Source organism: Amia ocellicauda, chromosome 11 (assembly GCF_036373705.1).
Source record: "Amia ocellicauda isolate fAmiCal2 chromosome 11, fAmiCal2.hap1, whole genome shotgun sequence".
NCBI lineage: Eukaryota > Metazoa > Chordata > Actinopteri > Amiiformes > Amiidae > Amia > Amia ocellicauda.
The window spans coordinates 25,965,407-26,037,004 of record NC_089860.1 but is presented as its reverse complement, the minus strand read 5'-3'; the positions used below and the strand labels follow the sequence as shown (position 1 = coordinate 26,037,004).

Here is a 71,598-nt window from a genome sequence, read left to right as displayed (position 1 = left end):
TGCTCTCTTGTTTAGGAGTAGTCCAGTGTGTCTTGAAGGCAGTGTGTTTTTGTGAATACGATGGGAAGGAGACCAATGGACCTATAGCTTATAGAGTCAGCCTATATCCTTTTTCTCTCCTGTCCTGTGAAGAAGGGTGACTGTTGCATTGTTCCATTGATCTGGGATTCGTCTTGTTCTGAGACACTTTTACAAGGAATCTTCTCTATATTTCTCCTCCAGCATCTTTCAGCATCTCCATTGTGACTCCATCATCTCTGAGTGTTGTTCCATCATAATTTTCAGGGCAATGCTGTGAATCTTTCCTTTTTTTTTTTTTTGGTACTCCACTATTTTCGTGTTCCTGTCCAACCAGACGTGTCCGACTTCCATTTATATGAGCTGTCATTCCTCCATTTCCCCAGCCAACAGACAGCAATGCTATTTGTGTTACACCCTGTTTGTTAGTTGTTGCCTACCTTTGTTATTGATTGTAATTCCATGTGTGATTGTCTACTGTTCTCCTGTTTGTTTCGTCACATTGTACAATTGTTAGTGACTTTGTTCAGGGGAAAACAGGTAAACAGGTAAGATACCCACAAGTTTACACTTTTGCACATAGGTGAAATCTTTGTATAGTACACTAGGTATTTAGGTAGGGGTGGTGGTATACCCTCTGTATTACTTGTGAGGATTAGATAGTTTAGTTAGTGTGGTTAGTTAGGGTCTGCCAAGTAATATGAGTTAGGTAGACTAGCTTAGAAAATGATTTTTTTGGTTGTAGTGTTAGCCAACATCGACCACGTCATTTCCCCCTATATGTATTGTTTTGTCTTATCATTGTTATGTCTGACCTCAACGTTGTATATAGTTGTATCGTGTTGTTTTTGTACTCATCTCACTCTCCCACTACTGCTGGTGTCTTCAGCCTTCTCTTTGTAAAGCCACAGAGACAATTCCAGAAGCATTCCTATACATTTAAAGTACATTTCTTTATATATATATATATTTCTTATATTTCTTCAAAATGTATGTATTGTACTTTGTATGGCTTTTTATCTCAGTTGAGACCAGCCTAGCCCAATCTAGTCCAATCCAGTCCAGTCCAGTCCAGTCAGTTTAGTCCAGTCCAGTCCAATCAAGTCCAGTCCAGACCAGTCCAGCCCAATCAAATCCAAACCAGCCCAATCCAGTCCAGTCCAATCCAGTCCAGTCTAACCCAACCCAATCAAGTCCAGGCCAGACTTGACTGTGGTTGTTTTTGTTATAATTATCATTATTATCACTATTTAAATGAATCTGCATTTAAGCACATGCAGAGTCTCGTTCTCTTGCAAGATCTTTATCATTATATCATTCCAATAATCACTGCCTCCACCTACAGTTTGCGCTACACAAACCAAACTTCGCACAATGGCTCACCATGATACCTAGTAGTTGCTTGTGCTTTTGGTATGGATATGATCAATAATTATCGATTTACAATCGATTGAAAACGACAAAAATCCCATTGTCAACAATGGTGGAACACTCAAAATTCCATTCCTCGCACTCAACGACTTTCAATATCAGCAGCAAGGAATCACAACCGTTCGATCAGATGCCTTTCCTATAAAATAACAGTCAAACATTCCATCTGCCTGTCATTAATGCCAATTCTCGCCGCATTGTTGTGCTGTACTGTGATTTCCCATTGCAGTCCTAAAACAGCATATTAATTGATAATTATAATACTATATCATAGCTATATTAATACTACTAATAATAATAATAACTTATTTGTATCTTGCCTGCTTGCAAGGGTCGTGGCAAATAAATAAATAATAATAATGTGAAATAAGATTAGCATATACAGGACTTTAGTATCAATTAATTATTATTATTATTATTATTATTATTATTATTATTATTATTATTCCGACGATCACTCCTGTCACAGCTTTTGCTTTCTGAAACCTCTTCAGAAACATCAAAAACATCGGCTACATACCTTTGTCCATTCCATATTATCACACTTATTTTTTTCACGTTATTATTTTTTCCTGCTACTACTATTACCTTCACTACTACTAATATAATTGTAGTGGTATATAGCATATAGAGAGTTTACTCTATGAACAAAAGAGGCTGGGACACTTCAGTCCACTATGATAAGTAAGTGTAGTGTAAGCAAATAATTACTAGTATTGATCAGCAATTGTATTGAACTTATCCAAATTTTTCATTTTGGCTCATACAGGGCCTGTGAGTATCTGCCTTTCTTTGTGTTTGAGACGTCTTTAGCAGACAGAGACACTCAGTTCCCAAAACATCTGATTTCCCTTGCCTTGACACTTTCAGGGGGTGAGGTAAACATGGTTACAGTGATAACAAACCTTCCTGTTGTTTCTATAAGTCAGCCACAAGGTCACAGAAGCGGTGAGGTGGAATTGCAGCAAAGGGTATGACAGAGGGGCATAATATTTACTCATTATCTATAATCTTGATTAATTTGTAACCAATATAATCTGTTAGACTTGCATATTAATCAGCATTTACTGAATGTTAATTGATTATTTCGATTAATCCCATTTATAGAATTTTTCTTTGAGGTGTTGACCTTTAAATGACTGCACCTATTTTTCTAGTCCAGCCCAGTCCAGGGACCCTCTGTATCTCTGTCACCTGTTTCTCAGTAGATTATTGCCATTATCTAATAAACATCTTATTGATTCACTGCCATACAGTGGATTGCTTACAGATTGGATTTCTTACAGCACTAATTATTATTATTATTATTATTATTATTATTATTATTATTATTATTATTATTATTATTATTATTATTATTGATAATTACAAAAATAATATATACTTGCATTAAATAAAGTATAGTCTATATTAGTACTCTGATGGAATATGTGATGTCCTTGGGATGGGAGAACTGAAAAGTTGCATCCATGCACACACAATACCTAGACATGGAAAAATAATAAGACATTATGTATTTAGGTTTGTGTGTAGTAATACGATCGGGTATGTAGTTGCAATGTATCTTGGTAAAAATATTATAAAAAGTATATAGCTGTAGTATGACAAAAAAACATTAAACGTAATATGGTTTAAAATGGTAACATCACAGTAATACTGTAGAGTGATGTACCGTGGTAAAAACACAGTGAAGTACAGTGGTGTACCGTGCTAATTCAGAGTAAAGTGCATATTAAAGAAGGTGTATGATGTAAAAACAGCTTAATTACTCTTGGGGCTATTTCCATTGTATGATCAATAATAATAATAATAATAATAATAATAATAATAATAATAATAATTAAATATACTTATAGTAACTTATATATTAACATGAGCATATCTCCAAGTATACAAGAGCTACTAACTTACTTACTTTTACATACTTTTCCTGATGCATACTACTGCTTATCTAAATTCTACTAATGCCATTTCAAATATCACTGATAACTTGCACACTACCATACAATAATACATATCCAGTAATTTATCATGCAAAGAGTACTGTCAGATGCAGACCAAGAGTCGTCAGACACTTTAAATTCTAGTTATCATAATTATAATTGTTGTGATCATTATCATCATTGTTGTGTAATATCTCCACACTGAGAGACACTTAATTATTTGGTTGTTTGTTTATGTACAGTGGTGTCACATCCCACCAACACACACAATGTTGGTCATGTAACGCACACAGCATCACAGATCGAGGCACACATGGCAGACATGACCAGAGAGGTGAGCAGCTCCACCCACAGAGCAGACGCACAGAGGAGTCCACTGCACACTGCAGTTCTCCCCGCTGACGGAGCACAGCACAGCACGGGGGAGCCATTTTACAAGGCATGACAACAGTGCAGTAATGGTGACCCTCCTCTACCACTGCTACTCCACGCTCCCCAACCACTGCTGTCCCTCTCCTTCCCTTCCCTTCCCCCTCAATGTCAATGTCTCAGTTTGTCACTGTGTCTCATTCTGTGTCAGAGTGTCCTGCCTGCCACTCTGACTACAGCCCTCTCTTCTTCCCCATCTCCTCCGCTCCTTTCTGTGTCTCAAGTGTCATAGCATGTCAATATGTGTCAGCGTGTCTCAGTGTCCTACCTGCCACTCTCACCACGGCCCTCTCCGCTGGGTCCAGCACACTGTCCTGGCTCTTGCGCTTGTGCCGCTCATGACGAGATAGGTTCCATGGCAGCGTGTCGCCAGCCGGGCCAGGGGGTCCTGGGGGGCAGGGGGACAGAGAGCCCGATCGCTCGCTGCGGTAGGATGGCTCGCTCAAGCAGGACCGCTCGCTCAGGCTCTCCTCATCTGAAGACGACATCACGGGCACGGGGGGGGGCTTGTTGAGAGGGTTGGGGGAAGGGGGGGCTGTGGTGAGGGGAGATGAGAGAGAGAGAGGGGATGGGGAAAGAGAGAGAGAGAGATTATTATGGTGTTAACAGTCATGTATTGTGCCAGTTACGACAGTGAAAAACTGTGAGAGGATACTGACTGTCTAAATGACAGTCCAACACAATGACATACAGGCACACCGACTGTCTAACTGACAATCTGACACACTTACTGTCTGACACACTTTCACACAGACTAAATTTGCCATGGTTAGGGCTTTGGATTCATAACTGGAAGGTTGTGGGTTCAAATCCTGGGTGGAGCAGTGCTGTTGTACCCTTGAGCAAGGTACTTCACTCAGATTGCTCCAGTAAAATGCCCAGCTGTATAAATGGGTACAAATGTAAGTCGCCCTGGATAAGAGCGTCTGCTAAATGACAAGTAATGTAATGTAAATGTTTTGGCTGCAAAGCAATTTGCATATTTTGAATTTGAGAGAGAGAGACAAGAGAGGTAGTGAGAGACACTGTCCACCTTAGAGACCCTGTCCAGCTCAGAGCAGCAGACAGCTCATTACATTGGCAGTAACAACCAAGAGGCCCTCACTGGGTTACCCTGCTCTACATAATCAATAGCACACATCTGATCCAGCTGATTTAATCTTCAAAATCCATTCACCCCCCCCCAGTGACTCAGCATCCTCAGCCTGACTGGACACTTTGGTGTGTGACTCCATATCCCTCAAAGCACACACACCCCCAGCCCTGCCCAAAGGAGTGCTGACTTGTTCTGTTCCTATGTTGCAGCATCAGCGCAGAACTTTAAAAATACTAGGGTTTATTACTGTGACTACCAAGACCATGAGGAGGGCACAGCTTTAGTACTGCAGAGACATGGTACAGTGCTGTACAGTACAGTAGAGTACAGCAGGGTATCCAGCCCTGGTCCTGGAAACAGTCCTGCACTTTATTTTTCGAGTCCTGACAGAGGTGCACTTCTTTAGCAGACTGGGGGCAGGCTGCAGACATGGCAGGTAATAGACAAGACAGATTTTATATATACACATATATTTATTTGTTTGTTTGGGAGATGCTGACAGCACCCCATGACTGGAAGGACTGACTCAGACTGACGGGCCTGGAGAATGACTGACTTTACAGATCGAAACAGACTGAGTGAGTGATTGATTGATTGATTGATTGATTGATTGATTGACACACGGGCAGGCACCCTGTCCCCGTCTGACTGAACAGCTGATCAACTGACTGACTGATTGTAGGACCCACTGACAGAGAGGGGCACAGACTGACAGACTGACATGCTGACTGACTTACAGACTGCGTGACAGATAGAGATAGAGTTAGATAGATATACAGTACAACTTTTCTTGATATAGTTGTGAACATCAGAGGCTCAGAGCCACGACTCTACCATTGCAACTCTCCTGTCTTTCTCTCAATGCTCTCAGTTGCTTTCTCTCCTCTTTCCTCTGTGCCCTTTTCTCGTAATTACCGTCGTAAAGAGGAATCAAGCCGGTCGATAGCAATTACAGTCACTCTTTACACACCTTGAGGACAGCGCTACAGCCCAGGCGCTACAGCCTCTCTCACTGACACTGTGCACACACGGACACCGGCCCACGGCCAGCTGTGTCTCAGTCACTCGTGCATTTAACAGCCATGACAAAATAGGCGATTGAAGGAGAAGGAATGAAGGAAGGAATGAACAGGGGCTTATAGTCTTATTAATCTCTTGTGTGAAGAGAAAGACCCAGTCTGTAGGCTACCCTGTGTCTCTGCCTGTTCCACAGTGAGATTAAAATGCTCTCTCGATCACAAAACAATCTCATATTCACACAGTGGTCTGTCTACAACACACACACATATATATATAGGGTTTTATATTATAATATGGATTTAATATTGAAGGTCAGAGATGTATTTCATTAATAGAATTGTAAAATTGTATATTATTTTCCCTTCTCATTCCCCATTCATAAAGCTGGAGGGATGTTGCACAGGCATGGCCAACAAACAGCTGGGAAGAGCCGTAATAATGATAATAATATTATTATTATTATTATTATTATTATTATTATTATTATTATTATTATTATTATTAATAATAATAATAATAATAATAATAATAATAATAATAATAATAATAATAATAATAACAACAAGGGATATTTAAGTAAATTACATATCATCGCCTTTCAGTTATATTAAGAAACACAAAATAGGCTAATTTAAATGTTTTGATGGATATCTATAAGAGATGTGAATGGAGCTGGAGCTGTGAGCTACAGACCAATTTGGATTTAAAAAAATAAAGAATGAGAAATACCCTATATTTTGAAATATGCCTACACCATTGCCATTCTAATCGCCTAATTTCTCTTCTTAAGCAATGTCACATTATTATGAATAGCAATGCTGATGATAATGATAATGATAATAATGTGGTTTGCATGTACCCTTTTATTAGAAAACGAAAGAAACGTAAAAAAAAAATGGACAAGCATGCTCGCACATCTCTGTATAAAAAACACAAATAAATGAGCCTTCTATCATTTTAACACAACACGTACCACAGGCAACACAATACACGCTCCCCGCCTGTCCGAGACGCCCCTTACCGGACGGGTCCCGTGAGCCGGGATAGCTCCTCCCGGGCTGCGCTTCGTCTCTGTCACTGCAGCCGGGCACCGAGGCGCTCTGGACGGCCTGGGCTGTAGCTGTAGCCGTATAGCTGTAGCGGTCGGTGTTCTGCTACTGACCCACAGGCTGGGCAATTGTAAATGGAGCCGCAGGGAGGAGGGGGGGATCCCGCTGCTGTGATCCGCTAATGGCTGTCGGTACCCTACCCTCCCTCCTCTCTCTCTCTCCCTCCTTCCCTGCTTACCCCACCTCTCTTTCTCTCTCTCCCGTTGCTTAGCCCTTCTCTCTCTCTTTCTCTGTGTATGTATCTCTCCTTCTCCTGCCTCGTTTGTGTGTGTGTGCGTGTGTGAAAGCCTTATTTATCCAGCCAGCCTCGGCGCTGTGAGTGTGTCAGCCCCAAACATCGCATCACCCTCTTCCCTTTAGAAATCCCCCTTTCTCTCTTTCTTTCGCTCTCCCTGGCTCTCTACACTGCACAACCCAGCCCACCTGAAAGAAGGAGCGGGTATATATCAGTCTGTCAGCGCGCACAGTGCCAGCAATAACAATAAAGCCCTACTAATTGTAATTACTAGCAGTAGTAGTAGTATAGTAATTGTATAGTAGCCGTAGTAGTTGTGTTTTTTGTGATGATTATGCAGACAGACAGGGCGCCTCTGTGCTGATTGACTTTTGCTGGCGATTCTATTAAATCCTCTTAATTCCCTCATCTCTCCTTCCATGCACCCATCCTTTCGTTCCTTCCTCCCCCTGTTTTTCACTTGCAGGACTACAATGTCATTCATTATTTTTACTCACAACAGCATCACTATCCGTGGTTTATTATTATTATGATTAGTAGTAGTAGTAGTAGTAGTAGTAGTAGTAGTAGTATGACAATATTGTTATAGAACCGTCAAACCTGTGCTTTCTCGGTACAGTAGTAGCAGGTGTGTGTGTGGGGGGGAGATGTACAGAATTGAGTCTTACACTCGCAGCAAAAGTAAAACAAACCAACACTCACAAAAAAAACATTAAAGGAAACGGCAGAAGAAGGAGAAGAAAGAAGCCCGACGGCGCTGGGCCCTACACACGGAGCACATTCCTCAGGGCCACAAACCCGCCGCTCACTCTGCAAATTGAAAGCTTGTGATGGTTAATGTGGTCTTTCTTCACTCTCTCTCTTCTTACTCTTTCCCTCCCTCCTCTTGCTGTGCCCTTTCTCAATAATAATAATAATAATAATAATAATAATAATATGGATAATAAATATATAAATATAAGATAATACAATTGAAAATGTTTTTAAGCATTGTAAAAATGTCAGTAATTATGAATTTCATAATCACACAATATAATTTTTACGTGTGTCCCAAAACTAATCATGCCATAATATTTCTTATTTTATTATTACTACTGATCTTGCCAAATTAATGTTTTGTTGATTTTTTCAAGTTTATTCAAAGCTCCGTTCATGAAAGTTCCTGAGTCGTATCAGAAACCAAATGCAGCTGATATTCAGACGCGTCTGTCCCACAGGACACTTTGTCTGGCTTTGATTTATTTGGCTAGCACTTACACTCAAAGCAGTTCTGTTTCTTAAATACGGCTTAATTGGTCTTGGGCTACCTCCACTGTGTGGTTGGCTCAGCGGCAATAGGAAAACTGTCACCAGTAATGCAAAAACGTATTCTCTGACTATCCCATGGTCTACGACCTACCCCAGTCATCTTCTTTCAAATGTACAATACATATGGGTTCCTAGCACGGGGCTGGAGTGTGATGTCAGCTTATGGACGGTCTTCATGGTGACAGGGGTTGGATGCCAACACTTTAGTGCTGATTCAGCGAATTCCGCCAGTTCCGAGGCCTGGGGATGGAGCGGCTCTGCGGCGCCCCCTGGCGGTCCACGAAAGGAGTTTAAAATGACATCAACACGCACCCACCAACGCGTCTAGACCGGGGGAGCTCGATCATGTCCGTGGATGGCACGGCAGTAATGGAGCAGCATGGAGTGGACGATAATTATCCTGCTTAACCGCATTATGTCAATTGAAATCCATCGAAACACAAGTGGCCTAATGCAATAATACTGAGAACGCTAAAACAGTTTGCAGGTACACTCTCCATCACAGTCGGTGTTCCCAGGGACACCATGTGTGTGTTACGGTTTTCAGCACGTCATTAACTTAGTAACCCGTTGTGATACCGGGCCAGTGAATCGAGCACAGATGGGACAGACTAAAACCAATGACCAAACAGAATGCCCATTGACTATAATGGGGAGTGGAATGACACTTGACTACGATGGGGAAAATAAAAGGAGGTCTACACATCTCCAAATCCCATTTGGAGATGGGATTAGGCTATTCCTAAAATCCCGAATACACTTTCTTTAAAATAAACTAGTGCACAAAAAAAAAAAGTGGGATGACGGCTGCTTTCTATGGAATAACAAGCCCGGAATTATGAAAACAGTCTAAAAACAGCATAAATAGAATAGAAGATTGACTGCCGTCATTCCACTTTTATTTTGTATATACTCCCCATCTAAGTACAGTAGCCTGGTATGCCATATGTACAGACGGGTGACAAATTAAACGAAAAACCAACATAAAGTGTCTCAGTAAGGTGTTGGGCCACCACGAGCTGCCAGAACAGGTTCAATGCTCTTGGCACAGATTCTACGAGTCTCTGGACTCTACTGGAGGGATGAACACCATTCTTCCAAAAGATATTCCCTCATTTGGTGTTTTGATGATGATAATGGTGGTGGAGAGCGCTGTCTAACACTGGCACTGTCAGTCCAAAATCTCCCATAGGTGTTTAATTGGGTTGAGATCTGGTGACTGCGAAGGCCATAGCATATGATTCATATCATTTTCATACTCATCAGCCATAACATTATGACCACTGACAGGTGAAGGGAATAACACTGATAATCTCGTTATCATGGCACCTGTCAGTGGGTGGGATATATTAGGCAGCAAGTGAACATTTTGTCCTCAAAGTTGATGTGTTAGAAGCAGGAAAAATGGGCAAGCGTAAGGATCTGAGCGACTTTGACAAGGGCCAAATTGTGATGGCTAGACGACTGGGTCAGAGCATCTCCAAAACTGCAGCTCTTGTGGGGTGTTCCCGGTCTGCAGTGGTCAGTACCTATCAAAAGTGGTCCAGGGAAGGAAAAGCGGTGAACCAGCAACAGGGTCATGGGCGGCCAAGGCTCATTGATGCACGTGGGGAGCGAAGGCTGGCCCGTGTGGTCCGATCCAACAGACGAGCTACTGTAGCTCAAATTGCTGAAAAAGTTAATGCTGGTTGTGATAGAAAGGTGTCAGAACACACAGTGTATTGCAGTTTGTTGCGTATGGGGCTGCGTAGCCGCAGACCAGTCAGGGTGCCCATGCTGACCCCTGTCCACTGCCGAAAGCGCCTACAATGGGCAGTGAGCATCAGAACTGGACCACGGAGCAATGGAAGAAGGTGGCCTGGTCTGATGAGTCACGAGTTCAAGGTGTTGACTTGGCCTCCAAATTCCCCAGATCTCAATCCAATCGAGCATCTGTGGGATGTGCTGGACTAACAAGTCCGATCCATGGAGGCCCCACCTCGCAACTGACAGGACTTAAAGGATCTGCTGCTAACATCTTGGTCCCAGATACCACAGCACACCTTCAGAGGTCTAGTGGAGTCCATGCCTCGACGGGTCAGGGCTGTTTTGGTGGCAAAAGGGGGACCTACACAATATTAGGCAGGTGGTCATAATGTTATGGCTGATCGGTGTATATACACGGCTCTGGAAAAAATAAGAGACCACTGCAAAATAATCAGTTTCTCTGGTTTTACTATTTATAGGTATTATAAAATTCCAAATAAAAATATGAATGGAATGGCTGCCATACATGTAGAGATGCTGATTTAAGAAAAATTTGCAGTGGTCTCTTATTTTTTTCCTGAGCTGTATATACAGTACTGTGCAAAAGTTTTAGGCAGGTGTGAAAAAATGCTGTAAAGTAAGAATGCTTTCAGAAATAGACATGTTAATAGATTATATTTATCAATTAACAAATCAATATTTGGTGTGACCAACCTTTGCCTTCAAAACAGCATCAATTCTTCTAGGTACACTTGCAGACAGTTTTTGAAGGAACTCAGCAGGTAGGTTGGTCCAAACATCTTGGAGAACTAACCACAGTTCTTCTGTGGATTTAGGAAGCCTCAGCTGCTTCTCTCTCTTCATGTAATCCCTGACAGACTCGATGATTTTGAGATCAGGGCTCTGTGGGGGCCATACCATCACTTCCAGGACTCCTTGTTCTTCTTTATGCTGAAGATAGTTCTTAATGACTTTTGCTGTATGTTTGGGGTCGTTGTCATGCTGCAGAATAAATTTGGGGCCAATCAGATGCCTCCCTGATGGTATTGCATGATGGATAAGTATCTGCCTGTACTTCTCAGCATTGAGGAGACCATTCATTCTGACCAAACCCCCAACTCCATTTGCAGAAATGCAGCCCCAAACTTGCAAGGAAACTCCACCATGCTTCACTGTTGCCTGCAGACACTCATTTGTGTACCGCTCTCTCCAGCCCATCAGCAAACAAACCGCCTTCTGCTACAGCCAAATATTTCCAAATTTGACTCATCAGTCCAGAGCACCTGCTGCCATTTTTCTGCACCCCAGTTCCTGTGTTTTCATGCATAGTTGAGTCACTTGGCCTTGTTGCCACATCGGAGGTATGGCTTTTTGGACACAAGTCTTCCAAGAAGGACACTTCTGACCAGACTTCTCCGGACAGTAGATGGGTGTACCAGGGTCCCACTGTTTTCTGCCAATTCTGAGCTGATGGCACTGCTGGACATCTTCCAATTATGAAGGGAAGTAAGCATGATGTGTCTTTCTTCTGCTGCAGTAAGTTTCCTTGGCCGACCACTGCGTCTACGGTCCTCAACGTTGCCCGTTTCTTTGTGCTTCTTCAAAAGAGCTTGGACAGCACACCTGGAAACCCATCTTCCTTGACATGTCTGCCTGGGAGACCTTGCTGATGCAGTAGAACTGCCTTGTGTTGCTGTGCTCAGTCTTGCCATGGTGTATGACTTTTGACAGTAAACTGTCTTCAGCAACCTGACCTTGTTAGCTGAGTTTGTCTGTTCCTCACCCAGTTTTATTCCTCCTACACAGCTGTTTCTGTTTCAGTTAATGGTTGTGTTTCAACCTACATATTGAATTGATGATCATTAGCACCTGTTTGCTATAATTGTTTAATCATACACCTGGCTATATGCCTACAATATCCCTGAGTTTTTGCAAGTATACCTAGAAGAACTGATGCTGTTTTGAAGGCAAAGGGTGGTCACACCAAATATGGATTTGATGTAATTTTTCTTCTGTTCACTCACTTTGCATTTAGTTAATTGATAAATATAATCTATTAACATGTCTATTTTTGTAAGCATTTTTACTTCACAGCATTTTTTCACACCTTTTGCACAGTATAAACAGACACACACTCTCACACTCTCAATTCCACCCACACCCACACCCACACCCACCTGCAGGAGTGGACAGCATTGCACACACAGACACTCAGGAAATAAACTCACAGCCCGCATTTATTACACAACTGAGTGCAGAAGACGAATCAACAGCAGTAAACAGAGGGGAAATCAGCAGTAAATGGGGAAAACTCTCCAGCCAAATGTAAAAGCAGACAAACAAGCCTGCAGCCCAGGAGCGTCTCTGACTGCCCACACAGTGACCAGTTTGGTTCGGCACGGACACATTAATTTAGTGAGGGTTTGCGGAGGAGTCTGGAACACAAAATATAAATATACATGTCAGGAGACCCTGCACTGGCTGCCTCTGCAGAATCAGGGCTGTGCTCAAATGGTACAGCCTGACACCAGGCACCAGTGGCAGTGGGGGTGGGACAATGTTGAGGCTGCGATGGCGGTGCAGTGTAGGAGTCTTCAGTGTCGAGACTGTGATGTCTCCCCCCAACTGGCAGGTGGTGCCCTGTGTCTCTGCCTGCTTGTGCCATCTCAGGGCCGTTGGTCCTCCTTGCCTGTGTGATGGTCCGGGGGAGTGTACTTCCCCTCCTTCATCAGTTTCTCCTTCTGTGCGCGGATCTCATATAGACGCTTGTGCTGCAGAGACAAGGAGGCGGAGACATGGTTAGAGAGAGAAGGTGCCAGGAAGGCTGTGTTCAGGGAGAGAGATGGAGTAATAAAGAGAAGCAGAGGCAGAAACAGAAACTGAGAAAGAGATACAGGGTGTGAGAGAGAGACAGAATTGTACTTCCACATGGAAAATTCACAGTGCAGGAAAATGAGCCCGAATGTAGAGGATTCCGTTTTTTCATTGTGAATCTTTAAGTGTGATCAGTAGACTGTGGCTGATCAATTATATTAATTTATAAATAACACACCTTTGATAACACTCTGGTCTACCTTCCCCGTGCCTCACTCTGTCTCTCTCACCACACCCCTGTGCCTCTCACTAAGATCTCTCTTTGATTCTTGGCCTCCCTCTCCGTCTCTCACCGTCTTCTGGCGGTGCATGCACTCGTAGAAGTCCTCATACTCCAGCCGGCACTCCTGGCGGGCGCGGGTCAGGCCCAGGCCGTGCCCACACTCGATCCACTCCTTCTCGAAGGCATGGCAGCGCGCCGCACGCCGGTACGGCTGCTCCCCGCTCTGTGCCAGGATCCAGCGATCCAGGGTCAAGCCCAGCTTCCCCTGGAGGTCAACGAACGGCATGGTTCTGCAGGCAGGGAAAGAGGGAAGGAGAGAGACAAGAAGAGGGATGAATTACAGTTGCACTGTTTTATACTGCAGCCACAGATGTGCACATTCAACACTCACAGACTGAGTAACTGAACACACAGGAGTCCCGTGAGCAGCAGCAACACCACATACACACACAGCACTACCCTGAGTCTCAGACACGGAGACATACAGAGAGAGAGACAGAGAAAGACACGCACACACAGAGAATCAAAGGGAACATACATCTTGTAATATACTACACAGCTTAATACACACACAGTAACACAAGACTTAAAATAATAATAATAATAATCGCAATCATTATTGTTATTATTATTTATAAGAATAATAGTAATTGAATATTAAATACATTATTATTATTATTAGTAGTATTATTATTATTATTATTATTCGAGCGTTAGTGTGTACATTATGGCATTACAGCAGATCACCTGCCGGCTACAATCTGTGTGATTTTCGTGTCCACTCGGTTTCAAAAACAACCTTTTAAAGCTCCGGTAAACGGCTGCCCCGTCCCTACTGTCACATTAAGACACCGTGGCGACGACAAACGGAACCGAAACCCGCTACCGAACAAGAAGACTGCGCCTATTTACCTCAGACTTGGAGGAGTCGCTTTGCCCTTGTTGAAAAACACCTCCACTTTACGATAATTTACCCCAAACTGTTTTCAAGCTGCGTGCAGAGTTAAAGGCGACAGCTTTACGACACTGTCGTGCCACTATTATTTATGGTATGGTGTAGCAGTACCTCCTAGTGGCGGGAATGTGTATTTGAAATTGAAATTTGAAATTAATTTGAACACAATCATTCAAATACCTACCCAACAAAGAGCGCAATCATTTAAAACTTCCCAAGAGAAAGAGAACACATACATATCCAGAGTACAGATGGATACGGTTAAATAGATGTATAGAGAGTTATATAGATATAGATATAGGCTATAGAGACAGTGAGAAAGAGAACATATTCTGCGTGTAAACCAGGGGTAGTCAAGAGGCGGCCGGCGGGCCAAACTTACAAAATATCAAAGCAGTTATTCACAAATCTATTTAATGTTGATGATTAGTTGTGCATCGTGCAATGCAATTATTGATATCTATTTTTAAAATAACTTTCTGATATGTTTTGACTTTTTTAAATTGCCCAAATTGGGCAAAAGTTGGTATATTCTGAGGGAAGAGTCAATTTCTGAGATTTAATCAGAATTTGAGAGTCAGAACTTCTGAGATCAAAGTTAAATGGCTGTATGTTTCACAGGCCCTCATTTACATGCGAATCCTACAAATTTGTGGAAAACGGTAAGCTATACATCATACCACATAGATGGCAAGACTAACATGGCTTTACTAGTTGTGAGTAATTACTTTGTTTTGTCTTGAAACAAATGTTGTGCCCTTTCACCTGATACATCGGCAAATAAAGAGGAAAACAGACAAAACTTCTTTGAATAAAAAGAGGTACTGTACTAAATAATGTTAGACATTATCTTAATTTGTGTAATACACACACATATACAATTATGTTTGTATGTATATAGGCTATATGCATTCATATATACACTCACCTAAAGGATTATTAGGAACACCTGTTCAATTTCTCATTAATGCAATTATCTAACCAACCAATCACATGGCAGTTGCTTCAATGCATTTAGGGGTGTGGTCCTGGTCAAGACAATCTCCTGAACTCCAAACTGAATGTCTGAATGGGAAAGAGAGGTGATTTAAGCAATTTTGAGCGTGGCATGGTTGTTGGTGCCAGACGGGCCGGTCTGAGTATTTCACAATCTGCTCAGTTACTGGGATTTTCACGCACAACCATTTCTAGGGTTTACAAAGAATGGTGTGAAAAGGGAAAAACATCCAGTATGCGGCAGTCCTGTGGGCGAAAATGCCTTGTTGATGCTAGAGGTCAGAGGAGAATGGGCCGACTGATTCAAGCTGATAGAAGAGAACATGGATCCATCATGCCTTGTTACCACTGTGCAGGCTGGTGGTGGTGGTGTAATGGTGTGGGGGATGTTTTCTTGGCACACTTTAGGCCCCTTAGTGCCAATTGGGCATTGTTTAATTGCCACGGCCTACCTGAGCATTGTTTCTGACCATGTCCATCCCTTTATGACCACCATGTACCCATCCTCTGATGGCTACTTCCAGCAGGATAATGCACCATGTCACAAAGGTCGAATCATTTCAAATTGGTTTCTTGAACATGACAATGAGTTCACTGTACTAAACTGGCCCCCACAGTCACCAGATCTCAACCCAATAGAGCATCTTTGGGATGTGGTGGAACGGGAGCTTCGTGCCCTGGATGTGCATCCCACAAATCTCCATCAACTGCAAGACGCTATCCTATCAATATGGGCCAACATTTCTAAAGAATGCTTTCAGCACCTTGTTGAATCAATGCCACGTAGAATTAAGGCAGTTCTGAAGGTGAAAGGGGGTCAAACACAGTATTAGTATGGTGTTCCTAATAATCCTTTAGGTGAGTGTACAGTGAGGGAAAAAACAATTTGATCCCCTGCTGATTTTGTATGTTTGCCCACTGACAAAGAAATGATCAGTCTATAATTTTAATGGTAGGTATATTTTAACAGTGAGAGACAGAATAACAACAAAAAAATCCAGAAAAACGCATTTCAAAAAAGTTATAAATTGATATGCATGTTAATGAGTGAAATAAGTATTTGACCCCTTCGACTTAGTATTTGGTGGCAAAACCCTTGTTGGCAATCACAGAGGTCAGACGTTTCTTGTAGTTGGCCACCAGGTTTGCACACATCTCAGGAGGGATGTTGTACCACTCCTCTTTGCAGATCCTCTCCAAGTCATTATGGTTTCGAGGCTGACGTTTGGCAACTCGAACCTTCAGCTCCCTCCACAGATTTTCTATGGGATTAAGGTCTGGAGACTGGCTAGGCCACTCCAAGACCTTAATATGCTTCTTCTTGAGCCACTCCTTTGTTGCCTTGGCTGTGTGTTTTGGGTCATTGTCATGCTGGAATACCCATCCACGACCCATTTTCAATGCCCTGGCTGAGGGAAGGAGGTTCTCACCCAAGATTTGACGGTACATGGCCCCGTCCATCGTCCCTTTGATGCGGTGCAGTTGTCCTGTTCCCTTAGCAGAAAAACACCCCCAAAGCATAATGTTTCCACCTCCATGTTTGACGGTGGGGATGGTGTTCTTGGGGTCATTCCTCCTCCTCCAAACACGGCGAGTTGAGTTGATGCCAAAGAGCTTGATTTTGGTCTCATCTGACCACAACACTTTCACCCAGTTCTCCTCTGAATCATTCAGATGTTCATTGGCAAACTTCAGACGGGCCTGTACATGTGCTTTCTTGAGCAGGGGGACCTTGCAGGCGCTGCAGGGTTTCAGTCCTTCACGGCGTAGTGTGTTACCAATTGTTTTCTTGGTGACTATGGTCCCAGCTGCCTTGAGATCATTAACAAGATCCTCCCGTGTAGTTCTGGGCTGATTCCTCACCGTTCTCATGATCATTGAAACTCCACGAGGTGAGATCTTGCATGGAGCCCCAGACCGAGGGAGACTGACAGTTATTTTGTGTTTCTTCCATTTGCGAATAATCTCACCAACTGTTGTCACCTTCTCACCAAGCTGCTTGGCGATGGTCTTGTAGCCCATTCCAGCCTTGTGTAGGTCTACAATCTTGTCCCTGACATCCTTGGACAGCTCTTTGGTCTTGGCCATGGTGGAGAGTTTCCCCTTCTATTGCCTCACTTTTTATTTTTATTGTATTCTGTCCCTGTCGTGGATTGCTGTTACATTGGTCAATTTCCACCTTCCTCTGTGACTAATTGTGGTTTTGGACACTAAAATGGGGGAAGTAGATGTTTAATATTGTGTTTTATCTAAATACTGACAAAGTTGCCTGATTAAATTACTGTAAAGTAGATTAGTCATTCCACCAAACCAGTACGATCTGGACATGAAGGACATATTTAACCTAAAATATGTTTTTAAATTAAAGATTGTTATAAAATTAATGTTCTTAGTTATACTCTGGAAAAAATTGAGACCACTGCAAAATAATCAGGTTCTCTGGTTTTACTATTACTATTACTATTTACTATTACTATTAGTAGTGGTTAGGGCTCTGGGACTGGTTGCACAAAAGGTCTTAAATGCTTTTAAGACCAATTTGTAGGTCTTAAGACTTCAATTTAAGCCCAAAATAAATAGGCCTGTTGCACACAAAAAAAAAGAAACTTAAAATCAGTTTGGTCTTAAATTTGAAGTCATTTTTTAAGCCTACCCTACACCAGGCTTAAATGGGAAAAGGGTATATCTTGCTATAGAAACTGACATGAAACCAACATGGCAGCAGACATCCCAGGTAATTTATATATTTTTTTATATGAAAGGGCATACATACAAAGTAATGGAAGTTTAACTAATAATAGTTGCAACTAATTTGACAATGAAATGTTTAATTTAATAAAAACTGCATTAATACTTTATGTGAACTATTACAATATAAATTCAAATCTATTCTCTAGTATCTATTATAAAGAATGACAACTGTATTTACAACTAACAACTCTTAATAAATTACAATACTTTTCTCCTTCCCCCTATAACTCTTGCCATTTATAACTTTAACATTTTCATTTCTAGATCAAGTTTTTCCCTTTACAACAAAAGATTTCCCTTCTGTAGTTCCAACAATTCAACATAAAGTTCCTCTCTTTTAACCTAGTTTTTATTTTTTAGTTTGAATGGGGCTGACATCTTCAGAATCTTATTAGTATTATTAAATATGTAAATGTCCTGGGGCCGGTTGCATAAAACTATATTAGACTGGTCTTAATTTGACAGTTAGACAAGTCTATGCAAGTTACTCAGTTACATTAAAAATTAAGACTGACTAAGACTTAATCTGAAGTTAGCCTCCTCACCCCCAGGCTAACTTTCCATTGAAAGTGCTGGCCGAGTCACTGCGACATTGACACTGCCAGGCGGCGCCCACTTCGATCCCCACAAACCTCGAGACCCCTCCCAATACACTCCAATAACCAACTGTATATTTTACCTGCACTTTTGTAATTTCAAAACTTTAATTTGTATTAATTTGCCTGACCGATTAGTAATTGTGTGCTGTATTTAGCACTTTTGTTTTGCTATTTGCTATGCTAATTCGCCCTGGATAATTGATACATTTCTCTACATTATATTTAAATAACTAGCATAGATTATCAGTTAACTGTGATCATCGCTGCTTTACAGAAACGTCCGCCATGTTGTTTTTTTTACTTCGGGTGTCTTAAAATTCCCAGAATGCCAGGCGCGAGTGACTAAGTAAGACCAGTCTTAGACCAGGGAAAGACTGTTTTATGCGACGGTCTTAACGGAGTGTCTATCGTTAGTAGGACTTATTATCATACTTAATTTATGCAACTGGCCCCAGGGTTGTTATGTAGTCAGTAAAGCAGCTGTAAAATAAACAATATATATATCAATAATTGTAACTATACAAAAAAGCATACTTTAAAATGAGTATTTTAAACACCACTCCCAAACAATATGCATGTTATATTAAACATATAAATGCATCACATAATAAGTGTTTCAACTATTATATCAATGATGCACAGCGAGGTTTGCAGAAGCTGTCACGGTAACTAGAGGGTTAGTAACAGAGTTGAGTTATTGAGCTTGATGGCCCTAATCTAACAAAACAAGTCTATGAAATACAGATAAATGAATGTACTAATGTGCCTGTCGATGTATCATGTTGTTCAGAAGACTTGTATGATGTCTCTTCCAGTTGATGATGTCACATGAGGATCTTGTAACAGCTAGCGCCATGTCTTTGATTTGTATGTGTTGCACCGCAGCTACCTCTCTCCCCTCCCCTGCTTTCCCTGCTATTCTGTCTCGGGCGCTCATTGGTCGGGCCTGGACCAATGGTAGCACACTCCGGAGAGAGGCCATGATTGGTCCGCATTAATTCCCCCCCCCCCCCCCCCACAACCTGCACTGAGGCTATAAAAAGCCGTCGCCAGGACTGTTATGTGTGTGTAAAATTATCCTTTCGCCGCCGCTAGAAATCCAAAACCACTACAATTGGTGTCAGAGCGGGATGGAAAGAAGAACAAGAACCCTGTGGCTTCAGTTAGAAGAAGACATTGTCAAGCTCACACAAGAGATGGAAGAGCTGAGACGGGAGCTGGAGACATCGCCCTACAGCCACAGTCCTGGCTGCAGCCACAGTCGGGACCCAAACCAGGGCGAAAGCATGGAGCCGGCTGGGACAGCCCCGCCGCCATTGGGGGATGGCGAACACACCTCAGCCGCTCCAGAGAGGGGACCCCGGGGTGGAGAGTGTAACACTCCCCACAGAAAGACACAGCTGGCGAGGTACGATGGGTCGGTGGCCTGGGAGACGTACCTGGCCCAGTTTGAAGTAGTTGCCTGGGCCAACAGTTGGGGATCCGATTTCCCCACGGCAGTGCAGGAGGAACTGGTGCTGCAAGCTTTCACCAGGGGACTGACATCCAACGCACTGCGGCACCAGGTCCTGATCGCCAGACCACGCACCCTAGACACAGTGCTACCAGAGCAGGTCACCCACTAGCAGTGCACCCACCTGCCGTGCAGCTGACCCAGAAGAGGAGAGAGAGATGCCCGAAGGGAGGGAGGTCCGTCAGGGTGCCCCCAAAACCCAGAACCCCCGGATTGTGTGCCATCGCTGCGGCGAACAGGGACACATCGCCCGGTGGTGCCCAGCTCCGGCTCCTCGTGCTGCCAAACAACAAGTTTGCTAACTATCCCAGAGTCCAGATCATTAATATAGATTAGAAAAAGCAAAGGCCCTAGTACTGATCCCTTCACTAACGGAACTTTACTAACAACCTCACTCCAGTTAGAAGCAACTCCTCTAATCGACACCCTCTGTTTCCTATACATCAACCAGTTCATTATTTATTTTTTTATTTCTTGGCAGACGCCTTTATCCAGGGCGACTTACAACATAAGTGCAAAAATACAGAGAAGTACAAGGCATAAATCATTACAAGTTCAACTTAGCTAAAACATAACAATTCAAAATACATTTTACAGATTCCAATTTACAATTTACACAAGTACAGTAAGAGACTTCCTACATCCTGGACAGTGAAAGCTAAGTGCCATCAAGATGTAGGGTTACAGGCTAGGGCTACGGGAAAAGGAGGAAAAAAATAAAGAACGCGAGGAGCATAATAAGCTGAAGTACTATCTAGCAGGGGTAGAGGACTAATATTACAAGTGCTGTCGGAAGAGATGCGTCTTGAGTAAGCGCCGGAATGAGGTCAAGGACTCTGCTGTTTTGACTTCAGTTGGCAGGTCGTTCCACCACTTAGGGGCCAGGGATGAGAAGGAGTGGGCTCTGGAGGAGGGAGAGTGGAGAAGAGGCAGAGTTAGTCTTCTGGCACTGGAGGAGCGCAGTGGTCTGGAGGGGATGTATGGAGAGACGAGTGACTGAAGGTAGCTTGGTGCAGTGTGGTCAAGACAGCGGTAGTTGAGGGTCAAAGTCTTGAACTGAATGCGTGCCGCTATCGGGAGCCAGTGGAGGGAGTGGAGCAGTGGAGTAGCATGTGCGAATCGTGGCAGAGAGAATCCAGACGAGCCGCAGAGTTCTGGATGAGCTGGAGTGGACGGGTAGTGGATGCAGGCAGGCCGGCCAGGAGGGAGTTGCAGTAGTCCAGGCGGGAGAGGACCAGTGACTGGACGAGTAGCTGAGTCGAGTAGTCAGTGAGGAAGGGACGGATCCGGCGTATGTTGCTCAGGAAGAATCTGCAGGTATGTGTCAGCGTGGTGATGTGCTGGGAGAAGGAGAGTGCAGGATCGAGGGTGACTCCTCCTTGCTCCTGAGCCTCAAGTAGTATATTCTTAAAATATACCCATCCATTTTCAACTGACTCTGTATCCAGTGTGCTCCAGTCTACCTTCAAGGTTTGCTTTTCTAAAATTGTAGACCATTGTTTTAGACTTGGACCTTGTTTTTTGAAAGAATGCCTCAAAGCTAACCATATTGTGATCACAATTTGCCATTGGTTCTCTAACTACTGTCCCCCTGACTCTATCTTGGTCATTTGAAAAGATCAAGTCAATACATGCACTCTCTCTGGTTGGTTCCCTGACAAATTGAGTTAGAAAGCAGTCATTTACCATCTCAACCATTTCTATTTCTGCTTCTGTAGTCCCCACTGGGCTTTCCCAGTCTAAGTTTGGGAAATTGAAATCTCCCATTATAACAGCCACATCCTTGCTACATGCAGTCCTGATTACACTGTACAATGCAGCATCTTTCTGAATATCTGAGTTTGGTGGCCTGTAACACACTCCTACCGCTAATCCTCCAGATCTCTTGTTCAAAAGTTTCACCCACAAAGATTCTGTTCCGTTACTGGGATCTAATACAAGTTCTTCTGCCTCAATGTCATTTTTCACATATAATGCTACACCACCCCCTCTTCGATTTTGCCTGTCTCTCCTAAACTGTGTGTATCCTTCCAACTTGTATTCATCCCCATCATTTTCTGTAAGCCATGTTTCTGTCACTCCTACAACATCGTAGTCACATGCTAGCACTGTGGCTTCCAAGTCTAACATCTTGTTCCTTATACTCCTGGCATTGAGGTACAAACATTTCAGGACTTTCCTACTAGCAGTTTCCCTTGGTTTTCTTTCCTTAGAGGAACATCTCCCATTGTCAGAGCTCCCTGCCCCCCTGGTTCCTGGTTTAAATGATTCTCAATTTCACTGCACATACGCTCTCCCAATGCATTAGCCCCCCTTCTGTTTAGATGTAGACCGTCCAGTTTGTACAGGTCCCATCTATCCCAGAAGAAAGACCAATGCTCCATAAACCTAAACCCCTCTTCCCTACTCAAAGCTTTCAACCACGTGTTAAACTTTCTAATCTCTGCCTGTCTCCCTGGCCTGGCACGTGGTACCGGAAGTATTTCAGAGAAAACTACCGTGGAGGTTCTGCTCTTTAGTTTTGTTCCTAACTTTTTAAAATTGTCTTGCAGAACCTCTGTCCTACCTTTTCCTATGTCATTGGTTCCAATGTGGACCATGACCAGTGGATTCCCCCCGGCTTTGGCCAGTAGCCCGTCTACTAGTTTAGGAGATCTGCAACCTGAGCACCAGGCAGGCAAGATACCACGCGGGTCTCCTTGTCACTAGAACACACTGTGTGATCTACACCTCTAAGAATTGAGTCTCCTACTATAACTACCTCCTTCTTCTGGGGGGGAGTGGGTACCATGGTTCTCTGGTGCTCAACTGCCCCCCCATCACCCTCTGAGCTGTCACTGTCCAACTCGGTGTTCAGCAGTTGGAACCTGTTGGGCAATTCAAACTCTTGGGGTGTCTCTAGGGGTTGTGCACACCCTTTTCTGTGGTTTCGACCTACTGTAACCCAGCAGTTCTCTACACTGTCCTGCTCTAAGGTCTCAACTCTCCTAGGTTTTGGCATGTACACCATCTCTCTCATGGGCTGATTGACCAATTCTTCTATAGCCCTAATACAGCGCAGATCAACAAGCTGAGCCTCAAGATCACGAACCTTGATCTCTAGGATTTCAACCTGCCGACAATGTTCACAAATGATGCCTTCTTGGATGAGTTCATCCAGGAAGGCAATCATTCTGCAAGCCTGACACTGTAGTGGCCACATTCTTGTAAATGTTACTTGTTTTGTTTTTTTGTTGTTTCTTGTTTTTTTACACGTCTCTTGGTTCCTGCTGCTAGTCAACTGCCTAACTTTTGTCAGCGAGAAATAGCACAGCTCTTTCTCAACAGCTGCTTTAAGTAGCTTTTGTCTACCTACCCCCAATTCACACCTAACTGGCCCCACCTGGCTCCTCCTGCAACAGAATTCCTGCAAGTCCTTGACAAAATCTAACTTCTACAACCTGTTTACTTTCACCAACTCCGCAGCTGAACTGAATTGACTTCAATTTAGGCAAACTACAGACACTGCTAACGTCAATTAAGGCAAACTTAAAACAAAATGAGCAATGCTAAGACTGGTCTGAAACTAGTCAAACAACAAGATGGCTACCTCTCACCTGTACTCTCCTGTCTCTCTCTGTGGCAACTTGTAAATACTTCTGTTTCTCTCTTTACCACACCATTGCCACCCAGCTCGCTATCCTCACCGCCACCGGCCCCTGGTCCTGCGGGCATACCAGTCTGTGGTCCAGGAGTCCACGGGGTGCACTCCGGCAGCCCTAATGTTCGGGAGAGAATTGCGCACCCCGGTGGAACTGGTCTACAGCCAGCCCCTGGAGCCAGAGATCCTTGGGGAGGCATGAGCAGAGTACCTCTACCAGCTCCACCAGCGTCTGGATTCTGTGCACTTTGCCCGGGAGCAGCAGTCAGCGGCAGGGTCCAGGCAGCATACAACATCTGCTGCCGGAGGTGCTCCTTTCAAGAGGGGGAGCAGGTGTGGGTCTATAGCCCCCGGCGGAGGAAGGGACTGAGCCCCAAGTTGGCTAGCACCTGGAAAGGACCATGCAATGTGCTCGGGCAACTCTCTACCGGGTAAGGTTGCAGACGCGTAATCGGGTGGTTGTGCTCCACTGGGATCATCTGGCCCCGTACCAGAAGCGCCCAGAGGCCAGCTCGGAAGCCAGCCCGAGGGTCAGCTCTTAGCCCTGCCCACCACTGTACCAGTAACACCGCCAGCCTCCTCAAGACGTAGGCGGAGGAATCGTCAGCCTCCAGCACAGTACAGAGACTAGAGACTGGACTTTGTCGCTTGGGACATGTGGCTCATGGGAGGGGGCAGTGTAACGGCTAGCACCATGTCGGGACTGGACCAATGGTAGATCTCTCCGGAGAGAGGCCATGATTGGTCCGCATTAAGTTCCCCCCCCCCCCCCAACCAACCTGCACTGAGGCTATAAAAAGCCATCGCCAGGACTGTTATGTGTGTGTTCCTGAGTTCCTGCAATAAAGTCCTGTTATACCAGTTGCTCGTCGTTATCCTTTCGTCGCCACTAGAAAACATACAATGCTACAATATATATTTTTTTAATATATATATGGGGGAAATTAATTGGCGTAACAGGGTTGAGGGTAGACTGAGGTCCGTAACTAAATATTGATATCTTAATCAATAATCATGCATTTATTTTGAAAAAATACATAATTGGCAAAATGAAAGGCAAAATGTATGCATTTTTTATTTTTTTTTAGTTTTATTCCAAGTACAATTTGAAGGCCACAGAGGATGACAAATGACAAACTGACACTAGGTTTTCTGATATTAAACTTTAAATTAATATAATATCTTACACCTCATTATAGGGGACAGTTCACTTTATATAAAAATGCTTTTAAAATTAGATTTACGTGGCCCAATACTTAAAATATACTTGAAAGGTCAGAGGGACTCAAACTGTACTGGTTTCATGGAATTACACAGTTATGTAAGGCCCAGAATTTCCCTGGTCAAACCAGCAACCGACAAGCCTGTGAAAATGGCTGTTCATTCTGTCCTGGTTATCGCACACACATACATTGAAGTTAAATGATTTCACCTCAGATAATATTTTAAATGTTTATATAATTTTTTTAATTGCATTTTCATTGCAATATAATTTTTTGTCATGAATGATTGATTTTGTCAGTTATTGTATAGATATATTTTTACTTCAGCTTTTGCCTTGTCAATAAATGGTGTGATCTGATTGCCAAATAAGCTCTGTTTAAAGTAAATGTCTTGTGATCACTGTTGCTGGAAGTCAAATGTATTTCTTACTCTTCTCTTTGACATTTATGGCTTAGATTTATTTTAGTCTTAGTGTTTTATTTTTTTTTTCCAATGTACTAGTAATGCCTTCCTAATACTTAGTATTAAATAGTTGAATTCTCAGTGCTATTTGCCAATAACTTCCTAAATCAAGGTACCAAATGGTTTTGGTATCAAATTAAATTTGTATAACTCTCTGTGACCAATAAAATAAATGTGCGTGTGTCTATATTTAAGTTAATGCACTAATGGTTACAAAGGCAGTGGAGAACGTATTGAGGTGCTCCCATGATTTAGGCATATTAAAAGAATAATGCAAATTTTGTCTTTCATTACATTTGGGGTAATGTTGATGTATTATGAACATCATTGTGTAGGAGAAGATTTTATTCCTCTTTTACACCCTGAGACAAATTCATTACCGTGGTGAATTTATAGGTTAACTTTTTGTTTTCTGTAAAAAAAAGTTGATGTTCCATTCATAAGCTGTTTAACGTAAAACTGATGGAACAGTTGTTGGAGACGTGCATTTACTGTATTTTTGTAATTTTCTGCTTAAAGCGATACCAAGACATCTCTGGATATGTTCTTTCATTAACATTGTTTTATACTATCAAAGTATATATATTTTTCCACATTTATAGCGGAAATGGTCCTCGTGCAGTAGCTTTTATGGGTGAGCTATGATAGGCCAAGAAGCATGTGACATTATCAGCCAATGGCATATTCACAGATAAAGCTGATTTACTCACAGAAAAAGACAACATCCATAGCCATTTAAATGTAGTTGGGTCCATAAATATTTGGACAGTGACACAATTGTCATTTTGTCTCTGTAGTCCACCACAATGGATTTGAAAGGAAACAATCAACCTGTTTTAGGTGTAGACTTTCATCTTTAATTTGAGGGTAGTTACATCCAAATTGGGTGAACAGTGTAGGAATTACACACATTTTTATAGGTGGTCCCCCCAATTTTAGGGGCTCAAAAGTATTTGGACAAACTAGCATAATCATTAATTAAATTGTGAACCAGTTCCCTTGGCAGCCATACATGCCCAGCCCGTGGGGGATGTGGGTAGTTTAAGAGTAACCGAGCGCTCTCTCCAAACACGCTGTATTAGGATCGTCCAAAGACCCCAGATTTCAACTGACCAAGTATAAAATGTTAAAATATTAAGAATACTGTTTTATTAGGTTAAGTATTTTACAATCAATAATAAAAACCATTCAAAACAAAATTTTAATACTTATGATTAAAAAAAAATTAAAACAATTCCTAAAATCACTTAATTTTTAAAATCTTACAGTGATTAACAAAATACATGAACTCAAATAAACATGTGCAATAAATCAAATAAACTTGTGATCAGGGAAATACTGCCAAATAAATCCATTAAACAAATAAACAATATGGTCAAATACATTGAAATTAACTGAAAATGCACCGGACAAAGCAAAAAACAAATAAAACTAAAATAAAAAACAAACCAAAACAATCCGATGCATTTAAAATTATAACCAAACGGCCAATGTATTTGACAAAAGAAAAAACAGAACAAAACAAAACAAATACCCAAACAAAACAAGTGCATTTAAAATCAACTAATTCTTTAAAAACAATTAAAATTCTTTTTTTTTTAAGTCATTTTTTTTTTTAAAACAATCTTTTCATAAAAATGGTTAAAAGATCTCGGACTCGGGCTCCAGCAGGGGGAGATGGCCGTCCCCGGAGGTGGGTCCCATCACGGGATCCTGAGCTCCCCCAGATCTTGTATCTGCCAATTCTTAAATGCTTCCTCCTTGCCCCTCTGATGGACCTCCAGATTGACATAGTCCCTAATTAGTAGCATGCCCCTCCGCGCGATGACAATTGGGTCCAGCTCCTGCTTGTTGAATAAGCAGATGTTCCGTCCCTCCCACAGGGCCTGTTTCACTGCGCAGACAACACGCCACCAGCACCTCAGGGTAGAAGATGTCAATCCCCTGGCCGGTCCATACAGGATCTGCTGGGCGGTCGCCCGCACAGGAATGGCAAACCTGTGGAGGAATGGAGAAAACAGGAGCCAGACCCTGCAGGCGGAGGGGCAATCCCTAAAGATGTGATCCTCCGTCTCCTTCCCCAGGCAACCCTTGTAGGGGCAGATGTCATAAGGGGCCAGGCCCCTTCTGTGCATGAACACTCGGGTGGGGAGACACCGACTCACAGCCATCCAGGAGACATCTTTCTGCGTATTTGTGAGGCAAACGTGCGTAGCGTTAGCCCAGATAAACCGGCAGGTTTCGGGAGGGAAATCTTCTAATCGGGCTGGTCTCCTGGGTAGATCTCATCTAGCTACAGATGGTCTTATAATCCCAGGAGGCCAGCACGACTTTATGGAGGCCTACTTCGAGCGCAAAGGCTCGGAGCGCCCTGTAGAACGGCGGGGGATCCCACGAGTGCGGCCTGGTGTTATCCATGGCGCAGAGGCCGAATGGTCTCGGGCTGCTGGCAAAATAAAAGCGGTTCATAAAACTCACCTTCTTGCCAGCAGCCTGGATGTTCTTGACCACGTAGGCCAGCCCCTGCGCCTTTAATCAGCCGCACAACGTCCGGGACCCCCCTGCCTCCATCCAGGGTACCCTTCACCATCTGCACTCTTTTCAGCCTCTCCATTTTGCTCCCCCAGACAAACCGAAATATAATTCTTGTCACTAATTTGGCGATGACTTTGTCTGGGGGGAAGATCATACCTACGTAGAGGAGTATCGGGAAGAGGATGGCCTTTACAACCAGCACCTTACCAGCCATCGTCAAGGTCCTTGTGCTCCAGCCATAGATCTTTCTTTGGACTTTAGATAAAGCTTCCTCCCAGCTCCGGGTGCCCGTGTTGGTCCCGTCGATCGTGATCCCCAGACCCTTGATGGACGGCTTCACAGGGAACACGCTCGGTGGGTCCCGGCTGACAGGCCATGCCCTGGAGAGCTAGACCTCGCTCTTGGCCCTATTTACAGCGGCCCCCGTCGCCCTGCAGAAGCCATCCAGCAGTTCCTCGACCCTGGCCACGGACGGCGCGTCCGTGCAGACCACGGCCACGTCGTCCATATAGGCCAGGGCTTTCAGCTGCTCTCCGCCGGAACCCGGGAGATGGAAACCTGTCACCCGGACGTCCCGGCGGATCGCCTGCATGAACGGCTCCATAAAATATTAAGAAGTCACAAAATATATAAAGAATGAAAAAGAAATCCAAGTCCCTAGGGATAAAACAAATCTCCAGTTAAATCTCCAGTCTCAGCATCTCGGGGAGTGAGACATACCTAGCAGCACACAGAGTACAGGCAGAGGAACAAGGAGCAGCAAGCATAGAGGCAACAGCGAAAGATAAGCGCAGAGGGACACGCAGACACACAAGAGTTACACTGGACCATGTGTAAATCAAGCAGGTCTTAGGGTCCTAGGGTCACACACTGTTGCCATTTTTCAACACAAAACAACCCAGAGGAAAATTGTATTGCTCAATGGTTGATCTTCTAAAGCTCAGGAGACAAAATTGTGATTCTCATTTCAGCCTCATTTTAGTTTCAGTGTTGTCTGACCTGTTTCTCATATGTTGCTCCTAAAATTCACTAGGAGACATAGGTGAGACATAGCATTTAGCAGCAGCAGTCATAGTTAAGACTTGAGGGAGATATCTTGCTCAGTCTCATTAATGGCTCATTTTTTCTCCTTAGGATAAGAAAATGAGCAGTACTCGAGCTACTATGGAGCAATATGTGAGTCATGCATTTTATATGTATAAATAAATCAATGACACTTTCACAAATGCTGAAACAAATTAACCCTTTATTAAAATGGTCAAGTTTACCCTACACAAGATACAGCAATGCTCTGCGTATTAGTGATTGGTTTTAAACGGAACAAGTACAATAATGACAGGGCTATAAGCTTGACAACATTTTAAGAAATTTAGAAATAAGTGACTTCAGATTGCATTTAAGGTACAATAACTGGTGCTCGCTGTCCTGAACAAGCTAGTCCCTGTATATCTCGTCTTGTGACAATAGATGAGTGGTGGAACATAAATAGACTGGTAAATTGAGCTCTGAAAAACTGAGGTATAGAAATTATACAAATATACGTTTGAGTTTTTGCAGTATGCTATACCCTATTGGTTTTGGGTGTGTAATATGAGCTTTGAGAGGAGAAACAGGAAATCCACACACAGACAAACCCATGGGTGATTCATTCGGGAAAACCCATAAGTGATACATTCAGAGAAACCCATTTCTTTTATCATACAAAAACAGAAGAAGAAGCATAGAGAATAATTTCAATAGGATGTATCTTTAACAACCACTTTGTTGGTTTTGCTAGGCTAGATAAAGCTAATTTGCTCAATCATTTCTAATGCTAACATCAATATAAAACATTATATAACTATCACAAAACACTTTCTTCAACTTTCCTATACAGAGTCGTCAGTCTCGCCCTTTTCCGCCATTTTGTTTGTTATGCATTATTTATTTTAAAAACTCGGCTCTTGTGAAAACCTGTATTTTTCGGTCTCCCTCATTCCCTCTGTTTTCTCCATTTCGATCACACCTCTATTTTTCTGCAGTGGTTTGTTTTGGGTTGAAAAACGGCAACAGTGTGTGACCCTAGGACCCTAAGACCTGCTTGATTTACACATGGTCCAGTGTAACTCTTGTGTGTCTGCGTGTCCCTCTGCGCTTATCTTTCGCTGTTGCCTCTATGCTTGCTGCTCCTTGTTCCTCTGCCTGTACTCTGTGTGCTGCTAGTATGTCTCACTCCCCGAGATGCTGAGGCTGGAGATTTAACTAGAAAGAATATAAATGTACTGGTTTAATAGACATACTTTAATAATTACTTATACATATTTAATAGGTCTAAAGTTTTTATTTTTCTTAACATCATGGGGTTCATTCTTTGTCTGGAAGAAAGTTACTACTATAAGGCTTTTGTTTGACCTTGGTGATTTATCCATCTAACAAAGGCTGCTGTGCTCATGTCTTTTACATTCTGTATTTCTTAAGTTAAATAAGTATGCTTTAGTTTCATTTACTTATTGTCAGGGGGGAAAATAAAATAAAATTGTGTTTTCATTGTAAGAATGTTACTAGTTAGTTGTTTTAAGAGCTATTTGAATGTATATTTGTATAATTTGCACATACACATTCATGCAGGTTTGTGTTTAAAACATGTTGAGAATTTACTGTATCTAAGGTAATTCATTCATGCCAAAATATTTTTATTTAAAATAAAATTATGTTTTGTTACTAATATTAAAAACGCTGCTTATTGTTTTATTGAAATTTCCCTGTTTCTACTTACATTATATGCTTGTATATTCTATGATTCTTAAGTTAACTTGGTAACGTTACATTTCATTTATATCACATGGTGTGAATATATACATAGACACGCCTTTAAAACTTAATTGTATTTATTCAATCTTTACATTGACCTTTTCCTTTAAATAATACGTTTGATTATATTCTGCAATGGAGGAAAATATTTGTCTTTGGTAGGAGTAGTATTTACCAAGATTGTTGGATTACTGAAAGTTTCACATTTACATTTTCTGTATTACATTTCTTTTAATTTTGTACATATTTAGACTGACATTTATTTCCAAGAAAAAGTCATTAACTATTAAAAGGTGAGCAAAGTGGAGGAAGGGCTGAAACTCAGAATTTAGGAGGGCAGTGATCTCAAGCCTGCACAACGCAAAACACTCTACCGCATGGACACGGACGGTCACGCATACAAACAAATCAAACACATACACACTACCATCATATTTATTCAAGTGTTACCTTAACCTTTTCATTAAGTAAGACGTTTGATATTGTCTAACTGGAAATTTTATTTTGTAGTAGTAGATTATATTGTTTATTTGGCTTTCCATTTCTTTTAACTTCATCTATGTTCAGGGTATCTGGGCACATGCATTTTACACAGCCTCTTGGTGAGAAGACAACTTCTAAAACAGTCGATCTCTAGACATTACTAAGTAGCTCTGTGGGAAGAAAATACTTATTTTATAGGTTCTCTTTTCATTATGTTTTATCCCTAAGGACTCTGATTTATTTTTCATTCTATATATATTTTGTGATTTCTTAATATTTTAACATTTTATACTTGGTCGTTGAGATCTGGGGTCATTGGATGATCAAATCCCCCCACAGCCCCCTTCTGAAAAAGTACCCTATATTACTACTCACCCTGTCGCAACTTCCAATTCACTATTTCTCACCGCTGCTTGCATTTTACCTTCAAACAGGGTTGGCCGCAGTGCCTGTAGGACAATCCTTTGTAATTGCAGAGCTGGTGACCACACCCTGTCCTGATCCCCAACACCCATGCCACTATCACCTCAGGGAACATTAGGCAATCCCAGCTGCATAAGAGCTGGGTCTCTCCCTTCAGACACTCACTCACTCACTCTCTCTCTCTCTCTCTCTCTCTCTCTCTCTCTCTCTCTCTCTCTCTCTCTCTGTCATAGTGTGCTCAGAAGAATCAGTGTGAGACTGTTGCTGGTTGCAGTGACAGAAGAGTGAGTGACCAGCGCAGAGCAAAGTGGAGAGAGACCATCAGAGGGAGAGAGACCGAACACATGGATGCCAGGTATGCCTTACACACTCACAGACAGACTCGCACACAGTGCCTATGCAGCAATGTGATCTGGATGAGCTCTGCGGTGCAGGCAGGCAGTAAAAATGTTTTTTAAAATACATAAATGAGGACACGCATACATGAACACAATAGTAGTCTTGGCTTCAGTGGTAGTAATAGTAATACGCACTACTGGTCAAAAGTTTTAGAACACCCCCCTTTTTCCAGTTTTTATTGAAATTTAAGCAGTTCAAGTCCAGTGAATAACCTGACATGGTACAAAGGTAAGCGGTAAACTGCCAGAGGTAAAAAATAAATAAAACAATTATCAAATACTGAAAAATAATGTACATTTCAGAGTTATATACTGTTACACCCTCTTAAGCAGTATTTGGCAGTTTTACTCGCAGCTCCTGTGCATAGATGTTACACTGTATTCCTACAATGCACACGTTGTTTAAAAGCTCATTCTCTTGGCTATCAGCATGTTTCATTCTCAAACGCATCTGATTTACAGTTTCCGTGTCGCACGCCGTCATTCAGAGCCCGGGGGGGAAACGAGCAATCTGCTCTTGGGGCGGGGGTCGGTCTCATTCAGACGTTCACAGATCACTCAATTTCAATTTTGAAAATAGGCTTGTATTGTTCAGAACAACCTAACAATTCATTCTATCAAACACAAAGAATTTCAGATCAAATTATGTAAAATCATTGTGTATTAGTACACTATAAACTGAGTTTTCCATCTTCACATTTTGAGCTCTCTACGGGTGTGTGTTTCTACCAAAACATCTCTGAGATTTAACCGCTGCCCATGTATTTTAGAAAAACCTTTGCTTCCTGTAACAATCTCAACCTGAGAAATAAGATTTACCTTCAATAGCACTTGAAAGGAAAAAAGTTTGTGTATCTAAATTATGGAGACAAAGCTCGGCTAAGGTAGGCAATCTTAAATACTTTTTGTTCACTTACTATTTATTTCAGAGCAGACACCCTTAACCAGGAGAACTTACAGTAATCCCAAAATAAGGGTGCACACAATAAACAATAAGAATAGTAATTATACAATAAAGTTTTAACTTAATATGAATATTTTTCCATGTGAATGCACCCTGTTTTGGTCAAATCTGTACTGAAGGGGAAAAAAAATACAGAAACACTTTAAAATACTTACTATATCTATAGAATCAGAACTTAATATCTGAAACTTAAAGGCATGTCCAGATTTAACACTCGCATCGGATGTTTTTGCTTTATTCATCACTTTTTGCAATTATAGAAATATATATAATTAGCTGATATACTTGTAAATGGTAAACTTGTAAAATGTTTTAATGCTCCTATATCATTATATTCTACCACTCTATATGCTATTTAATTTAAGGGAATGTTAAGTTTATACATATTAACTGTAAAACAGATCACTTGTTTTAGTTTAGATTTATATACAATACAGTATGTAAAAGTTACCAAAGCAATACAATATACCAGATGAATATCTTGTCATAACTTGTACCTTAGTTTCCTTCTGTGATTCGTCCTCTGATTCTGGATCCTCAGACGTTTTCTTGGCGATTCCTTTCATATTGATGTCAGTTTCAATGCCATTATTCTTCTCAGGTGCCATTAGGACCCTTTCTTTATCTGCAATTAATATTATACAATATTAGCTACTAAGAAAGTTCACAAAATTAGGCAGCTCAAGATTACTTAATGTAATTATTTCTTATTAAAACAAATTACTAGTTGATGCATACAGTACTAGCATACAGAATGCTACTTTACATTTTTATAAATCATATTGCTATGGAAATTATATTTGCTTATCTGAGACTTTAGTCATCTGGCATCCCTCTGGCGCTTTTTCTTCCCTGTTCTGGCGACTCAAGAATTTTTCTTCCAATCTTTCAGGTCAGAGTTCGCATCCTGTCTTCTTGTGATTCAACCAAAGCATATTCTGACATTGTTGTCAAAAGGGAGAAACAATCATAAAGACCACCATCTCTGGCTTCTCAGAAACAAATCCAGTTTTAAATGTAACTATCTATACGGATTCTGGATTGGATAAAGACCCTTTCAGTTTTTACTTAAGTGGATACTTTCTACAGCACAAATGGATGAGCGCGCATGCGCAGGCTGTCTAATCCTTGTTAGCCATGAAAAGCGCTAACTACACTGTATTGCTTCAGCATACATGGGCTGCATGCATCTGTTCTTTCTTAGTTGTGGCAGGGAAATACGCTCCCTATATCATAATATAAGTCTAAAGAAAATAAATGGAAAAATACAATTTTCCATCACTAGCCAAGGATGATTTCTCAAACAACCATACCCTTGTTAAACCATGATCAATGTTTAATTACTTAAGCAGAAATGTCGTTATTGACTGGTGGTGCCAATAAATTCTCATCTTGATGAATATGTATTATAGTGTCATGTATATACCTCGTATACTACTGGAAAAACATCTACCTTGCCCAAATAACACCCCAGATAGCAGGCCATAATACACTCACCTAAAGGATTATTAGGAACACCTGTTCAATTTCTCATTAATGCAATTATCTAACCAACCAATCACATGGCAGTTGCTTCAATGCATTTAGGGGTGTGGTCCTGGTCAAGACAATCTCCTGAACTCCAAACTGAATGTCTGAATGGGAAAGAAAGGTGATTTAAGCAATTTTGAGCGTGGCATGGTTGTTGGTGCCAGACGGGCCGGTCTGAGTATTTCACAATCTGCTCAGTTACTGGGATTTTCACGCACAACCATTTCTAGGGTTTACAAAGAATGGTGTGAAAAGGGAAAAACATCCAGTATGCGGCAGTCCTGTGGGCGAAAATGCCTTGTTGATGCTAGAGGTCAGAGGAGAATGGGCCGACTGATTCAAGCTGATAGAAGAGCAACTTTGACTGAAATAACCACTCGTTACAACCGAGGTATGCAGCAAAGCATTTGTGAAGCCACAACACGTACAACCTTGAGGCGGATGGGCTACAACAGCAGAAGACCCCACCGGGTACCACTCATCTCCACTACAAATAGGAAAAAGAGGCTACAATTTGCACAAGCTCACCAAAATTGGACAGTTGAAGACTGGAAAAATGTTGCCTGGTCTGATGAGTCTCGATTTCTGTTGAGACATTAAGATGGTAGAGTCTTTCGTATTTGGCTAATCGGCTGACAGTGTACAAACAAAAACTCGAGCAGACCACTATGAGAAATGGCTGATTTCGCAAGTCTGTAGCTCAGGCCAGGAAGACCCTACATACGCGAGTCAGACATCGTTTGAAAGTTCCTGGTCTCTAGTTTCTAGATTTTATTTATATTTTGATTAAACGTATTTGATACATTTATAATCTGAAAAGAATGGGGCAGATTGTAAAGGGTTAAGTCAACAGATGCTAATTGGTATGCATTTTTGACATTACATTTCTGATATCCAAAATACAATTGTTGATCTCAAAAATACCAGATAATTCTTGATATCTGCAATTATGGATTTAATGTCACAACGGGTTGCCATAGGCGGGGCAGGACTAGGAACGAAGGGAAATCAAGGCGAAGCAGCAGTGCGAGTTTAGTCCTCAAGCAACACATTACTGAATAATTAACCATTTCATCTGATCAAGACATTAAAGATTAGTTTTAATGTATTTATCACACCGTGTCCATGGTTGACACTTGTCGTACATAAATTTTGTGCACGCAATAGGGCTGACCCGCAGTGTCCATTTTTACGTCTGAAGGTTCGGAACATATTACCTAATGAAGGTTTGAAGCTTCATTGGTGATAATTTGCATAATTTAACGATGACGTCATATTACCTACTAGTGTATAGTTTTGATTTTGTTTTACAGATAATCCATACAAATTAAACATCCCATTGTAGTGTAAAATAAGTTATCTAGAACAATGTTTATTTTTAAAAGCACACGATTTTATGTATAGGTATTGATTTTGTGCTTGCATGAAACATGTAAACCTTCCTATAAGCACTTTACTCATAATAAACTGTATGCGCAGTGACGCATGAATGTTAACTTTAATTTGTATGTTATTAAAAAAAAAAAAAAAACGAAATGGCAAATCGTGTAACCCGTTGAATATACCTTGTGTTCAGTAACATTAAAAAGACACAACTATACTGAAAGTAGTAAATACTAAAGACACCAGGACACCGTAACCTTAACATTTGGGTTAACTATAATAAAGACTCCCTTAGTTCAGAGTTTGTCAACATTATATATTTTTGGTTATATTATTAATACAAATAATGGGTCGATTGCAACGACCTTGCACAGTCAATACTAAGATGCATACTAAACACGGATCAACTCCACTGTGCTGCTTTCAGTTCTATTCAATTGACGCATTAAGCCTAATAAATAATGCATCCTCATTTAAACTTAATTGGTAAAATTATCGCAGTGATTGCTTGTTCCTCTGTGATATAACAAGAAAAAATACATCGATGTGATAGGATTTATTTCAAAATACATTGTTTAAATATAATCAGGTCAAATGCCTGCTGATACAACAGTGTCAATTGAGGGGCATTTTATGACTGTTTCGAACTTAGTTTTGTCCAACAAGTTTTATGTAAGTAATGGGCAGCATGCAAATCAAATGTTTTAATTTAGATTGACTATGGGACATCTGAAGTGTGGATCAGTATTGAAGACTCTGTATAGGAAGTTGAAGAAAATGTTTTGTGATTATTATATAATGTTTTATATTAATACTAGCATTAGAAGTAGTTTTGTATACAGACTGAGCAGATTAGATTCAGCAGGACAAGTAAAGGGTCAACAAGGTCGATTTGTTAGAAACTCCTGTCAGTAATGAAAGATTACACAGTGCTGAAATAGCCTACAGATGTCTGCTGAGAATTTGTTTATGACTTAATCGTTTCTCCAGATAGGCAGGAATTGTTTCTGGTAATGGGAGATTGACACTAGGTAAATGACCACCGTGGGATCGCATCTTCCTAGTGCACATCAAAGACGGACATCTGCTTTGGATCCATCACCTCTTCACGGGAGGACAGATCGTAAACGGACCCGGACCTGTATCTTCCGATTGGATGAACGGCCATAAGATGTTACGTCACTTTCCTATAAAGCTGCACTCATGTTTGTAAACATTAAGTCTCACTGAAGGAATTATTCCTGACGTGGGGCTTCCGAGCGGCTCGATTAAAGCTCTGTTTGCTTTATCTCCGCGACTCTCCACTTATTTCCCACACGGATCTACCAGTATTGTAACGCTTGCGGTGGTTTTCCAAGCAGTCGATCCAACTCATTGCGGATGCAACAACAAATAGTTTTATTGTTACTGCAATACACACATCACAGGGACTAACCGCACATTTCTACTTAAACGAATCTGTATGTTTTGCTCAGATGACATGGTTCATCGAGTAATGTTTTGCTTGAGGACAAAGCTGCTTCCACCTTGATTCCCCTTCTGCCTAGTCCTGCCACGCCCAGTTGAATCACGTGAAAAACTGATATGGTACACACACAAACCGATATAGTACAGTGAGGGAAAAAAGTATTTGATCCCCTGCTGATTTTGTACGTTTGCCCACTGACAAAGAAATGATCAGTCTATAATTTTAATGGTAGGTGTATTTTAACAGTGAGAGACAGAATAACAACAAAAAAATCCAGCAAAACGCATTTCAAAAAAGTTATATATTGAGTTGCATGTTAATGAGGGAAATAAGTATTTGACCCCTTCGACTTAGTACTTGGTGGCAAAACCCTTGTTGGCAATCACAGAGGTCAGACGTTCTTGTAGTTGGCCACCAGGTTTGCACACATCTCAGGAGGGATTTTGTCCCACTCCTCTTTGCAGATCCTCTCCAAGTCATTAAGGTTTTGAGGCTGACGTTTGGCAACTCGAACCTTCAGCTCCCTCCACAGATTTTCTATGGGTTTAAGGTCTGGAGACTGGCTAGGCCACTCCAGGACCTTAATGTGCTTCTTCTTGAGCCGCTCCTTTGTTGCCTTGGCTGTGTGTTTTCGGTCATTGTCATGCTGGAATACCCATCCACGGCCCATTTTCAATGCCCTGGCTGAGGGAAGGAGGTTCTCACCCAGGATTTGACGGTACATGGCCCCGTCCATCGTCCCTTTGATGCGGTGCAGTTGTCCTGTCCCCTTAGCAGAAAAACACCCCCAAAGCATAATGTTTCCTCCTCCATGTTTGACAGTGGGGATGGTGTTCTTGGGGTCATAGGCAGCATTCCTGTGGGTTCCTGCATGTGCATGTTTGTAAGCATGTGTATGCCTGCATATGTGTGCATGTTTGTGCCAGCACACGTGTTTGTATGCATGTGTGCGTCTGCCTCTGCGTGTCCAAGCATATATGTGTGGTATGAGAGATGAGAGATTGCTCAGGGCAAAGTTACAGTTAATTGAGCATGACGCCTACTGAGACTAACAGGATACACTAACATGGATCATCTTGTATTCCTGTTCTTTCTGCTGTTTGACTGGCCTCAGACACTGACCTGAGCATCTGCTTATTGCACAAAATCGATGTCCCTCTCTCACTCTCAGTGTGTCAGTGATGGAGGGATTGGAGAGATGGAGTGTCACACTGCTGGAGGAGGGGGAGAGCTCACAGGACTGGCTGGAGAGGCAGATGGAGGAGAGATCACAGAGGGTGAGAGACAATGAAAGGGATCACAGGATTGAGAGAGGGTGATGGAGTGACGTACAGCCGCTGTGCTGCCCAGTATTCAACTCAATTCAAAACAAGCTTTATTGGCATGATGTTTATACAAGTATTGCCAAAGCATGTATACTACAGGTGAAAATACATTAAAAATAAATAAAATAAACAAGAATATATATTTATAGATAAAGAAAAATAATATTTTAATAATCATTTAATATACATCAATAATAGTAGTTATTAAAATAAATGTACATTTAAAAAAAAGTAATAATAAAAAAAAGGTTGACTTCAATAAAACATTCCATTAGTTTTTTATAATCGCTTACACACTAAAAGTGGTACTTGAGGCACACTCAGTGAAACCATTAACTCGTGCACCTTCAGACCCAGTCTGCAAAACTGCAAGCACATTATCTGCTTTTCACTCAGTTTGCAATTGTTCAGTGTTTTGCAAAAAGTGTTTTACATTTCTCTAAACACATCATTCAACTCGTCTGTTTCTATTGGAAAACGCTGCCATTCAAAATGCTACACTCCTTTACCGATTACCTACACCCAGTGCTCACATGTTAAAACACTTGTAGCCTAATTTCTTCACTTTGAAATCAGAGCCTGAGCACTATAAATAGGCTTCAGGTTGGCTTTCTTGGGTTGGACAACAATGGAGGCCAATTTTGGAAAGAGTTAGAGGAAGAGCAGTAAGAGTAAGAGGGGGAAGAGAATGAGGACGAGGAGTGGGACAAGGAAGAGGAGGAAGGAGAACAAACACAAATGAGATCTGGGCCACTTGGGTTGACCATGTAGTCAACCATGGTTTGAGTTTCAGGGAAGCTGGGCAGAGGGTCCAGCCTAACTTGAGCTTCTACATTGCAGCAAGTGTCATCCGGACATTTCGAAATGAGAACAGGTAAGTAAACCCACCCTCTATACCATGCTACTGTACTTACAGTACTACAGTAACATTTCTTTTCATACTGAAAAAATGATGACCCTTCAATGGAGGAAGAAATCACAATGTGCGAAGTCATTAGTCAGAGCAGTGTCCTTCATCATCATGGCACTTGGTCCTTGCAATACTGCCCACATTATCACCTTCCTTGACACCCTGCATAATATCCTCATTCCCAATGACCAGAGGAAAGGGCAATAGCACCAGGCTGCTCTGGTCCACAATTGGTTCATTGACCATCAGCAAGTTTTGATGCTCAATCTGCCACCATAATCTCAATTTCTAAACCCAATAGTTATTTTCGTCGTGGCGTTGGAAGGTATACAGAGGTGAGCAACCAGACTTATTCCAGGTTTGAAGAGTGTACTATTCGCAGAGACTGAGGGACCTGAACCTTTTCACCCTGGAACAGAGGAGACTGTGGGGACTTGATTCAAGTCTTCAAAATCATGAAAGGCATCAACCACCTCAAACCAGAGGAGCTTTTCCAGATCAGCAGGGACACACAGACCCGTGGGCAAACAAATGGAAATGGGGCTTCAAGATGGAAAATGGACACTTCACACAGAGTTGTCACAATCTTGAACAAACTCCCCAGTGATGTGGTTGAAGCTGAAAATGTGGGAACATTTAAAAAGAGACTGGATAGGATCCTTGGATCACTTATTACAGTTATTAATGGACACCAAAAGAGCACGATGGGTTGAATGGCCTCCTCTCCTTTGTAAAATTTGTTCTTACACGATTCCCAACCCCACCAACGCATACCCCTTCTCCAGGTGATGGAGGAGGCCTGTGGTGACACAGATGAGGGGGCATGCCAGGGCTGGATATGCCACTCCTGACACTACCCCTGCCGTTTACCAAGAGAGAACATTGCTTGTGATGTTAATGAGGTGCAGACCCAAATAGGAGACAGGCTTGTTACTATAAAGAAAAAACGAATTAGGGTGCATCTTATTTCTTTATCTTCTACTGTATTTTTGTCTGTTACTGTTCATCCTGAAGTCTGGTTCAAAATACAATGTTTTGAGAGAAATACATTTTATTTCCCCCCCTTGCAGTTCTGTTTTATAGTATAAATATATACTGAATATGCATACATACTGTATATTTGTGCACATACATGTACGTGTGAGTGCTATAACAAATGGCCGTGCACTCCACTGCACACTGAACATGCAAAAGGCACAAGATAGTAGTGTTTTACATTTGTCACATCTGTGTGTAGTTGGTGTGTATAAGAGCTAATCATTTGATGGTTTGTGTGTAGAGTTTTGATGCAAAAATACAATTTTGAGAAGTTGAAAATAGTTTTGAATGAAGCGTTTACTTTTGCAAGAGATGTGATGTTTTACGTGGTGTGTGTTTTGGGATTTTGTGTGTAGACCTTAGAGAATGAAATCATGTAAGCAATTGTCAAAAACTGTAAAGTCCCACCTCCCATACCCCTGAAAACAACAACTCTAGTACTTCAGAGGGAGGGAGGCTGTGGTTAATTAGAAACTCTGGGCTGTATGGCTGCTCTCACTGTCACTTACTTTTGCCAGTCCGTTTAGCCACTCAACTGAACACTTGTCTCTCCCCGTGTGTGTGTGCATCCATCCGTCTGCCGGCTGGTTTCAGGGGCAGGAGGTGCCATTCCTGGTGGCAGACCTGGGTCAGTTGGTACTCAGGCTCCAGCGCTGGCTCCACGCCCTACCCCGTGCTCGCCCCTTCTACGCCGTCAAGTGCAATACCTGTCCTGGTGTGCTATGCACGTTAGCACAGCTGGGCATTGGCTTCGACTGCGCCAGCCAGGTAACTACGGGAGACTAGGAGGGACTGGGGGAGAGGGAGTAGACGAGGGCGACTGGGTTAAAGTAGCCGGCAGTGGATTGCATCTCTCTTCATGCTCAGTGCAACAAGATTTATAGCCCCCCCCCAATATCCTAACCCACCTGCTCGGTGTCTCAGGAGGAGCTGGAGCTGGTACTGGGGCTGGGTGTGACCCCCCACAGGATCATCTTCGCCCAGACCTGCAAGGTGCTGTCCCACCTGCAGTACGCCGCTCAGCACGGTGTTCAACTCAGCACCTTCGATAGCCAGGCCGAGTTGGAGAGGGTAGCCCGGCACCACCCCCGCTCACGGTGAGCACACTGTTACTGAATACATACTGAAGCTGTATACACCTGTATGTACACTGCGCTATGCCAGAGTGATAGAACAGTACAGTGGCAATGAAAGTGAGAAGAGACAGAGAATAGACTGGCTTCATCACACACCCTCTGCTTCAGGGGTCTATTGTGCTTATGCATCCCACATTCACAAACCTGTCTGTTAACAAGGACTGCATCCAGCTCTTGTGTTTCTGCAGCTCTTGTATGTAATGTGAGGAATCCAGTCCAATCCAGTTCATTTTTGCTCTTCATCCCCCTGGGTAATCATCTGGTTTCTGACACGTGGCCGCTTGTTGCAGGATGCTGCTGCGCATCACCACCAGCGGTGCCAACTCCATCATCCCGCTGAGCACCAAGTTCGGGGCCCAGCTGAGGGAATGCGAACCACTGTTGGACAAAGCAAAGGAGCTGGGGGTGCAAGTTGTGGGAGTCAGGTGAGCTGTGTGTGTGTCCGAGCCCTGTGTCAGTGTGATTGTCCTGTGTTCGTGTCAGAGCTCTGTCTGTGTGATTTACCTTGTGTTAATGTCAGAGCCCTGTTTCTCTTCAGTTTCCATGTGGGCAGCCACTGCCAGGACCCGCACTCATTCTCCCAGGCCATCGCCGACGCCCACTCTGTTTTCAACCTGGGCCAGCGGCTGGGGCACACCATGACCCTGTTGGACATTGGAGGAGGGTTTCCTGGGGCCGACCACAGCGGGCCCTCTCTAGAGGAGGTAGGGTCAGCTTTCAGCACGCCCTCACAGGAAGCAGACCGTACCACGAAAGCACTGACACTCCAGCATAACCCAGCTCAGTACAGAAAAATATAGTACAAATACTTTGGCACAGCATGGCACAGGAGGTGGAAGGCATTTCATTCTCTCAAATGTCCATGTCTGTCTTTCTCCCATTATGTCCATTCAGTTTGCCGCAGAGATCAACAGCACCCTGGAACTTCATTTCCCAGAAGGCAGTGGGGTGGAAGTGATTGCTGAGCCAGGCCGTTACTTTGTGACCTCAGCCTTCACCCTGGCAACCAGGCTGATCGGAAAGAGACCTGCGCCCCCTGGCCCGGAAAAAGCAAAGGGTGCGTGTGCAGAGAGAGAGAGAGAGAGAGAGAGAGAGAGAGAGAGAGAGAGAGAGAGAGAGAGAGAGAGAGAGAGAGAGAGAGAGACAGAGAAGGGAACAGAGTGACAGAAAAGAGACCAAGAAAGAGCAGACCGAGCATATGAGACTGTTGTGTGTGCCACTGTGACTGTTCTCTGTGCAGAGGGGAAGGCGGTTCTCCACTACACCATCAGTGACGGGCTGTACGGCTCCTTCGACTGTGTGAGTCATGACGGCGGGAGGTACCTGCGGCCCCACACGGCCAAAGTGAGTTCATCTTCAGCTCTCCTCTCCTCCTCCACTCCTTCTGCTTGAGACCGGGCTCCCAGTGGGATCTGTCAGTGTGTGTGAGGCCGGACTCCCAGTTGGACAAGTCACTCCAAGTATTGCCTTGGTATTGATAAAAACTGCTACAGTTATGACACTGTTGACAGTAGCTGGGAGGGGAATTAACTTTTTACGGTGGTGTGATGAGCAGGTGCTTCCATCTATGATACTGGTGTATTCTGTTACTCAGTCTGTTGTCTTGGTGTTAGCAAGGTTTCTAAGCAGTCACAGCGATTGGGTTGGTGGTTATAGTGGGATGAGTAATTGTGGTAATGACACTGGTGTCAGGAGTGGGATGAGATACTTCAGTGATACCAAGAGCAGTGTTGCCTGTCTCTCTGCAGCACAGGGATGGCTGCCCCCTGCAGGCCTGCATAGTGTGGGGGCCCACCTGTTCCTCTCTGGACCAGATTGGCAGGGACTGGCTGCTGCCCGAGCTGGAGGTGGGCGACTGGCTACTGTTTCCTGACCATGGGGCTTACTCCATTTGCCTGGGAACCAACTTCAATGGGTTCCCCCTTCCACAGGTCTACTACACCGTATCCAGAGCTGTGTGGTGAGTTTGTGTTTATCCAACCTACTAGGCATCAGCAGTGCCTGAGCTTGAGCGGTGGAGGGGCGTCAATTCCAGGTCTGGAACTGGAATTGGTATTGGACAATAACCGGGCTGCAGAGCTGGACTGAATTCCAGAATAAGCACAGGCAATGGCACGAGCACTGTTCACAGGGAACCTCACCGAGGAACTGCTGCAGGGTGTCAATTGTTAATGTCATTGTTAACATAGCCTCTCTATTTCTCTGACTTCCTTTGGCGGCACAGGGAGAAGCTGTGGGACAGGCCTGTTGAAGAGGGAGCAGCGAGAGAGGGAGAGTGCAAGGAATGGGAAAGAGTTGAGGCATAAGGAGGGGTTGGGATGTTCGCTGTCCTTCTGCATGTTGATGTCCACATGGGACAGCCTCTGTGCTGAATGGCAGGAGTTTCAACATTGACAGTAGAGATTCATATTTTGTGAGAATTTCTAGTACTGATCAACAACTATATTGAACATATACAAATTATTCTGTCTGTGTGTTGAAAAGTTAATAGCAGATTTGGTTTTCAAAACATTAAATGTTCCTTGCTTTGACATTTCCAGAGGATGAGGTAAACATGGGTACATTGATAACAAACCTTCTTGTTTGTTTCTGAGGGTCATATAAGTGGTGATAATTTTATGAAATCTGTAAGATGCATATTAATCAGCATTTAATATTAATTGATTTAAATTCCCATATAGACTTTTTATATTTTTTTCCTGTCGTGAACTATAAATGCAGGTCTTGAACACAGCTATTTTTCCTGGAGCTCTGAACTTTCACTCAATCCAAGATCCTCTGGATGATTTTATTACCATTTATTACTAAACATCGATTGATTTCCTGTAGTCCTGTGCATTGCTTCCAATATATACAGTTAGGTCCATAAATATTTGGACAGTGCCACAATTTGTCGTCATTTTGGTTCTGTATGCCACCAAAATGGATTTGAAAGGGTTTGTGAAGGGGTTTTTTGTCATCAGGGAAAAAGTTCTCTCATCCACCAGAGTTTTCTGTGGTCTTCCGGGCCTTTTGGTGTTCCTGAGCTCACCAGTGCGTTCTTCATGTTTAGGAATGTTCAAAATAGTTGATTTGGCCACACCTAATGTTTTTGATATCTCTCTGATTTGGTTTGTTTTGATTTTCATGGCAAAACGCCCCAAGAACAAACAGGAACTAAAGACAGCTGCAGTGCAGGCCTGGCAGAGCATCACCAGGGAAGAAACCCAGCATCTGGTGATGTCTATGGGTTCCAGACTTCAGACAGTCATTGACTGCAAAGGATTTGCTACTAAGTATTGAAACTCACAATTTAATTCATGATTGTTAGTTTGTCCAAGTTCTTTTGAGCCCCTTAAATTGTGGGGACCACATATAAATGGGTATAATTCCTACACCTAGCTGGTCTCGAGCCTAAACTTAACATGAAACAATTCCCTAATCTACACATAACAGACAAATAGCAACCATACAAACCTGTACACCAAAAGCCAAATCGTCCGTATTTCGTCCGTAATTCACAATTAAATTATTGTTCTGACTCTGACTACTTACACTTGTGCTCACACTCTGGGCTCTCCTCTGTGCCTCTCCTCAACAGGAAGTCCAGTACATCCCCGTTTTATACAGGTGGGGAGCCAGTCACGGTGGGAACAGCGGCTCATCTAGTGGCACCAGTTCTAGACGTGACTTGGTTCAATTTCCTTTTGAGCTGGTCCAGAGTGAAACAAACGCACGGGAAAGAAAAGGAAGAACAACCCTATCAGGACTGTGAGAGCCTTTTCTGCAGAAGTGATTATTTTCTAGAAAAGTATTCTTTTTTTTGTTTTGTTTTTTTATTTATAGGAAATTAGGTTTTGAGTTGTAATATGGATGTATTTTTTATTGATTTTGCTTTTAAATGCACCCGATTCTTTTTTTTGGTTTGATTGTTTTTGTTCTGTTATTTATTATGTAATGCATTGACTGTTTTATGTTAAAATGCATCAGATTGGTAATTTAGACAAATCAAAAAACGGAACCACCAAAGGAGCCAGAAAAGAACAGTTTTATTTTCAATGCATTAGATTTTATGTTCTTTTGGTGGTTTACTTGATTAACTGATTCTGTTTATGAACTGATTGTTTTAATGCACTTGCTGCAGTTTGAGTTTATTCTGGTTATGATTTAGTTTTAGGATTTTAAATATTTTGATGCTTTTTAGTATTTAATTTTTAAATATTTTAATCACAAGAATTAAAATGTTTTAAAATGTATGAGGTAAAATAAACTAATAAAACCAGTATTTCTTTGGTTGCTCAGCTGAATGGAGACTTTGTGTTTTGATGGGACCAGTGGCAGCTTATTGATCGTTACACTATTATTCCAATGCCAATTACTCTTGGCTATTTCCACTGTATGAGTAATAATAATCCAAGTAGTAATTCAGGAGTTCAGACAACCCCAATAGACATATACAGTAGAAGATAAATAGTTTATTTTGTCTTCGAGTTGTTTGAGTAAGGGAAAGATGACCTGGCCATGAGGGCCTCAGAACCCTCCCACTAGATGTAATGGGCGGAGGAGCTGCGTGAAGACGGTGTGTGGGGTGGAGGAGGGATGCAATAGGGGTAATACTGGGAAACTGTGGTGTTGTCGGATACTTATGAGATTGGGTTTTGGCTTTCTCCCAAACCTCAGTTAATAAACTCCATTAACAGTAATAATAATACTTCCATATACTTACTGGCATACTATCATGAACATACCAGCCAGCTATTATAGCTACTAACCTACTTATGTTTGCATACTCTTCCTGATGCATAATACTCCTTATCTAAATTATACTATTACTTTCGTTGATTATAACGATCACTGTTATTAGCAAGCATACTACCATAAAACATACATATCCAATAATATACCCTGCAACATTCACAAACTGTCTTCAGATATTTGAAATTCTAGTTTAGTATAATTCTTACCAATTCAGTCACTCTCTCACCCATTCACTGTTTCCCCTGACAGACAGTGACAGACATAGTTATACACAGACAGACAGAAAAACTGACATACAGATACACAGTCAGACTTCAGACCAGCTCAGCTCAGCAGATCAGCTTTATTTCTATGTGCTGGATGTGCCTCAGTGTCCCAGCAGGCAGACAGACAGGCACACAAGCCCCTGCCCAGCACACAGCCTTAGAGAGCCAGGTCCACAGACCTGCCACACACAGCTATCAACAGCATTACATCCCCCGTGTGCAGCACCTGCTGTCACAAAAATACATTCAGAGAGTCAGTTACAGAGAGAGACAAAGTGAGAGACAGGGAGAAGAGGAGACTGGTAGACAGTCAGTTAAATAGCTAGTCGGTATACCAGTCAGACAGGCAGTCAATGTCAGTCAGTCATCATCTCCTATGCCCAGTCAGACAGGGCAGTGTTTTTCTATCTCTCACTCTGCAGTATAACAATGCAATAGATTAGTTATGCAATTGGTAGTAGAAAACGAACAAAACAATTAACATAAAACACATACATACACACAAACCCAGTCCCCACATTATAAACACTCTCACAGTTGGAGAGAAACGGAGAGAGAGCTTCCACTATAAGTACACCTCTACCCAGATATTTTGACTTCAGAGGGTTGTTATATCGTACAGGTGAAATGGCATTGCTTTGTCCTCGAGTATTTCCATTATTAATAGTCAGCAAATCATGAGTGGAAGAACTAATACAGTAAATAAATGTGTTATTCTGGTTTAATTGTATCTCCTTTCTTCAATTACAATAATTATTTTCTAAACTTGTTTAAAAGATAGTGTAATAACACAGGTTAAATGAAAACATGTGGGCTCAGTTTCATCACACAATCATTTGGTGTGTGTGTGTAATGCTTAGTAAAATGCAAAATTCATAAAATCAGAAAATGCTTTTAATTACACATCCTTACAAATTGTTGTAATAAAAGATTTGGGTATTTTAGCAAATAGGAGCATGGGCCACTTTATCACAATTTTTGCTTTACCACGTTATATCAGAATTTGCATTATATCGAGGTAGAGGTGTACCACCTGTGAGTAGAGGGCAGGGCCCTGAAAAGTTAAAAATACACAGTAAAAATAAATTCACCAGGGATGATGATGATAATAATAACAAAAGAGATAAGCAGAAGGAGAAGTTCTAATAAACTCTGTGAGGAAAATTTAGAAATTAACTGTAGTAATATTAACAACAATAATAATAATAATAATAATAATAATAATAATAATAATAACACATGTAGAAGCAGTAGCTCAGTTTGCAGGTGCTTGGGTAAGGGGGGCTAGGAAAGTCTTCCTCCCCATCCCTCACAATCTCTCTCTCCCTCAATACTTGTTGTTATTATTATTATTATTACTACATTTCTTAGCAGATTCCCTTATCCCAGGCAACTTACAATTGTTACAATATATCACATTATTTTTACATACAATTACCCATTGATACAGCTGGGTTTGTACTGGAGCAATCTAGGTACAGTACGTTGCTCATGGTACAACAGCAGTGTCCCGCACCTGTGATTGAACCCACAACTCTCTGCTTCAGAATCCAGAGCTTCTCTCTGTGTTCAGACATACAAGGCAATCTTGTCCGGGCAGTGCAGGTGGTGGTGAGTGGGGGTGGCAGAGGGCTGACATGTGGGTGTCGCAGAGTCCAGGGTGGCATGTCCAGTGGGGCGGGGGCTGTGAGGAGACCCCCCATCGTCGAAGCTGAGGTCAGCAAGGTCATCGGACTGCGTGTCGGAACTCTCCAGCTCACTGCGCAGACTTTCCGGCTGTGCTAGAGTGACGTCGCCGCACTGTCGCCGCGGTGTCTCCCCCGATGACAGTGATGCCCCCCCACCCCCAAGCCCCCCCCTCCGTGAGCTGCAGTCCTGAGGCTCCTCCCCAGGGCCAGGCGCCGTGGTGACGGAGGGGGGGGGCGGGGCCAGATGCGAGGCCGGGAGCAGGTCATCCTCACTGCCCTCACTGGACAGTCGCAGGTGGCTGGGCTTGGTCTCAATGTCCACCTGAATCTCCAAGTTAGTGCTTTCCCTAACAAATCAGACAGACAGAGATTGTCAGAGTACTCAAAGACACAGAGACACCGAGACAGTCAGAGCACTGAGAGAAATGTAAAACAAATATACATCTTCATCATAGCAGAATCAGAGCCCACAGCAATATTTCTACCTGTTTACCACTAGAGGGCAGCACACCCTATCATTATTAGTCACTGTTCAACTCTGACAGAGAGAGGAGCAGCTGCCATGGGGCAGGGAGTGGACAGTGATAGAGTGGACAGGCACTGGACACGGAATGAACAGTGATAGGGAGTGGACAAGGGTCTTACCGGTCGTGCGGGCAGTAGGCGGAGCTCAGGGAGCCGGCCATGGCACGGGTGCTGGCACAGTCACTCCCCCCGCCAACGCTGCCAGAGTCCCGTGGAGCTTCCTGCAGCACCCCACTCACCTGCACCTGCAGCCTGGGGGAGAGAGGAGAGAGGAGAGAGAAGAGAGGACAGAGGGGTCGGTTACAGTCGGATTCTACATGGGCTGACATTCACACACAGACCTGCAGTGGTGCAGGTCCAACCCTCTCTCCCTTTCTCTCCCCTCCCTTTCCCTCTGTATTACCTGCTGTACTTGCCACCCCCAGTGCCCAAGGCTCCCCCGGCCAGCGTGTTGAACCTGGGCGTATCTCCCAGCCCCGCCCCGGCTACGCCCTCGCTGGGCGAGGTTGTGCTGAGGGCAGAGGTCACACCCTCCAGGCTGCTCTCCCCCAGACTGGGCCGCTTCAATGCACGCCATGCATCTGCCACTGAGAGAAGAGACAGAAAGAGAGAGAGAGAGGGAGAGGGAGATGGAGAGGGGGAAGGGTAAGAAAGAGAAGGGAATAGGGAGAGAAAGAGGGCAAAGAGAGAGGGGGGAGGGAGAGATGGGGAGGGGGAGGGATACAATTAATAGATTAATTGATATATATATATAGATATATAGATATATATACACTTTTTTTAGGGTTTTAAGTCCCAGAGTAAAAACTATTTGAGACAGTGAGGGAGAGGGAGAAACACCATAAGAGGGAGAGGGAGAGTGACAGTGAGGGAAAGGGAGAAATACCATGAATGAGAGACGGCGGGTGTGTTCTTCAGATAGTTCAGTGAGGTCACAGAAGGGGGGTGGCACATGGCTCACCTGTGATTGGTCCGTCATCCTCATCAAAGTCGATCTTGACGCCGCGACCTTTGGCCCTGCTGACTCCGCAGCCCCCACCACGGCACAGCGACACGGGCACCACACCGTACACATACGCCAGCATAATAGGCACGCCGATCCCTGGCAACCATACCACACAAAAACAACAACACAAGTCAGTGCTGCAATGTAGAAGTAACACCACACAACAGTGAGGGTAGTAGCAGTACAGTATGCATACAGTAGCAGGTTAGTACTTGTACCGTAACAGTGTAGAAAGTTGAATAGGGTGGTATAGTAGACGTGCGGAAATAGTACAGTAGCAGGGCAGTACTGGTATAGTAACAGTGTGGTAATAGTAATAGCAGAGTAGCAACAGAACAGTCACATGGTAGCAGCAGTGTGGCATCAGTGCAGTGTGGCAGCGATGGCTCCTCACCCACGCTTACGGCAGCGATGACGGGTGCGGTTAGGATGGACAGGGCCACGCCCCCCGTGATGGCCAGGTTCCGCCGCGGCCTGGACACCTTCTTACTGTCATAGTGACTGTGGATCTGAAAGAGAGTTAGGGGGCATTCATATTAATACACAGACACTGCACTATATATTATATACAGACACAAGCACCCTCCCCTGCCCTCTCTCATGAGTGGCCCAGGTACACGAGTATCAAGAGGAGTATGGTCCCCTCCCTCCCACTCCCTGTATGCCTCCCTGTCCCACCCGTCACTCTCACCTTGCGGCCCACGTACACAGGGATGCCAATGAGCATGGCGGGCAGAGCGATGCCCGCGATCAAGCTGATGCCCACAGGCGCCCCAATCAGCGTGCCCAGCTGCCACACGATCTTCTTCTTACGACTCCAGGGCTTCTTGCCCCAGAATGTGCAGCCCGATGGACTGAGGGAGCAAGAGAGCGAGGGAGGGAGGTGAATAGGGATGACTACAGCACTATAGAACTTTTTTACATTTTATTGAAACCTGAAAGTTTGATGCATTTAAATGGGATTTGTTTCCCAGAAGTAATCATCCCACCCCCACTGCCTCCCCCCGAGTCAATACTTGGTAAACCACCTTGGCAGCAATTAAATCTGTGAGTTTTGGAGTAAATCTCTACCAGAGAGCAACATTTCTATCTGATTATGCAGCGATTCACCAAAAATTAAACAAAATATCACAACAAAAAGGTATGTATTATACATATTCACAAAATAATGCCAATTAATTAAAATAGTTACCAGGGTGCCAGTCAAGATCCTTTAAACAGGAATGACATCACCCAGACTCGTCAGCTGTCCGGGTGAAAACTGGTCACACTGAGTAGCAGGTATGTTCTCGCTTTGCTTCATAAACAGTGCTACGACACTGACTGTTTGAGTATCACATTAATGTAGCTGCCTGGAAGTTCAAGTTCCCTCCCTGTTATGGCATTTGTTAAAATTGCAAACTGGAATGAAATACTGCACTGAGTTCTGATTCCTCATTTGTATGCATTTAAATCTATTAACCCCAAAGCATTTTAATACTTCAGCATTAATAAACACACTTGATTTTAGAGTAAACACCCAGTTTAATGCTGACCTAAACAAAACAGGTAATTATATTCTCTTATATTTGTATTTCTATGTATTTTGATATCTGCCCTCATAAAAAAAATATAATAGTATAAAACTTTATATATAATTGAATGTTATTATTATTATTAATAATAATATCATATGTAAAGCTGGGTAACACGTCCTGGGACAAAACAGCAGCACTTGACATTTTTGAAAAGCAGAGTTTGCCATGTCTCTAATTACTGCAGGAATGCATCCGGGTTCAAATTTTCACTCCCGCCACAATTTATTGTGTGAATTTTGAAGGCAGTTGGTTGACCCTGAGCTTATTTAAAAGTGTCACAGCAAAGGGGGTGAATACGTATATAATGAAGACTTTTCAGTTTTCCCACATTGAACTTGTGGGGAACAATGTCTAAATAATGGCAAAATAAATCTAATTTAAATGCATTAAGATTGTAACATAATAAAATGTGAAAAAAACGTCCTATATCCACTGTATGAGTACACTGTTCTGTGCTGTGCTATAGTGCTATTTATACACTGTGCTGTAGTGCTATAGTTTTGTATACACACTGTGTTGTGCTAGTGTTAAGCTCTGTGCTATGCTATACAGTAGTGTGGTCATACTCTAGTGCAGAGGTTCCCAAAGTGCGGCCCGGGGGCCAAATTCGGCCCTCGAGGTTGTTTGGTGCAGCCCCCCACAACCAACCTTCAACCCCCCCGTAATATATTTTTACACTTTCTGAAAATGTTCCTTTACAAATTGCACATGTAATTTGGGGGGAAATAATAAAACAAAATTAAAGTTTATCAATGTTCCCTAACAGAAATCTATAGGAAATAAAAAGGTATGATTTGGGACATATTTCATTTTCATCGGTGGTTCACTTTCTATTGCGGCCCCCACTTCCCATGCAACCTCCTGAAAGTTGCCCTCCATCACCAGACATTGGGAACCCCTGCTCTAGTGCCATACAATGTGCTGTGCTATAGCTATATATACACTGTAATGTGTAGCACACCTGAGGTAGTGCAGGTCAGAGATTTCCTTCATGCAGAGCCAGCAGAATTCACAGCCGCACACAGCACAGGTCATGTGGTTACAGCTGCCATCATTCATCTTGATGATGTAAGCACCACACCGCGGGCAGGGCTTGATGTCATCAGCTGGTGACAGGAGGGACAGGGTGAGCGCAGTGAGACTAACACAGAGAGGCACAGCCAAACAGGGACACATAGAGACATGGAGACAGAGAAAGAGACAGAGAGACACAGTCACACTGAGACATATAGACAGTGGGGCCAGTCATACCAGTGCCCTGCTCCTGCCCATAGCTGGGGCCGGGGGAGTGTGCACTGTGGCCGGGCAGGTGCAGCGCCCTTTCCTGGCGGGCAGAGTCACAGGTCTGGTTGGGGTGCCACGCCTGCTTGCAGTGGTAACAGAACTCGGCACCACAGCCCTCGCGCTGACAGGACAGCTTTGGGCAGCTGGCACAGCCATGGGCAATCACTGCATAACTGAGAGACAGAGAGAGGTAGAGAGGGGTTAAAACACATACACCAAACTGACACTGAACACAAACACTGTACACTAAAACAAACTGCACTGAGAGAGGGACAGAGAGATGGATAGTTATAGAGAGAGTGAGAGAGAGAGGTGTATATATACATACACATATAAAGAGAGAGACAGAGAGAGAGGGGTGTGCAGAGGGCCTGTGTCAATGGAGCCGTCTCAGCTGAAGTGTCGCAGACATGCCGTTAAATATTGACCGCCGTTCCCCTGGCAACGGCGGCCTGATTTCTGCACAGCTTCCCAGTCGCCATGGCAACTGATGGCTCTGAGGGGAAGGAGCAGGGAGGGGTCAAGAGCTGCAGCGCAACCCTCTCCTTCTCGCTCTGCAATTGGCCAATCTCAGCCGTCCATCTGAGCAGTCTGCCAACAGCTGCCCAGTTAGAAGTCAAGAGAAAGAGACAGAAAGAGGGAGAGAGAGAGCTACAACAGCTAATCAGAGACAAGGAAGAGACCTGGAGAGCTACAGTACAGCAAGGGAGTCAGACAAATAATAATAATCTACACAAACAATAACTACTGTTTACTTCTAGAATTCAGATCACAGCAGAGAGGCAGAGATGGAGGGAGGCGGAGATTGGAGATAGAGAAGTGGGGTCTGGAAACTAGAAAAACACCACCACCACCACCTACCCCCTTACAAAAGTGGCAACACCAGCTGTGACCCAGCACTGGGGTGAACTGCTTCCCAGACACAGTCAGTCCAGCATTACAGCACTGACCCACACTGGAACACTGACACTGATTCACTGACTAACCGATACACTGACAATCATGGATACAATGCACTGTATGACACTCTGACTGACAATGACTGATACAATGACTTACCCGCAGTCGGGGGCTGGGCACCAGCGGCAGTCGGGGTCTGCAGCCAGGCAGCGGCGCAGCAGGAACTCCTCGTACTTGGCCAGCAGTGCGGCATCCTCGTCCAGGATCTGCCCCACCTGCTGGGGGGACAGTCGCTCGGCGCACTCGGGGCAGGACAGCTGCACGCGGCTCTCCCGGATCTCAATGCGCAGGTACTGGCGTAGGCAGGGCAGGCAGGACCGGTGGCTGCAGCCCAGGATCTCTGGCACCTGCTCGGGGGGCTGCTGCACCAGGCACAGCGGGCACTCCAGCAGGGGCAGCGTGCAGGGTAGGGGTGAACCCGAGGGCAGAGGTGGGTGGTCTTGGGGCTGGGCAGTTGTGGGAGAGGGGGAGGAAGAGCCTACTGCCACCATTGCTGCTGCCCCAGAGTCCAGAGAGCTGTGACTGCCTGACAGGACCCCCTCAGAGCCATAGCCAGCAGTGGTGCCAGAAGGTAGGTTGGAGCAGGGTGGCTGGGGGGTGGCAGGGCTTTGGGGCAGCAGGGGGGGTGGGTGCAGCAACTGATGGCATTGCTCTTGTGAATTGGGAGGTGGCTGTTGCTGTTGTTGCGGCTTCTGCTGTTGCTGGAGGGCTTGAGTTGGCTGTGCGCTGGCAGGGGCGGTGCTCTTGCCCCGGCTCGCCCGCTTGCTGTGGAACAGGCTCTGGAAGGAGATCCGACTTCGTTTCCCAGCACTCCGGCGTTTGGGATTGGGCTGGGGAACGCCACTGATGGATGTCTGTGGAGAGGCCGAGTCCTTCTCTGACCCCATCACAAGCTGGGCAATACGAACCGCAGGTCAGCTCACTATTTGCGTGTGTGTTTGAGTGCGTGCGTCTCTCTCCGTCGTCCTGTTGATATTTTAAAGGCACAGTGCAAAGGTTCAGTCTAGTACCTGACGCTGTAGTCCCTTTGGTTTGAATTGTGCTGTTACCCTGTTACATAAATGCGTGAGTGTGTGCCTGTTATATGCCACTCTGATACATTCCAAATGATTAGCAATAATAACAATAATGATAATAAATTCCACGGCAGAGAGCAGGAAAAACGACAACCCAAAAACCACCGTCTCTCTGCGTATTCTGTGACGGAGGAGTAAAAGAAACCAAAACAGCACAACAGCTCTTCCCTCCGAGACAAACAAGCGATGGAAACGGAAGCTAAACGGAGAAGAGGAAAGAAAAACAAAAATTCCCCAAAAAGATTGAGAAAGTGAGGGAGGGAACAGAAAAATAAACTCTTCTCCTCCTACAACAGCTAGCGTAGCACTCCTCCACACTACACCTCTCTCTCTTTCACTCTCCCTCTTCTAGGAAAGCAGAAAATAATGGTGTCTAACAGCAAATACAGAAAATTGTTGTATAATTAAAAATAAAATAACAGAATCAATGATAAATGATCAAGTTCTCCTCTTCCTTTCTTTCTCCCTCACTCCCTCCTTCCACACCTTCTGTAATCAGTCGGACAGAGAGACACACAGACTGGTGGATAGGCAGTTGTCAGTCTGTCAGACTAGAAAGAGAAAAGAGAGAGAGAGAGAGAGAGAGAGAGAGAGAGAAGGGGGGGAGATGCATGTGTTTCAGGAAGCAGTCACCCTTTCTCTCTCCCTCTCCCTCTTTCTTCTCATAAATCAGTTTGAAGTCCAGAAAAATAAAAAAATAAAAAAAATAAAAAAGCCAATATTAACAAAGACAAAGTTTTAAGTCCGGCTGTTGGGGAGCTGAAACATCAGTCCTCCGCTGTCTTCGTTCCACACAGCTCTCCTCTGTCTGCCTCTTGTTCTCTATGGTTATTTCTCTCTTCCTGTCTTTTTTTCTTTCTCTTTCTCTCTCGTGGCTGCGTTGGTCGTTTATGATTCAGGCACCTCTCTCTCACCCCGTCAGTCTGAAACCAAAAGAAGAACAGGAAGTTAGTGTGCAGTGCACCACCGAGCATGCGCTCTGACTAACACCCCTCCTCCCTCCAGCTCCCTCTCATTCTGCACATTAACCCCTTAGACACTGAAGCCTTTAGTTCTCCTCCCTCCCGTCCTCTGTCTCCCTTCCTCTCTTAGGCTGAACAATATGCTCTTATGAGCTGAAAGCTACAAGTGTCTCTCTGTGTGAGATTGAGTGTGAGAATGTGACAGTGTCAGTGACTGACTGATGCACTGAGTGTATGACCAACTGATACGTGGACTGCCTGACTGACACACTATCTGACTTAATCCATTCCAACTCTGCATCACCCCACTATCTCTGTGCCTCTCTCTCTCTGCCCCCACCACACTTCTTCACACTGCGCTGCTGATGCAGTTGCCATGACAATACCCACTGCGTGTGAGTGAGTGAGAGAGAGAGAGAGAGAGAGAGAGAGTGTGGAGGACACAGAATCCCCCTCACACACTCACACATATACACACTGGCACACATGCTCCCTCTCTCTGCATCCCTGCAAGCATCTGAACATCTATCTCTCCCCCCCTCACTCTATGCATCTTTCTTTCCATCTCTCACTTTTAGATTATTTTCATCTGTTTCTCTCTAACCAGAACAGCCAACATGTCACAAAACAAGAAAAAATAAAATAATAATAATAACACATTAATCTGATCCCTCTCTCCTGTATGCGTCTACAACCCGACATTGATTTAGTACAGACAAACACACACATTTAAACACAGCCGACACAGTGACTAGACATCAACAGAATACACACAATGCAGTACCAGACATGAAAAGACACACAGAGGGAGTGACAGAGAGGAGAGGTTATATGTGGGGCAGTGGAATCTAGGCCAGGCAGGCTGGAGCAAATAAACCCAAAAACAGTAACAAACATCATTAGTGCACCACACCTCCTTCTGATACAACACACACACGTACACACATACACTCTTACAATTTCATTTTCAACCTCTCACACTGTCCCCCCACCAGCCCAGTCCAGCTGTGGCCTGTTTACAGACACAGCAGCCACACTAACCTGCTTATTGCCACAGACCACAGGCAGAAATAGAGTGACTCACACAGGACTGCCAGTAACTTGTGCGGTGCATTGTATTGTATGCATTGTAGCATATTATGATATTATGATTAATGGAATGAGAGTCAGGGAAGAGAAGGAAAGAGAGATGTTGGGATGGAGGGAGTGACAGTGCAGGACCAGGAGAGGCAAATAGAGGGAGACAGCGGTTACTGCGAGTGTGCTGGTCCGCATTCGTCACCTCCCTTAATCCGTCCCTCTGCCTAGGAGGGATAGAGGGATTGGAGAAAATGATGAATGCTGACCAGCACACTCGCAGTAGTAGTAGTAAACTGCCGAATCTGTAGCTCTGGGGTCTCCAGCCCTGGTCCTGGAGTGACACAGCACAGTACAACAGGGTCTCCATCAAAATAAGGAACATTGAATACATAACATAGCCCACCCCCACCCACAGGACAGAGTCACTGGAAGCAGAAACTATAGCATCACCCTACCAGCCCAAACCCCCCCCCCGTGACTACAGAGACTTCTATTTTACTGTAAACTGAAAGAGGAACAGAAAAAGAAATAAAGAGAGACATAACAGTCTGCTGGATACAGTCCTTAAACTCAGTTGGCCAGTGTGAGCAGCACATATTTTATCATGGCCTTAGCACTACACAATAAGGACAGCCTGAGAGAGAAAGAGAGACAAGGTGAGAGAGAGAGAGAGAGAGAGAGAGAGAGAGAGAACTAAAAAGTGCCAAGTCCAAGAGATAATGATAGAGAGCAAGAGGGGTCTGACTGTAAACGCTTTGCTTACTTTGTACACTCGCACGCACACACATTATACAAACACTCACACATTATAAAGCATTCACACACTATACACACATTATATATCTGAAACAGAGACGAACAATAGTATTATCATCATTATTCATATCATAGCAGAAACCCATATATACCCACCTATTATCTTATGACCATTGTCCACATACACCAAACATATACATACTGTACAGATACATATACAAACATAGACTGCATACAGGCCTGTACTGGACCAATCAATCTCTCCTCTTTCTCCTAAACCCTGCGTATCACGTTAACATAAGTCACCAATAAGGGCTGTAAACAGCAGCACACTTCCAGGGTGATACTTATCACAAGTGTCGGAGTGTAGAGAGCAATCCGTGCACTTGTGTGTTGTGTGGGTGCATGTATGTATTTTTATGTATTTTCCACTATGTATGACGTTGTCGGTGTCGGTGTCAAAGTTGTTTAAGTGTGTCTGTCATCTGCTTTCAGGGTGTGTGTGTGTTTCACAGCTGGTATGTCTGTGTCTGTATTGTCTCCCTGTGTAGAGTGTCTGTGTGCAGTGTGTACATTAACTCTGTGTGTGTGTGTTTGTATGTGTGGACAGTGTGCTGTTACCCCGGCCCCGCGTACCTCTGTCCCCAGGAGGAGAAGACAGCTGTTTGCCGGTGCTGCTCTTCCGTGGCCAGTCAGTGCGCAGTGAAAGAACGGGACGTCTTCCTCTCCCCTCCTCTCTCTGCTGCACTACTTCCCCAGTCTTTCTGTGCGCTCTGTGGGAGGGGGCTTTTTAAAACTAGCCAGTCTGGCAAATAACTGTCTCGGCGAGACGAAAGTGAGCTCAATCAAAAACTAACGGCAGCCCCTCTCTCTCTCTCTCTCTCTCTCTCTCTCTCTCTCTCTCTCTCTCTCTGCAGTTTTCCGTCTCTGTCGTCACCGGGGAAAACCCTGACCAGTGACGCAGCACGCAGTTCGGAAACCCCACCCCTTGTCGTCACATTCGAAGAAACATACACACACAATTAAAATAACAAGAGACGGGATAAGTGGCGACACTGTAACTACACTGATCTCTCGGTAAGTGCACAAGACAGCAGCTTTTCCTCCGATCAGCGAAAATGTGTATCAAGGGAAACGGAACCGGATTCCTTTTTTTTGGGAGGGGGGGCACGTTCCTGTGTTTCCATGGCAATCCCCTTCTTGGCACGCACAGCGCAGCGATGGCGGAGCCGGGTGACGCGCACTGGATGAAGGGGTCTTCTACATCAATACATACAATTCAATATTGAGCAGGCGCCTTTGACCCCGCGTTTCGCATTCACAACCACACACAGTATGACACGGGTAACAAAGCCTCCGTCACAGCGCAAACTGCACACGGCCGGCGCGCAGCCCCGGGTGCGGGGGGTTCACGCCAGAGAAGCGCTGCTTTCACCCTCACCGCCGGGGAATTCTGCGCCCTGTTCTCCTGTTATACGAATTATTACTTTTGGTTCTCACTTCCTCTTAAAGTACTGCCTTTTGAGTTTTCTTTGCATATTTAGGTTTCTGTTATTTTCGCCTAGGCGAAACTTTGTTCTCCATGCCCCCGCTCCTCTGCTCCCTTCCCTGTGCCAGACTAACTTTGCCCCCTATTGTCATTCTTAAATTGTACATTGTATTATTGCTTACATTGACTGTATTCCTGCGCTTTTGTAATGCTTTTTTTATGTGTAAACTAAGTCGCCAAGGCTAAGGGCGTCTACCAGTAAATAATAATTTGCCAAAGACGCGGTAGCATGGCCTAGGAATACAAATCGCCATTAAATTATTGTGTCATTGATACTCATAGGTTGCTTTAGCGTTTTTATCTGGCATCCCCCTGTAAGGAATAAAAGTCATTACAAACAACAGGACTGCAAATTTTTTTTCACGATAGAAAATAGTTTAATTTCTTTGTATCTCTAGACATTCTGCATTGCATGGCTGGATGTCAAATGATGTATTTCTTTCATTTTTCTTTAATGTAGAATGTGTCCTGTTACTGACCAGAGCCCAGTGCAGCAGCTCCACCCTCCTGAGCCCCTAATTAGTATTATCAACAACAGCAAATACAGGATTTTATTTATTGCAACTCCCTCCAGACTGCCAGGGCTGCTGGCTCTATGGGGGGGGGGGGCAGGGCACTCAGTGTGTGTGGGGGGGAGGGGAGGGGGTGCCAGGGGCTCACACAGCTGAAACAAAAACAAAAAGAGAAAAGTGTTGGTTTACATCTGCGTCTCCCATCCCCTCCTTCCACCACATCCCTCCATCTTTCTACCCCTCCAGACAGTTTATAAAAAGATAAATATAAGTCACACACACTGAGGTTAGTTCACAACTTGAGGCCATTCTGCAGACAGGAGAGAATCAGAGCTGGGAAACAGAGACAAGCACCCTTAAGTGGCGGCTGGGCAGTACTGCAAACACAGAAACCGCTTACAGCCCAGTGTGGGTGCCTCGGAGTGCACTGGTCAGAACGAACACAAGCTTTACTTCACACTACGCACCCTCCTGCAACCACAACCCTGCAGCTGCTGCACAAGTTCAACACTGACTCATTTTGGCAGCGCTGCACTGAGAGATCTGGGGAGGCAGCCCGATGGGCAGACTGATCCGGACCGTCTAAACCCTGCAGCTGTACAAGTGCATACATAAAGATGTATTCATTCATTAATTTTATTAAATAGTGGATTGCTGTGTACTGAATGGCTTTGGCCATGTTCAGACATAAAAATGTACAGCTTGTCTAACACAGAAAAGTCCAACCCTACTCCCCTCAGTCCAACGGATATTGTACTGTAGCTCACAAGGGCCAGGGCTGACAGTAAAAACAGGACAGAACTGCCCTGGAGTCCCTGAGTGTCTGTGGGGTGTGACACTGCACACAGCAGCACTAATACACCTGAGCATGGTCAGGACGCCGCAGCAATCATCTTGTTAACTAACTAATTCACAGATTCACTAATTCTGAAAGCCAGGCCTGAACCAAACCAGAACAATCCAGTCCAGACCCCAGACCCCCCCAGACCAGGAGAACAGGTGCAGAGATGGTGTCACAGGCACTGGGAGAGAGCCTGCACACAGGGGGCACATCAGCTGCCCCGCACACTGCCAGACAGAAATATAAGAGAAAGACATTGAGAGACAACAACGCAGAGAGAGAGATGCACTGAAAGATGACAAGAGAGTAAGACCAGAGAGAGAGCAAGCGAGCGAGCAAGTGAGTGGTCTAGACAAAGAGGACGGTGTCTTTACAGGTGGCACGGGAGAAGGCGGCGAGGATGCTGGCGTAGACTAGGTCGGGGGTCAGGCTGGCATCCACAGCATGGTGCAGCCCACGGGCACTATAGTATTGCACCAGCGGCGTGGTCTGGGTGTGGTAGGCAGCCAGGCGGGAGCGTAGTGTGTTTTCATTGTCATCAGAGCGCCGAGAGAGAGGCTCGCCTGTCACCTGAGTGAGGGAGAGAGAGGAGAGAGAGACTCATAACTAGGGTTCTTTAAAAACCCACTGCACCTTTCAGTTAAATTGTCAAATGGTCCTGGTACAAAGAATTTCTAGGAGCATCAACATTAACACAGTAACATTTATTTAAAATCAGAATAACTAAAAACACATTCTGATGTAAGTTACTTAATGTTTTATAGGTCTCAAGCATGATCGCCTCGATACCAAAGGCCAAATGAACACATTAACACTAGAAGTCGCAATTAAAACCAACAACAGTAGTAAAATAAATTGATAACAAATTTTAAACATTGATAAACTGACATTTTAAAATTCAATTCAGAAGATTAATTCTACTTTAAAGCTATTAATAAACATGAGAGTCCCTGTCAGCACCAACTGCACAGAGATAAAAATAAACACTTTATTCAGTGTCATGTTTGTGTGCCTCAATTCAATCTGGGGATGGTCTAAAGTGGCAGAGAGCAGACATTCAAAACAGACTTGTGTGATCAAAATCCCCATACAGCTTCATACAGATCTATGGGCTGGTCAGTAATGACTGTGGTTTGTGATGACATGGCATCCCAGCTTCGGTTCTGGAATGGGTTGTTTAACTTGTTGCTGACACTGATCTACATGCCCCAAACTAACGTCTGTTATTATTTATTAAATAACCTGGGAATGTAAGGAATTATGCAAAATATAATCAAAATAAATTAAATTCACAGGAAGCAATCAATTTCACGATTTTTGTGACATCTGTGAAATTATGAATTTTCTGGGTCAAGACTCATAATGGGTACAGCAGCCTTGCCACGCCAGACTGCTCTCAGTCTCAAACGGACTCGCATCCTCTCCGTCAATCTCTCTCTCCCCCTTTGTATATCAAATCACTCTTTCTTTCCGTCTGTCTTTCCCTCACTCTCACTCACATCGTCCTTCATGTGCTCCTTGGGGGGGTTGAATTCCTCATGGTAGGAGCGCCCACTGGGCTGATGGATCAGTCTGGGAAGTTGGGGAGGAAGAGACAGAGATCAAGTTAGACAGTGCTGCCTCGATTGAGTTTGGTTGAAAGATCAACTCTCCCTCCCTCTCAACCCTCTCCAGGGTTTCCCGCAGCTATATTCAAGCCAGATTGCCCTGGGTGCCTGTTCCCAAAAATGACCCAAAGACCTACTACTACAGGTGTACAAAAATTAATGAGTGTGTAAAATTAAAACACAATGCAAGAAGTGGAGAATAAAATAAGCGCTCATGCTCTCGTTCTACTCCCCCTCCCCTCGTTCTCTACCCCTACTCTCCTTCAATCCCCCCTCCATCAACAGATCAGAAACATTCGACCTAACTTTCGAGGGAACATGCTGCTCTGCCCCTCCATCTCACCTGCCGCAGATCCGGCGCACCAGCAGCGAGTCATCAACAGCGAACTCGATCACAGAGTCCAGCTTCTCCAAGCGTCGCTCCAGCAGGTCGTCCAGCTGAGGGGGGGGGTGGAGAAGGAGAGAGTGAAGCCTCAGGGCATTAACAGAAGTCCTACACCAAATACAACAGTACGAAAGATTCTCCATCTTAACAAGATAGTCAACTCGCCCTTTTCACCAATCTTTGCCATCTTTGTTATATACTCATGAATATTTATGAGACTGGCAACTAGAGACAGCACCTCGGCAATACAGTGTTCTTGTCCCATCAGGTGAAAACATTGCTCATTGAAATAACATGTATATGTTAAGGAGGGGTGTCTCTAATATAATCCTGGGGCATCTAGTTAAAGAACGCAATTGTTTTTGAGAGAGAGCTTGGAATATGAAATTAGGCAGATTCCCATTATATATATGAAGAAAAACACCACAATCTCCCATAATGCATCACGTATCAAAGATGGAAGAAAAGGAGTAGTTGACTATCTTGTTTATATAGAGGATCTTTGGTACCATAGTGCCATTACAAAAATACTGCTTTATTATAGGTCTGTATCAACAACATTCCCCCCATCTTCCAGCCACTCACCATCTCTGCCTGCTTCACTGTGCGAGGGAAACCATCCAGAAGGAAGCCATTCTTACAAGGGGGCGTGTCCAAGTTCTTCTCAATGAGTTCCACCACCATCTCATCACTGACCTGCAGACAGGATAGACACACTGAGTGACGCACACACTGAGCCACAGACAGACAAGACACACACTGTGTTACAGACAGACGACCAAGCCCATTGGTAGTACCAGTTTGCCAGAGTCCATGGTGTGTTTGAGCCTGGCACCTAGCTCCGATCCCGAGGCCACCATCGCCCTCAGCATGTCTCCTGTGGCGAGGTGACACACACAGTACTGCTGGGCCAGCCGAGGAGCCTGGAGGGAGAAGGAGGTTAATACACACTGTGTCCCAGTGTGTGGGTGTATCTCTGTCTGTGTTTGTCTGTCCTAGTGTGTCCCTGTTTCCCAGTGTGCGTACATGTGTCACAGTGTGTGCGCGTCAGTGTTTCCTTGTCAGCGATGGTGAAACAGGCCAGAGTCCAGCAAAGCTACAGCAGCAGGCAGTTAAATTCATGAGAATATATGCTAAACAGGGGTCATGCATTCATTCAATAGTAATAAATCATAGAGGTCACATTGGATACATTACAGACGTTTTTAATACTAGACAACTGATTCAGTATTCACTGCACAAACACCTCAGCTGCGACTGTAATTGTCAATTACGTCACACAGGTCCACTGGTTCCCAGCGACATTTCTCACGGGTCATTCTGGAGAACAGTGTGTTAAAGCAGGCTCGGGACAGTGCACACTGCAGACACACTTTCATACGCGCGTCAGTGAGGAATTACTGCGAGATTAAAGTGGTGTTTGGAACAGGATGTGTAACAAACACTGGCCACAAAAACGTGAAAAACTAACTATGCAACATTATCACTGTTTGCATTTTCTTTTATCATTATTGTTGCTTTTGCGAAATGAATAGCTCGTACAGATTTGTAAATTGTAACTGATCTGAGCCGTCCTGCACGACACTATTTTTGCCTCTCTGTCCTGTAGGACAATTTGACTTATTTCCTTATTTGGCGAGTATCAACACGTTGAAGGATTTGTGATCTAAATACCTAGACTAATACATGTTTTTATTTGAATGTGTCTATTTCAACAGTATAATCAGTTCAGTAGAATAAATACACTGATCAGCGAAGGTAAATAAGTATTTTCAAACAAACTAGTATAGTGTGACCTATTGAACGACTGCAAACGTCACCATACAGAGCTCAGCCTGGCACGCCGCGTAGCATGAGCTCGGATTAACGCGTGCAAATAGCTGGACTGCTTATGGGCTTTTCAGCAGATCTTTTCATATTTATTCACCACTTCACACTCGACGCGAGCATGCCGGGGCGTAGCAGTCAGGCCATACACTCCTGCCCCCCGTTGTAATGAACTTCTGTCCCCACTTACCTGAGTCCCTTTCCCGGCTCCGGGGGGTCCCAGCAGAATGGCCCGGATGCCCTTTCTTACTTCCGCCACCTTCTCGTCGAGCTGGCTGCTGGGGGGCATGGTGTTCACCGTGGGTACAACCGGAGAACAGCAAGGAAAAAACCCTAAAGATGAGCTCGATTTCGTGTCCTAAACGACTCTCAGCGCCACACGGCCAGGGAAGAAGGCCCCGCCCCTGCCCTCCAACACGCCAGTTCGGATGAACGGCCCGGCCCTCCACGCTGTGATGGAGAATTTCTATTGGCTGGGACCGTCCCTCGTCATAGGCTCTGCTGGAGCCGAATTAGCAGCTTCCGATGTTCGCTGTCCCGTTTGAACTTATTATTGGTGCTGTGAAATGCCAATCATCGCAAATATCCGCCGTGGAGTACTTCCAAAGAGCATATTTGGTACTTCATCGATATATGTACGGTGTCCTTGCGCGGACAAACAGGGAAGCTTTTTCATTCGTTTTGTAATCGACCCCGTCTTGAACATGGAGGGTTTTTTAATAACTGGCAACACAATACATCAGTACAGATGCTTTACAATCATGACACAGCATACTTCAAATAATCCAGCATGCAACATATAGTTCTGATAAGGTTCTTCGAAGTATGTCCATAGCACGCCCAAAACTGGTAGCATCCAAGCAGCCCCAACCACATGGCTGTAGAGGGATTTCCAGCATTTTGTTAGGCATTTTCTAGCTTCTGCAAATAAGTACCCAATCAATTGATTAGTGCCTATAAGGTATCAAGAGAATATGGCAGAACTGTGAATCTGCCTAGATCAGGCCAAGCTCAAAAATGGAGTATCCGGGCGAGAAGGGCACTAGTCAGGGAGGCCACCAAGAGACCTATGGCAACTCTAAAGGAGTTAGTCTTCCACGGCTGAGCTGGGAGACACTGTGCATTCTGCAACAATAGCCCAGGTGCTTCACAAAAGTGGCCTTTATGGGAGAGAAAAAAACCTCACGTCAAATCTTGGCTAGAGTTTGCCAGAAGGCATGTGGGAGACTCTGAGACCAAATGGAGGAAGATTCTATGGTCTGATGAGACCAAAATAGAGCTTTTTGGCCTCAACACTAAGTGCTACATTTGGCGCAAGCCTAACACCGCACATCATCCCTACTGTGAAGCATGGTGGTGGCAGCATCGTGCTATGGGGATGCTTCTCTGCATCAGGGCCTGGAAACCTTGTACAGATAGAAGGCAAAATGGATGCAGCAAAGTACAAAGGTATCCTGGAAGACAACCTGCTGAAGTCTGCAAGAGACCTGGGACTTGGGAGAAGATTCATTTTCCAGTAGGACAATGACCCCAAACATACAGCCAAAGCCACACAGGAGTGGCTTAAAAACAAAAAGATCAATGTCCTGGAGTGGCCCAGTCAAAGCCCGGACCTCAATCCAATTGAGAATGTCGAAAAAGTTGAAAATTGCCGTTCACTAAAGGTCCCCATCCAACTTGATGGAGTTTGAGCAATTTTGCAAAGAAGAATGGGAAAAAATGTCTGTGTCCAGATGTGCAAAGCTGGTAGATACTTATCCACATAGACTCATGTCTGTAATTGCTGCCAAAGGTGCCTCTACCAAATAAAGGGGGTGATTACTTATGAATTCAATTATTTTCTGTTTTGTATTTGTAATTAATTTAGAACAATTTGCAGATTATATTTTTCACTTTGAAATTATGGACATTTTCTGTGTTGATCAGTGGCAAAAACTCCTGATTCAAATACATTCTGATTTCATGTTGTAACAATGAGATGTGGAAAAGTCCAAGGGGGGGTGAATACTTTTGAGAGGCACTGTATATACATGGATATATGGTGGACGAAACAGGCCATAATATAAATTGATTTGCATACTATATCGGTTTGCAGGTGTACTTTGTCCCTACTATATTATAGAGGGACAAAGGGAAATCAAGGCGGTAGCAGCAGATTACTTTTAAGGTATTGATCACACCATGTCGATTGTTGACACTTGGGCACCATTTGTAGCATACATAATTTCGTACATGAAGGACATAAACATTTAGTGCCACAAAATGAACAATATCTGTAATTCATTTTTTGGGCAAAATTATGAAATGCAAATTTTACATTTTGTGCACAGAATGTATTTTTCCTTACATAATTTAATGGACATAATGCATATGTAACAGGGCTCATCTGGTAAAATCAGTACAGTGTTAAGTATCCCACATCAGGAGACCTGGTCTTTTGGTGTAGCGGGCTGAACACTTTACTGGTTGGAGCCGCTGCATGGCAGAGTGCTCGAAGAGATGGCTGTGGTGCGTGGCTCGAATCCCCCACTGGCTACATATACTCTGGTGTTCATCCATGGAAGGCAAAGTACATTTTACCTTTATGCACTATTGAGGTTGCAAATGTCATGTTCATCTGTCTATTTGTACTGTGGAGTGTGTGTGTGTGAAGAAGGGGAACCAACAAGCCTATAATAACCATCAGTCACTTAGCAGACATTTTTAGACAATCTGTAGACATGTTTTAGATTAAGCAGTGAACTGTGCAAATATCAACTCACTTAGGACATCCATTTGAAACTCTACATTGTGAGGTACGCTCAAAGCAGCTTTGTTTCTGTGCTATGAAAGGATATTGAACTGTAACCCAAATACACTATATAATGAACACCCATGAGTAAAACTAACATCCTCAGCAACAGCAGAGGTCAGGAACGCTGCCAGGCATGGATTCATTTTAAATAACATCTACATGGAAAATGAATAGATAAAGACTTGAAGACTTGAAATATATAATCAAATAAAAGTTACATTAAAGGTAAACATTGAAATAATTATTATATTTAGGAGGCAAGATGATGCAAGCAGAGCTGGACATGCATGAGAATAATGAAAATTATGTGGACAGTTCCACACTGGAAATCACATAGAGCAAGACAGGGGGTCCGTCATTGTGTACCATACCTGCAAACACCTGCCAAACCCAATGGCCCAAACCCTTCCACCCTTCCCTTCCCTTTCGAATCATTAAATCATCACAAAACTTTAGACAAAACATAATATTAAATGTCTAATTTACCTATTTTTAGTGTCTATAACTACAATTTGTGACAGAAGGTGGAAATTGACAGATGTTTTGAAACAAAGCACAAACTAAGACTGACAGAATAAAAAAAAAGGAAAAAAAAGAAGCAGCAATGCAGTAGAAGGGGATTTCTTACATTACAGCAAGACATCAATGAGAAATAGCCTACTTTCTAGGATAGCCCTCTGCATGATGCGAAAGTATTAAACAGTAACTGCTAGAGAAAACTGCTGCCACTGATTGCATAGATTTTGTCATACCTAGATTAATAATAATGAAATACATGAAAAGTATATCGTAAATATATTATATCCATTATTATTATTCTAATTATACAATTATTTGCTGAGCATGATAATTATATGATGAAGCTTCATAGAGTGCTCCGATACTTTGTTTTTGGTATTACCAAATGCATAATTAGTCAAGCTCATTTGTTATCATGGTAGTACAGAAGTATCAGTATTTATGACAACCCTACAAAGAACCTTGTCACTTTTACACTTCAGAGTGGATATCCACGAGTATCACTCACTCCTTGATCCTCTGCAATCCGGCTTCCACACAGCTCACTCCAGCTGCAGACTGCTCTCCTGGCAGTCACTGACTCCCTCAGCTGTGCTCGGGGGGCCTCCCTCTGCTCAGTCCTCATCCTCCTTGATCTCTCTGGAGTGTTTGAGACCATCAATCACTCCATCTTCCTCTCCTGCTTCGCTTGGAATCTCTGGAATGGCTACACCAGCAACTGGACCTAGCAAGTGACATGGCGAGGTTCTTCGTCCACACTGCAACATCTCCTCACAGGTGTGCCCCAAGGCTCTGTCCTGGGCCCCCTCCTGTTCTCTCTCTACAGTCACTCCCTGGGCCCCCTCATCACATCCCATGGTTTCTCCTACCATTTCTATTAAGTTTGAGTAAAGTGCAACAAATTTGCAGAGTTAGTATGGAGCTACGTACTAATTTGTGTACTAGCTAACATGGTACTATCTTGGGATCATCCCCAGATGGCATATACTAATATATTAAGTTAGCTATAGGCTATATAGAGCCCAGTATTATATATAACTTCATATTAATCACATTATATTGCATTACAATTCCAGCTAGGGAATAACTAATGTAGAGCTTTCAAATATATTTTCAGTTATTTCATAGTACTTAATAAAACCTTACAACTGACAATTTGTACACTGGTAATAATTTTATTTTTGATGCTGTGGTGTCAATTTCACCCATGTACACCAGAGCACACATAAGTTACAAATAGGTTGTCAATGTCAAAAATGTAACTATTTTATATATGTTAAGGAAAAAAAAAAAGATTGGTGATTATGAATAGTTCAGTTACAAAATGTCCCTGCTGTGTGAGTCCGCTGGTGTCTATGGAGATTTGCTGCCTGCGAGAAGCTCCTCCCACACTGTGTGCAGCAGTACGGTCACCCTGCTGTGTGAGTGCGCTGGTGTCTAAGGAGATTTGATGCTTGAGAGAAACTTTTCCAACACTGGGTACAATGGAATGGTTTCTCTCCTGTATGAATGCGCTGGTGTGTGATGAGGGTATCTACCCGAGAGAAGCTCCTGCCACACTGGGCACAGAGCAACGGTCTCTTTGTGTGAATTTCTTGGTGTAGTAAATGGTCTCCTGCGCAACTGAAGCCCTTCCAACACTGGGGACAGTGATGGCTATGTGGTTTTCTATGCTGCAGTAGGGGGTGGTTGGGGCAGCTGGAGGAACTATGTGGATTAGGGGATCTGGGGAGCAGCTGTATGCGCTGTGATGTTGAACACTCCCCCCTCACTGTACTGTCACCCCTGCAATTGAGCCCCACCCTCAAAGCAGCTGACTCTGGGTCACACAGTCCACCTACAGAGAGTTCAGGCCCCAGGTCAGAGGCGCATTCTGTAATACTGTCAGGTTTGAGATTACTCGGTGAGTCTCTGAAGAGAGTCTGTGTTGTCGCCTCCATTGTGTAAACAGACTCCAGTGTTTCGACCTCTGTTTTAATGTGATCAAACACCAGACTAGGTCCACACTGTGAGAGCCTGTGAGAGCCTGGCTCAGCGCCAGCAGCACTGGGTCGACAATCAGATCCCAGAGACTGGATCCTGGAGAGATACAAAGTGTGGGTAGAGTCCAGATCAGGTTCGCTCTTTATGAACTTTGGCATGAACTTTGACTCTGCTGTGTCAGAACCCAGTGCCCTGAGTCCTTGTGTTGACCCCTCAGTCTGTGGCTCTGCCATGTGGCCAGACTCCTGTCCCCTGAGCTCCTCCTCACTCGGTGTGTTCCTGGGCAGCTCAGTCACCCCCTGGTTGTCTTCAGTAGCTGTGGGCTCATTTGATGCACTGATGCACATTTTCTCCCATCTCTGCCACTGAACTCTGTAGCACTTTCAATTCTCATTGGCGTCACAGTTGCATCCCTCACCAGTTTCCTCCCTGCCCAGCTGCTCAGTTTGGAGTTATGGCCTGATCTAGACCATGTCTGGGTGATACAATGCACCTTCCATTTCTTGATGATTGAGTCGACTGTGCTCACAGGGATATTTTTTTTGTACCCTTCTTCTGACCTGTGCTTTTCAATAACTTTATACATTACTTGTTTGAAAGCTTTGTCTTGGTTGAGTCTTGGCTTGAAAATTACTACCTGACAAAGGGACCTAGGTTTGCACACAGCAAAGGGTTTGAATACTGACATGTCATGACATTTCCAGTTTTATTTAAAATTAATTTACTTCTTTCTGCGTTTTTCCTTTGAATGCGAGGAGTAGGTTGTATATGTAACATTAATTCCTACTTAAGCGTCATGACCGCAAGCTTTAAAGAAGCGATGGTGAACTTGTGGCACGCAGTCTCGAACGTGTTGGCATGCCAAGTAAGTGGTTATCTAAGTTTTTTTTTTTTTTTGCGATTCTGCCCCTTGGTTATCCAAACTGATGGGTACTTTAGAAAACAGAGTTTGTTTTGCAAGGACGGCCTCGCCCAACAAGTAATTGAACAGAGCTCACCTTATTATTTGAATTCTCATGTTTTAATGTTATGATAACTGTTTTATGCTGCTGTTCTGCATTATGGGTTCAGGAGGAAGATGAAAAAACAATAAGTCTGTCCCAAAGTATCTTTCAATGCAGCCCTATGTTTGTCCCTAAATTGTTTTTTGTTAAGCTTCATCCCAGATTTATTCCACTAACTTTCTGTTACACTGTCCTTTCCTGTCTGTATTAAAAAATTTATTTGTGCAAGAGTTGGGTCTAACTTTCCATGATGACTATTCCAAGGTGGCTATTTTATCTCTGATACACTCCTCATCTGTGAATGCCAGACATGGGCTTATACAATTACTACAAAGATTATTCACTGTACCCAGATCTAAAACCAAACTGGTTTGTTTTTATTTACCAAATTTAAACCCAACATGTTACAGTTGCAATCAAGCTCCGGCCACTCTTATACATGTGTTTTGGATGTGTCCCAGTTTGGTTCCGTTCTGGTCCTCAGAATTTGAGACATTCTCACAGATTGCAGGGTTTAAAATTAATTCTACACCACTCATAGCTCTGAATACACAATATATGCACTATATACACAAAATATGTTCCTGTTTGGCACCCCGTAACTTATATACACACATACATACATAGAGAGAGACTCGTTATATATTGTATACACGCATACACTCATTCAAGTAAACGTTTCAGGAACCAAGTTCTCCGTTTCAC

At 43.6% G+C, this 71,598-nt stretch overlaps 4 protein-coding genes across 6 annotated transcripts; 1 reads left to right on the top strand and 3 right to left on the bottom strand.

Annotated features, from left to right (window-relative positions):
• Positions 1-12,554: 12,554 nt before the first annotated feature.
• On the bottom strand, positions 12,555-14,448 carry ndufs5 (NADH:ubiquinone oxidoreductase subunit S5). 2 transcript variants are annotated; one of them, XM_066717193.1, is made up of 3 exons: positions 14,345-14,448; positions 13,503-13,722; positions 12,555-13,106 (listed from the first exon to the last, which is right to left on the bottom strand). In XM_066717193.1, exons 2-3 carry the CDS (start codon positions 13,716-13,718, stop codon positions 13,002-13,004), a joined length of 321 nt encoding a protein of 106 aa, XP_066573290.1. In that variant the 5' UTR covers positions 13,719-13,722; positions 14,345-14,448; the 3' UTR covers positions 12,555-13,001. The 2 variants fall into 2 exon arrangements, with proteins under 2 accessions (XP_066573290.1, XP_066573291.1); XM_066717194.1 differs by having other exon boundaries at positions 14,232-14,381.
• A 17,509-nt stretch (positions 14,449-31,957) lies between these two features.
• On the top strand, positions 31,958-46,217 carry LOC136763296 (antizyme inhibitor 2). Its single transcript, XM_066717189.1, has 10 exons — positions 31,958-32,158; positions 38,718-38,823; positions 41,414-41,587; positions 41,744-41,916; positions 42,246-42,380; positions 42,494-42,659; positions 42,850-43,012; positions 43,196-43,299; positions 43,704-43,915; positions 44,180-46,217. Exons 1-10 carry the CDS (start codon positions 32,148-32,150, stop codon positions 44,259-44,261), a joined length of 1,326 nt encoding a protein of 441 aa, XP_066573286.1. The 5' UTR covers positions 31,958-32,147; the 3' UTR covers positions 44,262-46,217.
• A 799-nt stretch (positions 46,218-47,016) lies between these two features.
• Positions 47,017-59,636, bottom strand: rnf19b (ring finger protein 19B). Its single transcript, XM_066717188.1, has 10 exons — positions 58,509-59,636; positions 54,098-55,997; positions 53,006-53,211; positions 52,716-52,860; positions 50,869-51,031; positions 50,572-50,686; positions 50,133-50,273; positions 49,575-49,758; positions 49,292-49,423; positions 47,017-48,993 (listed from the first exon to the last, which is right to left on the bottom strand). Exons 2-10 carry the CDS (start codon positions 54,883-54,885, stop codon positions 48,528-48,530), a joined length of 2,340 nt encoding a protein of 779 aa, XP_066573285.1. The 5' UTR covers positions 54,886-55,997; positions 58,509-59,636; the 3' UTR covers positions 47,017-48,527.
• A 138-nt stretch (positions 59,637-59,774) lies between these two features.
• On the bottom strand, positions 59,775-65,003 carry ak2 (adenylate kinase 2). Of its 2 annotated transcripts, XM_066717192.1 has the most exons (7): positions 64,784-65,003; positions 63,564-63,689; positions 63,352-63,462; positions 62,725-62,819; positions 62,274-62,346; positions 61,149-61,344; positions 59,775-60,085 (listed from the first exon to the last, which is right to left on the bottom strand). In XM_066717192.1, the coding sequence occupies exons 1-7, from the start codon at positions 64,880-64,882 to the stop codon at positions 60,078-60,080; spliced, it is 708 nt and encodes a 235-aa protein (XP_066573289.1). In that variant the 5' UTR covers positions 64,883-65,003; the 3' UTR covers positions 59,775-60,077. The 2 variants fall into 2 exon arrangements, with proteins under 2 accessions (XP_066573289.1, XP_066573288.1); XM_066717191.1 differs by having other exon boundaries at positions 59,775-61,344.
• Between the last annotated feature and the right edge of the window lie 6,595 nt (positions 65,004-71,598).

Excerpts from the sequence above, each read along its gene's own strand:
- ak2 (XM_066717191.1), bottom strand. The coding sequence starts at position 64,882 with ATGCCCCCCAGCAGCCAGCTCGACGAGAAGGTGGCGGAAGTAAGAAAG. Across the intron at positions 63,690-64,783 it reads GAGCCGGGAAAGGGACTCAG|GCTCCTCGGCTGGCCCAGCA; the intron begins GTAAGTGGGGAC and ends TTCTCCCTCCAG. Across the intron at positions 61,345-62,273 it reads AGGAGCACATGAAGGACGAT|GTGACAGGCGAGCCTCTCTC; the intron begins GTGAGTGAGAGT and ends TCCCTCACTCAG.
- LOC136763296 (XM_066717189.1), top strand. Across the intron at positions 42,381-42,493 it reads GTGCAAGTTGTGGGAGTCAG|TTTCCATGTGGGCAGCCACT; the intron begins GTGAGCTGTGTG and ends GTTTCTCTTCAG. Across the intron at positions 43,300-43,703 it reads TGCGGCCCCACACGGCCAAA|CACAGGGATGGCTGCCCCCT; the intron begins GTGAGTTCATCT and ends GTCTCTCTGCAG.
- rnf19b (XM_066717188.1), bottom strand. The coding sequence starts at position 54,885 with ATGGGGTCAGAGAAGGACTCGGCCTCTCCACAGACATCCATCAGTGGC. Across the intron at positions 50,687-50,868 it reads CTGTGTACGTGGGCCGCAAG|ATCCACAGTCACTATGACAG; the intron begins GTGAGAGTGACG and ends ACTCTCTTTCAG. Across the intron at positions 48,994-49,291 it reads GCCTACTGCCCGCACGACCG|GGAAAGCACTAACTTGGAGA; the intron begins GTAAGACCCTTG and ends CTGATTTGTTAG.
- ndufs5 (XM_066717193.1), bottom strand. The coding sequence starts at position 13,718 with ATGCCGTTCGTTGACCTCCAGGGGAAGCTGGGCTTGACCCTGGATCGC. Across the intron at positions 13,107-13,502 it reads GCATGCACCGCCAGAAGACG|CACAAGCGTCTATATGAGAT; the intron begins GTGAGAGACGGA and ends TTGTCTCTGCAG.